We start from the raw sequence: 70,431 nt of genomic DNA, 5'->3' as shown, positions 1-70,431 counted from the left end.
TGGGTGTGTCAGGATGTTACTTACGTCGGGTAGTGGCGTGGGAGGGGGAGGAAGCCGGCGTGCTGCACGTCACGGGCTGTAGAGGCTGTCGTTGTTCGCTGGTGCGGTGAAGCCTTCGGCGTTGGTGACGAGCTAATAACGTTTCTAAAGTTAGCTAAACACTTCACTAGCTAGCGAGGAGACCCCGCCTAGCACTACACGAGCTATACTTTGCTAACGCGGCGACGGACGATCTCCAACGCCGGAGGTGTAGACGCTCGTCCATCACACGGCCACTCCGACAGCCATTCTTCCTCGACACGGACCCTGAACTTAACGCTAAACTTGCAATTAGCCGACATCCTACCGTCTCGCTTCCTCAATCACAGGTGTACTTCCCGGGATCCGCCAGCAGCTTAATGACGTCACGCCCCCGGTTTAAGTCCATCATACGGAGAGTAGCCTCGTTAGCAGTTTAGCTAGCTAGCACTTATCGCGCTCCCATGTCCCAAATATCTAACCGTCCTGCCTCCACATTACTTACGGTCTGCTCGTCCCGGGTCTCCGTCCCAACTCACGATACGCACGTCCATGTACGGTTAGCTAAACACGGTTAAACCTACACGTCCCTGCACAGTGGATGACTGCTGAACTACGTCTTAATGGCCATCGATCACCAGCTGGTCACTAATGAGCTCACAGCAAAGAGAGTGAAGAGATTTAGACAAAATCCACACCTCAAACAAACGCTTCCTGGAGCAAAACTATTTGGAGTAGCCAAAAAATAATGACATTTTGAGGGACACAATACTCTACCGAGTGTAGTTTTTATGTCTCTATGTGTTTTAAAACTGCTCTACCAACAGTTGGACCTTCTTTTGTTGTCTGACTTTGTCCGCACTCTAGCTCGCACTGTAAATTTGAAAAGAACCCCAAAACTAATGAAACATAATTAGTGATTATGAATAAACTATAATAGATATCAACAAGCTGTTTTTTTATGAAATTGTTAAGACTTGTGTCAACATTTTAAAGTTTAAATGGTGTCTAGCTGAAAGATTGGAAAAGCTGGTCTTAATAGCTGAAAGTGTGAAGGAGTTGAAAGGTGCGGCGGAAGAAATAGAATAATAAAAAAAAGTTGAATAAAGAAAAGAAGAACAATACTTGGAATGCTTGAAGCATTCCAACTAATAACATTTCAGCTGGAGTATATGGCAAAATATGAATATATATATTCCCATATGAATTGCTAGGAGAAATCAGCAATGTTACAAGCTGTAATTGGAACAGTTGGAACAGTTTTTTAGTAGTTATTTAGTTTGTAAATGTTCGTCTCTGACTACAGGGACGGTAAACAGACCTGTCACCGACCATCGGGGAGCTCTCACCAGTCTTCATGATGATTGTTCACGAGTGGCGTAATGACCGCAGTTTTCGAGGCTTGTGGGAAATAACCTTGGAGTGAAGAAATGTTGAAGATTGCCACCCGTCCCCCGAACCCCCTCGAATGCAGTGACTCGGACACCCGGGAACGGTTTGCCATCGGTCGGCCTCTGCAGCCAATGCAAACACCGTTGTGTCCTCGTCACCTCGTCTCGGAGCAAATGAGGCAGCTGATGGGGCCGGCTAGCTCACGCTGGTTTACGGCTCAAACAAAGACATAAAGAAACTTGCATAAAACCCACCAGACATTTGTCTCTTGCTCATTATGACATAAGAGTGATGAAAAAGGTCAGAGTGGAGCCCCTGAAGGCTTCATTACCAACTGCGGAGGCCGCGTGTGTATCGCCCGGAGACAGCGGCCTCAAAACACAGCCGTTTAAGGTGAAACTTGCCTCGCGCACAAAGAAATCTTTCAAAACTACATCCCGTGGACTTTTTTTGGGATACATCTTTGTGAAAGAGAAACATAAATGTGGTGCTTTAATGTCTGTGTGAGTCCCGCACAGACGCTGCAGGTGAAGGTTTTCTTTTCATCTTTCCCTTCAGGGGGCCAGACTCTCGGTGTAGAAGACAGCATAACGCTCTTTGGATTGAGTTTTCTCTATGAGACAGATGAAGCCTGTCTGACGCAACACGCTAACAGAACGTTAGTCACGAACGCAAAGTGAAGCTTTCTGAACCTTTTCTGCAGCCGTCTGTCCCTCTCGTTGACTCGCTCGCGCTCTTTGCCATCCAGGTCCAGGTTTCTATGTGATTGCACTAAGAAGTCCACCAAAGAACAACTTTCTTCCCTTTGCCTCAGATGTTGTGCTCGTTGCAACATACTGTAAGTCAGGGCTTTTTCCCTTAGATGTCGTCTCATAGCTCCACAATGTAGAAAGACTTTGATTGCAACATCAGAAATTCAGCGGGGCATTTTTTGTTTTGTTTGTATCCTCAAAGTTATGCTCTTGGAATGGATCTTAACCTACATTTGTCACGGTCTCCTGTCTTCCTCTCATCCTCCGGGTTTTTATTTCTCATATACGTTTACCTTTTTCTGGTTGCAAATATTCTCTTTAATTAATCTTTAATGAAACTCATTAAAAAAGGTTTTATCTTATCTTTCTGTGAAGGGATTTCCTGAGCCAATAGGATCACTATCAGGGCCGATTTGGGTTTAATGGATCGGTAATGGCTTAGTGTCTGAATGTTTGACTTTTTGGACATGCATTGTGTTGCCGACGTGTCCGTGAGAGAGAAGGGCTGAACAAATCAATGCATTGTGCATAGCTGCACAAATAAATAAGATCTCACCAGGGACAGCTGGGGACGGCTGGGGACAGGGGGACAGCCGTCCCGCTGGCGTTGCGTTGTTTTTCACTTGTTGGCTAATTACTTGAACCACTTTGTGCAATGAAAAGTGAAGATTTCTCAGAAACGGATCTGTGTGTGCAATGATCCAATTGCTAAAATCCCCAAAAGATCTTCAGAAGGAAGGATCAGTTATATGAGCAGGAAAAGGTTCCAAACCCCTGACATGATAAAAGCGACGTACACAACCACCGCCTTCCCTGGCGTGTCGGCTCAAAGCAGCACCGTGTGTCTCTTTGAGTCTCAAACCGTTTCCACCTCGTCTGGCTCACTCGAATCTTTCAGTCTCTTTAATTCTCTTTCTTGCCGTGTCCCCATTGAGATTAGTCTCCTCCCACTTATTCTCTCTGTTCTTGTGGTGATTGTTCTACACTTGTCTGAACCTTCCCTGAGACTCCCTGCAGGATGGGCGGTGGGTGAACGTATACGCACAAACACACCGCCGACACACACACATACACACACACACACACACACATTTCCCGCCAAATGCTTTATGTACATAGTAGACACAATAAAACATAAGCCAGCATGCTCTCACATGCACTCACGAGCTTACTTAAAACTCTCAGGAAACAAGCAAGAGAGTGCATGTCGCAAACACTCAATAACACAATCGCGCGCACACACACACACACACAAACACGCAAGTTGTCCTGACATTTGTAATAAATGGCTTAATGGGATTTCCTCTCCTGGTTAGAAAAGGACTCAAATGCCACTGCAGGCATGATCACAAATCAATAAGCTATTCTCAAAGCTGCCATTTGTGTGTGTGTGTGTGTGCACCTTTTTTTTCAGGTCACAACTTTGGAAATTTTGTTCTGCCTTTTACAGTTTCATTTGTTTTTTTGTTCCCTTAAATGGACCCACACTGCTAATAAGATGAGAGAAAATGTATTGATCGTATGTATTGAGCGGCAAAGAAAAATCTTCAAATTAAAATACATTTAAGTGTCTTCACTGGTTTTCCATGAGTTAGCGTTTGTATATTTGTAAATCATCCTGGGACAATGGCATCCATGTATTAAAGGGCGATCTATATTGACTTCCAGTGAAGCCTGAAAGTTGTATAAAATAAAAACCCATGTTTGCTTACTTTGACTACATCTCCACCCGAGTGTCGGCAGTGATCTCAATCCCAAATCTGTTCTTCCGCATTCTCACCTGTATCATGTTGTGAGTTTGAGTGCCCCGGTGTTATCGGCGTCTAGAGACAAGATTAAATGAGTGTGGGGTTTCAGAAAGATCAGTAATGATATGGTAGAAATGTGCAGCGGGCCGAGGATTAAGGTGGTAATCTGATTTATTTAAGATAAATACGCACCGCCTCACTGCCCTCGCAATGCCTCTCTGGCTTGAATGCTCCACGCGCTTAGTCCACGTTGTGGCGATTCTCCAGTGATCACGGTTATTATGCAAGACACTTAACCCTTTTCTTAACTAGCCCCTATAAACTGCGCCTTCAGAGTGCACCGGGGCTTATAAAAACACCTTTAAATGAATGTTCCTTCTTTTGCGTCAATGCTGCAGAAGTCTTTTGATAATTGCTTCAATATTTTAGTCTTTGCATGCAAAACATTTCAAAGATGTCTAGTTCCCAGATCAAATAAATAAAAGTAAAGCTTGGCAGTTGTAAAGTTGAGCAGCCGTTGCAACACAAAGAAGGATTTCCTATTACTTATTTAAATTCGGTGAACTCAAGTCAGAGAAGTCAGAGAAATCTAAAATACAGTTTTGGCTGAACTTATTAAATCAAAAGTTTACTTTACAACTAAGTATCTTCACAGGCACCAACATGAAACAAGTGGATGATACGCACACCAGGTGAGAGGCAACGGTGGCGTGGCTCGTTATCCAGCGCTGGTTACTGGACACGTGTGGCAGCCGCACAGCTGGCAGGAAACGACAAACAGGCACCGAAAGGCTAAGAGCTCGCTTGAAACATCGGCGCAGCGCGGCGGCCAAATGACAAAAACGCGCGCCTGGCAAGAGCCCCCGCCCCCGGCCATTGTTACACCTGTCGCGTTAAGGCTTAGCCAACGAAGCAGCAGCACGGAACACAACTGATTCAAAGGCCACGAGTTCAGCACCATCCAACCCAACGTGCTTAAAAAAGAAAAAAAATGTTCCCGTGATTAAGCCGGTCCTCTCTCGGGTGTGTGTTATTGGATTGGTTCAGTCGCACTACTCAATTAACTAACGTCACGTACGATACATAGGAAGCAGGTGCTCGTTGCATTGAGGCTAATTAAGGAGCTACTGTACGTGCTTCTAATTTGAGAATAGCGAGTTTAGTCATGTTTCGTCCTCCCCGCACAGTTGTTTTTTTAAGGTTTGTTGTTATTTGCAGCTCAACGTGTGTGCACCTGTTGACAGTAACCATGGCAACTTAGTAACGGAGTTACCTGGCTACAGCCGATGAATGTAAAACAAATTATTTGTAATTAGTTTGTCACGTTATCTTGAGATATTAGATTTGCGGTATGAAGTCACGCATAAACTACTGGAACTATTAGTATATCATTTACATTTTTATGTCAGTCAGACCAATTGATTCAGCCGTAATATTTTTGCTTGTTAAAATGATTGACAGTGGGGTTGGGGGCTGAATGGATGGTGAACAGCCATTAGCCGGCTTTTTGATGCTAATTCATTTAATTTACATGTATATCTTCATTGCATGTGTTTTATCATTAATCATTTAATTTAAATATCAGTTTTCTCTCTTTTTCCATTTTAACTTGCAGCCGTTCCTCTCTGGACTCCGAGACAACTGTATCTTTTACGTGTTTTGAAGCCAGAATTGCTTTTTCTGTGAGGCTAAGTTTCCTTTTTAATGGCTTGCCATTCAATTAGACACTTCATATTCAGCATCCTGTAACTCTGACACATGTTGCATATCGTCCACGGAGCAGTCATTGCATCATTACGCCGCAACTAGTCTTCTTCCTGCTGGAGAGGCTTGATGTTGCTAGAATGTCAAACCTGCCTGATCCATTCAAAATTGCTTGAGTGCACAGGTGATGTAACAGTAATGGCTTTTGGATCCTCTGCCAGCAGAAATAGGCAGGAAGTCGGCCCTTTGGGTAACTTCCTGAGTGTGTGGGTTGTAATATGTGAATCCTTTGTGCAAAATGTTACAGCAGAATGGTGAAAATGTACTTTTTTTCAGTGTGTTGGAAGTGTCTCTATAAGTGAGATGTCACGAGCGAGGACGGCCCGAAGGAGGACAGGAATTAGAACCAAACACTTGCGGGAAAGAGGAGAAGCGAAGGAGTCTGCTCTGCCTGACCACCTTTTCTGCATCACCTACTTGCACCGACGCATCGAACGTCTAACTTTGAATTCATGGCCAAAAGTCGGGTCAACAGTAACGCACCGCTCAGCAACCCCACTTCAACTGTTCAAACTCTCCCTTTGCCTCCACTGCTCCTCTACTGTCGGGGGTCCCCTCACCGCCGTGTGCATATATTTCGTCTTTTTTTTTCAAAATACAGTTCAACCTTCTCAAGAAGAAAACCACCCAGTGCCGTGTTTAGTAGGAGAGGATGTTTGATGTCAGCTCGTTGATTCATAATGACTACGTCTCAGGGGACTTGTGACTGTAGTAGCTTTGCTTGGCAAACAAACGTCAATCAGTTACTTGAGAGCGGGTTTAAAACTCACTAAATCCTTAATGGCTGACATCGTTGTGTCATGTTGGAACACAAACAACTCAAACCTCATAACATGAGGCAAAAGTTGAGTCTTTTTGTTTGTTTTTTACCTTTCTGTGACCTTGACGTCTTTTCAGGTGTTAAAAACTGCACGCTGCACATAAGAAATCCCCAAATTACGCTGTAGCTTCAGCGTGGCTCGATGCGATCGACAAAAATGCCCCAATAGTGCAGGTGTTTGCTCTGGCTAGTGTGTGTTTTTCAGTGGCAGTCACGGAGCATTCGGCAAAAGCATTTCTCACTCAATAAATGCGTTTAACTCTTGGAGATGCTTTCGTGCCTCTGTTTGTGCTGCCAAAGGCCAACCGCAGCTTTATATGCCAACGCTTTCCACTCGAGATCATCTCGCATTCACCACGAGAGAAAACCTTGAGGCCTTGAGAAATACTTTCCGTAGTATTTCCTCTGAGTAAGGTCTGCATCTCTCGAGTCATGAATGAAGTCTGATTTAAGAGGCGAAGTCAATCGGGGATTGGAGCCTTGACCCCGATTGACATTTGTGAATCTACTTCCCGGCGAGGAGGATGCACGACATTTGATATTATGAACAAACGCACATGCCGTTCACAGATTTCTGTCCGACCCTCCGCGCACGAGCACCGGCCTGCCTGACTCAATTAGCTGTGCGTGCGGATGTTTGTGTGTTTCTGCAAGATTGAACACCCGAATGCTTTATTTTCCTATCTGCCCGCATAGTGTTGTGTATTATGTATGTTTTCCGGTGGACGTCTGTGCACATGTGTATGTGTGAATGCCTCCTGTTGTTTGCTGGGCTTTTAAAAAAAGGATGAAAATGTAATCACTTAAGGACGAGCTTTATTCTCAGTAAAAATACTTGTATTACTATATTTCATGTTATTCAGGTTATCTATGTCCTTAAATCCAATTTAGCATTCATCTCCCTTAAAGAGACAAATAGTAACAGTTTATTCATCCGGCCCGCAAATGTGAAATCTAATTTGAGACCAAAATGCAACCCGAGTTCATTCGTTTATCACGAATAGATTATATTGATTCTATTTGTCCTCAATATGCTTTTCTTTCAATCACTGATGCAATTGCTTTTGGTACACCACCGTGATTACTCATCACAGCAACAGGTCTTAGTTCTGTACATAAAAAAAAGATACTCTCATTTTCTCACTGCTGGTCTAAAGGGTTCTATTTTTGCCAATGAAAGCAAAAACAAGTTTACACAGCTCTCTTCATGCAACTGTATTAGCTCCGGATCATGCAGCATGGGATGTAACAATCAAAATCAATCCTAGTCAATTTGCTGCGCTGAGCATAGTGCACGTTTTCATTTTGTCCAAACGCCACGGCACTTTAAGTTGGCCTTATATTTCCACCCTTTAACACCAACACACACACACACACACACTTAGTTATATAGCCATATATCCGATGATACTATAGAGAAAGGCTATTTTATAGATATCTGATTCACAACAGGTGGTCCTTCATTGTGATGCAGAGGACTCTACATGTGCTCGGCAGGAAAGCTTTGGAGTTGAAACGGTTCAACCTGATTCACAGTATGGAGCCATTTTCCTCTGCCCCCCCCCTTTAGAATAATGCCTTAGAAACCACCCTCTCATTGCTATAGCGACGCATTAATCAATCCCCTTACTCCAATCCCATTGTCTCTGCCAGCCGGCCTACCGCCTGTGTGTGTGTGTGTGTGTGTGTGTGTGTGTGTGTGTGTGTGTGTGTGCATGTGTGCTATTGGGTGCCATTTCATCCTCTTTTCCAGAGACTATGGCACTACGCTCTCTTTTTTTAAAGGGGGTGGTAATATTGCTTGCTGGGTCAGCAAGTCTGTCAGCACATCGGTCATTTTGTTTCCTGAAGAAAATGTCTCAATAGCTGGATTGTCATGAAATGTACCACAGAAAGAAAAGGCCCCAAAGTGTGAATGCCAACGACCGCGGTGACATTTCATCTGCAAAGTTTTCCCTTCATCGACACCTCAGTTCATAACACGACGCTAATAAGCATGTTACATTGTCTAGGAGTTGATGTCCAGTTAAAGGTGGATCAAGCTGCAGAAAACCTTGATTTTTCCATTAGCATGATAGTAGTTAACTCAATTCTCAACTGTATATGCACGCCTCAGAATATGTATTAAGATGCATCCTTTGGATTGAATGCCCTCCAGCACTAACCACAGGGAGAACTTTACACATTATATCTGAATATATTGATTCATTCCATGAGAAAATTCATGCTGTCAGAAAAGTCTGTTTTAATATTGTAATTTTTCTTTTCTTTTATATTGACGGCTTATATGAAAAGCATTAATAAAAAAAATAAAAAAAACAAAAGAAAACTTTGTTTCACAAGAATATGTCGTTCTCAACGAGAAGCCATTCATTCGGATCGAATGTGCCATTTGAACCCATTTTTTAGCCTTTTGACCGATTCAATCATATCAACTTCATGGGAAGTTTAATTAAAGACCTTTGTGATGCACTTCCATTCAGCGCTGTTGTTATGCATCGCTACCAGGTGGTTTGCTCCGCCCCTCCCCTGCAGCTCCACCTCTTCCAGGACTCGATGACAAGCGTCCCGCCAGGGCCCCCGAAAGGGCCCCATCATTGCTGCTTGCAGTTTCTAATATCTATCTGTTTTCTCTCCGTTTCTCCCCCGCGAGGTAAACTGAGCTGATGCCTCCTCACTCTCTGTCCGTCCGTCTGTCTGTCTTTGTGTGTGTGTGTGTGTGTGTGTGTGTGTGTGTGTGTCCCCTCATTACAGTAAATACGTTTGAATGCGCAAATAAACAATAACAAGAAGCTCTCGTGGAGAATCGAGTTTTACGTTGAAGTGCATGAAGGAGCATTTAGGGCTACAAAGCGACGCACACGATGATGTGTGCAGGGACGCAAAGTACCGCCGAATCATTTGTGCGTCACACACACAACCAACAGGATCCTATTGATTGTCCCATTATTTTCCAAACAAAGAAGTTTGCAAAGCTCGGCTGGTGTTTGACTCAGCATCGCCGCTTCCAAAAATGATTTAAAAAATTCTCCGTCACGACACCTCCTCAATTATTGATTCCTCTCTTCAACTCCTCTCTTTATTTATTCAGTTCAAAAGTTGACATTTTCGGGGGTATTGAAACGTAAGAACCGCGCAATCCGAACGATATCGAGCCCAGATTGTTATTTTAAACAAACGTGTGCGTCTGGCCCCGAGGTTTCCCTGAGGGATGCGATCATGCTCAGTTTTTCAAGATTGGAGGTTGATGTAAGAACAGATTTTGGCGAGTAACAGATTGACGGGATTACAGTACAATTTTGAAAGAAGAGGATTAATTGTGGTGATCTGTGGGATGATTTTGGAAAAAAAACGACACAGAAGAAAATGGCAACAAAAGGGGGGAAAGGGGAATGTCTTAAGCGTTGCATCTCGTGTCAGGACTGGTTGTGATGAAATATGGATGAAATAGTGTCCCGAATGGAGCCGAACTGTTTTCTGAACTAACAGCTTGACCTGCTGCGAGAGAGAAAATGGATTTCCTTCAAACCTCAACTTTTCGTCCTTCACACCCCCCCCCCCCTCCCCTCCCTAAAACTGACCCAGCATCCTCAGTTAGCTCACCGGCTCATTTAAATGAGGGAGAAAATGATTCTGCATCGGTATTGGTGTCAACCAAAAGTATTTATAACATCCTGTTCATAAAGTCACAACGTTTTTGAGAACAAGGGCTCGTGAGTGAAGTGCAGGGACGGGATGGGGCAGCACAGGAAACCGAACCAAACCGACGGAAAACAACATGGCTGGCCGGTTTTAGTTTGCGTAGGAATCGAATGAAGCATCCAATTCCATCCCCACACGGTGTGCGTTGCAAACAATCAGCCCCGGGAAAGTAATTACGGCCAGCAGCCAATGAATGCGAGCGAACGGGACCGCCGTCGCTAAGCTTTGTCTACTCCTTCTATACCTTCATCAGCATTATGTACGGTTGATTTAATGCACAAAATGAGCTGGGCTGCTAGAATAATGGATGTGTCTAATGAAGATTGGGATGCACAAAAAAAAAAAAAAAAACACGGGAAAAACAGGGGACAATCCAAAAGGGGGTTTGTTTTCTGCCCCGAACACAATCGAAAGATTGTGCTTGGGACTTCGGTAGTTTAGTCTCACAATGAAAACATTGCAGGATTGAGTTTTTACTTACTTTTGACTCACAGAAACTAATGCAAAAGCAAATAGCGGGCTTTAAAAATCTTACAAGAATGCTCACTTTTCTATTAATAGTTATTTTGATTTAACGAACAAGCCAGAGATGTGTTGTAAGTTACGTTCCACATCTCTTCCAGATGTTCAAATACTACACCGATAAGAGGAGGATTATTTTTACCTTCGGACAAAACCAGACTTTCCATCCAGCTGCGTCTCCGTGTTTGCTGATATCAAAACTTCTCCTCAAGCTTGTGGCGAGAAAGCTAAAAAGTGTATTTCCATAAACGCCAAGTGATTGTAAGTCTTTCTTTCATTAACTTTCTTTACTCTCTTTACTTGACGGACTCAGCGGATACAAGGATCAACGTGACGTCGAAGCTGGAAATAGTGGATTGTAAACGCATTTGGAGTGAAATGTGTATTTTGGATCACAGTCAAATGTATGTACTGTATTTGCAAGTGATCAAATATTTAGGATGTCTCCGAGCTCAAAGGAAGCCCGTGAGTGTTTATACGCGTTGCACTCTGAAGTTGTTCCTGGGCTTTTCTTTTCTTCTCGACAGCAGCTTGGATGCAAGGAAAAGAAGAAAAAAAAAATCCATTTACACGTCTGAGTCATTTAATGTAAAAACACAGCGGTGCCCTCTTATTGTACCGTGATTTATTGTGGCCTCATTCTTGGCGGCGTTTCTTCTTCTTTTATCTTTTTTTTTTAAAACTGATCCTCGATTGTGTTCAGTAGCTGTCAGAGAGAGGCGCCACCAGCGGGTCTGAAGTGACAGAGAGAATATCGAAACCCAGCTCTCTCACGTCGAAGGCTCCTGTACTCAGTGCTCCACAAGTTCCCCAGATGTTCCCCATGAAATCCCCCCTGATGCCAAACACCTGCACACCTGCCCTGTCCCAGTTAAGTCCTCCTTATTTAAGCCCAAATTCTGCGTTTGAAGCCCTCAGTTTACGTTTTATATTTATTTACATGTTGTGTAGGCTCCTCCCACAGGGTTGCCAGCTTTCAGTATTTCTTTCATCTTAATAATTGTATCTTTCTATGGGTGAAATGTTACTTAGACCAAATAGGCATTAAAGCTCTTCCCTGTTTCCAGATTTACTTTCCTAATCGGCTTATTTCATGAATGTCATCATTGCGTGGTTGCTTCATTTATTTTTATTCCATTCATTTCATGTCAAAATGCTAAAAATGTTGAATTTACCTGAGACACAAGAGGTTGGTATTAAACACCACGATATACCACGAGACTGCTCCCATAAATAGAAGTCACTCAAACTTAAAAAGGCAATGCATTCACTTATATCTTCAACCCCAGTGGAGTTTAGCCTTGAGTTCTGGAGATCTAAATAAAAATATCCTTAGCATTTACGCTATGTATATTGATAAATTGAGGTATAGTTTCAGGAATTGTGTTCAAACTGTTTGGAACTTCAGTAAAAAATTGTGAGCTTTACCTTTACTGTAACCAGCCACAGGGGGGCGATAGACAAGTTGTGTCTTTACTTCTGGGACGCTGTCACGTCTCCAGATGTGTTAAAGATGTGGAGTGTGAACATTCGGCGGCATCTTACATTAACGTTGGAGATTACAACAAACCTCCTGTGTTCTTAGGGTGAAGGCGAACCCCAGTTGGCACCACAAAGACAAAAGTTATATTCCCAAAATATTAAGCCCACCCAAATGCGACACACTGCTCCTTCAAGAGCAGTCAAGGATGACAAAGTAATTACATTTTTCATTTGATTGCTGTGTCCTGCTTGTCCTTGATGGGATCTTTTTTTTTCTCGTCCCAGCTGAGGTCAAAGACATTTTTTTAAAGATACAAGATGGATGAAGCGTGTCTGTGGATTATTTTCGGTTCCATTCCTTTGCAGGAATGGGTCAAGCAAGTGGACGAGGCAGAGTGGGGACGTAGAGAAGAATGGAAAGGTGAGATCGAGAAGCAGTGATTCTTGTGGTAAATTCAACGTTTTGATGGACAGAAACAACAAAGTTGGCCACAACACAGCTGGCCCGCTTCAGTATGGAAAGCCAGACCTCTTCAACCAAATCAACATCCGAGCAGCATCTGGGATTCCTTGTTGAAAAGGGTTTTGATTAGGACCCAGAGAGCCAGACGTGTTCTAATCCCACAGTCAGGCAATGTTATAGCATGAAGTTCTACGCTGTCAAAACAACAAAGTGTGCAATGATTGTTTTATTCATGTGTGGAAGGCCGTGGGTTCCGTGTGAAAATGAGTTGGCCGACTTTATGGTTATTTTGTGCTGTGTTGTGCTTCTTCGTCCTCATGGTGAATAAAGAAACCAGCAGACAAAGAAAGAGAAGAAAAAGAGGATTCAAACTGGCACATTAAAAACAGCGGCGGTGCAGTTATTAGTGACACGCTCATCCCTCCCATGCACTCATTAGAAACATCATATTTGAATTGAGACTGTGACACCATTTGTCAGTCACGACTGTCGAGAGGAATCAAGGCTGCTCCGACAGGCAGGAGCGAGGAGGGGGGGGGGTCGGGGGGGGGAGGAGGCGAGGACGCGACAACAGGCTGAAAGAGAAATCCGAAGGCGCAGCGAGTCAGAGAGAGACGGGAAGACAAGAGTCGGCGGAGGGAGAGGGAGACGCAGCGGCGGCCGTCTCTCACTCATCCGATCTCACAGACAACAGAGTCACAGGCGCCGAGACAGACGAGGGAGACGGGGGAAGAAGAAGAAGAAGAAGAAGAAGAAGAAGAAGCAAGGAGGATCTCGTTCAGTAGAGGGATCACAGTGACACAGATCTATTTACAGATTAGTAATGGTTCTGTCGGTTTGTGTGTGGATGGCGGGGGGGGGGGGGGGGGGGGGGGGCAGCAGAACATAATCACACACACACACACACCGTTGCCTCGTTGGCCTCACATGCCCTGAGCGGAAATGCAACACGTTTCATCTACAAAATGACGGGCAGAAGGCAAAGAAAATGCATCCCACGGATCGACGAGTAACATTCTGTCTCCTCGGCCTCTTCGATCTCAATCTGCTCCTCACACCGGGGGGGGGGGGGGGGGGAGGTGGGGGGTGGGGGATTTAATGCCGCTTTATTCTGAAGAATGAGGGAATCTCAGAAATCCCGATTGCACACGGGGCCCCTGATTGATTAGCTCCGGATCACACGGCTAAAGCCTATTTAGAGGGGGTTTTAACAAGGTGTAGCCGCCACCAGAGGAAACATCAGAGAGAACCATTAGGAAACGCAAGAGGAAACCTGATGCCCCCTTCGTGTAATGGATGCTGCTCCTCTGTTTGCTCATAATATCCTCTCTTCTTGGTGATGAGGATGTTTTCAGTACCCCCACGAAATGCTGGAGTCTGATCCATGATGATTTGCAGAAAACAAATGACCTGCCATCAGATAAATACTCAAATAACTGCGACTGCTGCAAACAAACACACAAACATCACCCAACAAATGCTGAACTCCGTGCATCACGAAGTCTGTGTAAGAGTTTTATTGATTCACCCAAATATCTTTGTTTTCAATATTAGCCCATTTTTGTCTCAGACAGAGGAATCCAAAATCCCTGTCTGTCCCAGTAAAGAAGAGGTTAAAACACCTCTAAGAGGAAGAAGCTTTCTAAGCTGTTAATCACAAGTATTTACACTGCACGGCGCCTTCACCCTTAAATGGTGACAGGTGTGTTTTTTTTTGTGTGTGTGTGTGTGTGTTTTTTTTAGCACGCTTCACCTTACATTTGCATTTTTCGTGGCAGGATAAGCAGAGCGATGAGGTAAGCTCCGGGCTGTCTTTCATAAACGAGTGTACATCCCCAGTCTGAAACACTCAGATCAAAGGAGATTGGAGCATTTACAGCAAAAGTGGTTCAACCGATTCATAATGCACAAAAGCTTACAGAGCGACGTGACGACGACGACAACGTAAAGATTGCAAAGCCCCTCGGGGCGATTTCGTGATTCGTGTTGTCGAGCTTTGTAAATAAAAACATGACAAATCCCGGCACGCAACCCAGTCGACAGGTAAATCTCTCACGGGGGAATGTACACGATGCACGGGAGCTGCTCGATGAATAATTAATACAGCCAGGCGAAAGCTACCTGCCTGCTGCTCGACTCGATCACTGCAACGTGGGACCCTGATTTCATGCAAATGTGCTCATCCCGCCCCGGTAATAAATAGAACTTAGTTCTAAGATGCCTGGATGATCAAAAGGGCTGAAAGATGCAACCGTCCACTTTTAGCCGTCGTGCATCATGCAACACCAGCCAGCATGACAAGATGACTGAGTGACGAAAAACATAAAAACCGTGACGATAAACCTGTGGTCATACTGCATGGTCAGTGCCAAACACAGTGTGCATCGCACTGAACATGAGCCGATGAGTATCATCAGGTCCACCAGAGACACACAGTTCGGACTCTTAAGTGGGAGACTGTATGGGAACTATGCAATTAGAAAACTTCCCCCAATTAAATCTGCTGCTGGGATCAAGCTGGCGTACCGCTTTAATCTGCTGCGGCGCTCCGTCCAGCAGCTGCCTGACAAATGAAGACCGTGAGAAGTTTGCAATTGTTAGTTTGTATTATCTAGCAACCGGGTGTGGAGTTGGGGTTGGGCGGCCCGAGGCGGGAAGCTCTCCTCCCAGCGCTGCTCGCCGAGATAAGAGCTGAAAAAAAAAACTACCACCAACGTGTTGGAAAACACCCCGATTCGCCCTTCGAGGACTCCCACTCACTCATTGGCCATGACCGACTCAGACCTGTTGTAAGTACTACAGTATAGTACAGTCCTCTGTGTCTTCAGTTGGTTAAAAAAACAAAACAGTTTTCAACAACGACGGCGCGTGAAAATGTCTTTTAGTGATAAGGAGCTGATGGAGGACGAGAGACTCAAAGGGGGCAAGAAGAAGCAAAAGAAGGAGGATGCTTGGAAACCGGAGGCACCAAGGGATCCATTTGCTATGGTTCGTATCGTGCACACAGTCTGCACCCATGTATGATGTATGTGTGCTGGTTCGGCTGGTTGTCACAATGAGAACACTGACCAACGTGGCTGTGAATGTCCCGCATTCCCATCACACGCTAAACAGGTAAACGTGTCTGTTTGAAATGGCCGGCTTCTTGCTGTAGGGGGGGGGGGGGGGGGGGGTCAACTTGAGTTGGTCTGCGCGGTGGAGGTCAAACGTCGAGCTCCCGGAGGCCAGGGATGATAGTGACTTGTCCTTCTTGCTCTCGTTCGGCTCCAGCTGAACTCTCTCCCAGAGACCAAGCAGCAGGAGATCCAGAGAGCCCTGCATCTCTTCTCCTTAGGCCCGAGCCTTCCAAAGACCCTGCAGCAGGCCAGAACACACGAGTACCGCTTCTGGGACTCACAGCCGGTCCCCAAACTGGGTGAGACGTTATTCCTGTTGCAGCATTTCCTTTAACAAAATAAAAGCATTCGCTCAAACATATTTGACTTGCTGATTCAGCGTTTTTGCTTTACAAGAGTTTACCGTCCATGAAATAAATATAGGCTCTGTGTAGCTAGCAGACGGTTAGCAGAGCTTAGCATAAAGACTGGAAACATGACAGCTCAAATCTATATAGCAGAACCTCTAAAGCTCATCAATTAACAGATTAAGATTATTAAGTCATTGGAAGTTGACACCCAGGGGACATCTTTGGCGTCTGTCCACGTCGTAGCAGACCATCAACGACTTCCACGACCTCCCGCTCTCAGCCTACGGGGTACGGCCTGTGACGTAGAGTGACGTTCCCGAGGGACTGGAATGGGTGGATGCTACGGGCGCACCAACATAGTAGTTCTTTCCCATACGAGCCCCAAAAAGACAAGTCCCTCCAGTCAGAGGTGGAGAGGCTCGTTGGAAGCTCATATAATTCACGAGATTATTAAATGGCTCTGGGCGGTTCCCAGGCCACCTGCAGAGACTTCAAGAATGTATTTACACTTTGGTTTTTCCACACGTTGTCATGTGTTATTAAGCTTTAGAGGTCTCCTGCAGGAAGCTCGCATGCATACTTACCAAAAGACCGAACCACTTTCATTTTAATATATAAAAACATCCGCTCATCACTCTGCAGGAAGTCAGAACTACTAAAAAAATCCTGCATTTGATTGTTTTATTATCGCCGTTGTTTACAGAAACACTCAAGCTGCTTCTATCCTTTTATTGGCACATTAGCGCCGAGATCTGTGGGCAGACGTGTGATCTCATTCCCCGCAGGTTGTGCGTGTGCGCACGGCACCTGAGGGTATATATACGCTGGCAAGAAAAGTAGACGCTCATCCAAAACATGCCTTAAACTCCACCGGTGATTACAGCCTCTCTGCCGCTTCACTAATTTCATGGACTTAGGACTTAAATAGATGTATAGATGCACGTCTAATTAATGCTCCGAAATGAAGCACTATAATCCTACTTAGCCTTGTGATCATCACACAGCGTTCATTTAAACCTCCCGATTCACCATATTTACGACACTGCTCGACATATTAAGCTTTTATTTGTATCCCCCCCCCTCCCCCCTCCCAGGTGACGTTTCGGTGACTCACGGGCCAATAGTGGAGGGCGAAGCCAGCGTGCGGGAGGAACCCTACTCCTTACCGCCGGGCTTCTCCTGGGACACGCTGGACCTCGGCAGCCCTACCGCGGTGAGTCACGCCCCGTGGGAAAACTCAATCCCTCTCAGAGGCCGTTTAGTGGCGTGAAACCTCACGAAAAAAAAGCGTTTGTCGTTGCAGATGAAGGAGCTTTGCGCCCTGCTCAACGAGAACTACGCCGACGAGGACGACAACACCATCAGACGTGACTTCTCGCTGGAGTATCTGCAGTGGTACGCCTGCACATTTAGTCCCCTTTTGGTTGCGGTCATGTTATAACCCCCTACATCAATCCCTGAGTTGCACTACACGGGGAATGACCATAAAAGGACAAAAAAAAAAACGTTTTTTCCAGCCTGACCCTCCGACAAACCGTTATCAGCTACAAGCCGGCCACTCTAATCACTTCTCTTTTGCTGCCCATTCCCTTTGTGAGGCGTAAAGGGTCTGCTGCAGGGGGGGGGGGGGGGGGAACAGAGTTGATTCTTTTTTTGTTTTAACTTTGATATGAATAATTACCGCTCGCATTCGAGGAACTTCTTCGGCCTTGAGGTTAAAGGACGCTGTGGCGTTCCCTCAGTCATCCCACGCTCAACCCTTTCGTCAAACGTCTTCCTTAATCGGGGTTTTATTGAACCACCCTTTAGATGTCTTCACAGATTCACAGGGCCACGTTGCAGATCATGTCCTTCTCTCCCTCCCTAAGGGCCCTGCAGCCACCCGACTGGCTGCCCCGGTGGAACTGCGGCGTGCGAGTGCACAGCAACGGCAAGTTGGTCGGCTTCATCGCCGCGCTTCCCGCCGCCGTCCGCGTGCACGAGACGTGAGTAGCGTTCCGCGCGGAGTTCCGGGTGAGCGTGTGGCCTTTGTACGCGCTAAACACGCATGCCTCGCAGGGAGAAGCGGATGGCAGAGGTCAAATTCCTGTGCGTCCACAAGAAGCTTCGCCTCAAGCGGATGGCTCCGGTCCTGATCCGAGAGCTCACCAGACGGGTGAACCAGCGGGGCCTCAGCCAGGCGGTCTACTCAGCCGGAGTAGTGCTGCCCACACCTCTGAGCTCCTGCAGGTAGAAGATGGGGGATGAGTCTCATTTGTTTTCAAAGGCAAAGGGAGAAGAGACATGAGTTGCAGAAAAAAAAGGCACCCCGGGGGAAAAAAAATCTTGATACAGATCTTACTGTAAATCGAAGGATGGGTTCTGCCAAAGTAACTTTGGTCATTTTCACACGGCAGATTTGGGGTTTTGTCTTTGCTGTGTTCGCCCGTCGGGGAGCGGCAGATTGCATTTGGAGGAAGGTGCCAGATGCCAGTTAATCAAACATGATCCAACCACAGAAGCAGATTGGCTTAGTTTTTGAGTGTGAAACCAAAACTTTGACTTGGCATTAATGGAATATTTAATCATGAATATGTCCCGCTATGGCAAAAATACACTTTCAGGGACACCATGAATAATTTAATAAAGAATTCAACTTTTGGTCCAACTATCGTTCCTCTAATTAGCAAACGTGCAGTCTATGTTTTTTTATGGCACAGTTCAATTGCTTTTTCTTCAAAACAAGTATGTTATAATGAGGAGTACATCTAATCTTGGGAATTTCTCTCACGAGGCAACATTTACCCCTTCGGTATATCTACCATGTTCACAAAATAACTATTTCAGGTACTGGCATCGCCCTCTGAGTCCCCGAAAGCTGACGGAGGTGAGCTACCCGGGTCTGAGACAGAACGTGAACCTGCAGAGAGCTCTCAAATTCTACCGTTTGCCCGAGGTTAGTTTGTGCTGCCACCTTGAGGCTCAAACCCATCCGTGGCTTCATAATGTGACGTTGCAGACGCTCCTCAACTGACTGACCGCAAAGGATGCATTAAACATGTTTATGCAGATTCATGCAAACTGAAAGTGATTTTCCTCTTCTCTCTCTCTCTCTCTCTTTCTCTCCCAGACCACAAAGACCCCGGGTCTGCGCCCTCTGACTAAAGCCGACGTGGTGGGGGTGCACTCGCTGCTGCAGGCGAACCTGCTCAAGTTTCACCTGTGCTCTGTGATGTCTTTGCAGGAAGTGGAACACTGGCTGACACCCAGAGAGAATGTGATCGACACCTACGTAGTACAGGTATGGCCCAGTTGATTTAAGTTAATGCAGATGTTTTTTTCATTTCTTTTGAGAGAGAAAAGAGTGGTCCTTTCTTTTTTGTTGCACAATTTAACCTCCCGCGCAGGGTGAAGCTGGCACTGTGACGGACGTGGTGAGTTTCTACAGCGTCTCCTCCAGGGTGCTGAACCACCCGGTCCACGCGGGCCTGAGAGCTGCTCATCTTCTTTACGCGGCCGGCACTGCCACAGACCCAGCTGACCTCATGGAGGACGCGCTGATCCTGGCTAAATCTGTGAGTGCGCCGTCGACTTAAAACCAGGCAATCCATGCACCCGAGTTACATGCATATCATAGTTAAATAACAACATATATGCTCCCTTTCCGCACCGACAGAAAGGTTTTGACGTCTTCTGTGCCCTCGACGTGATGGATAACAAGAGTTTCTTTGAGAACCTCAAGTTCAACGTCACGGACAAGAGTGTTCATTATTACCTGTACAACTGGATGTGTCCTAACATGAGGCCGGACAAGGTAACAGATACTTTAATATCTCCCCCATGCACTGACTTGCACTCCCCAAAGTCACCCACACCCTTCCTCTGTGCAGGGGAGAGACTTTTAATATCCGAAGTTCACAAGTTCATCATATGGTATTTCATAAAAGCAGAATTAAACTCTAGTCTATTTATATTTCTTCTAATTTATATAAATGTGTCATTACTTTATTATTTAGTGCTTATACTAGATTATAGATTTGTAATACACACATTGAATCATTTGTCGTTCAAGCAGTTATTTTAATTGCAACAAACTAAAACGTACAGAGAATGATCATCCGAAAACGTACAAATAAAGTTTGAAAATAGTTTGAAGGAGCCCAATTTCATGATATAGATTATTTTGGTATTATTTTCTATTGTAAATGATTTCATCACACCTCACTCTGACATTAGCAGCAAATGTGTGTGTGTATTTCCCCAAGTCTGTAACGATTTGGGGTCAAATGCAGAAGTCCAGCAGACACAGTTCTGCACAATGGGTCCTTAATTCCACACTTGTAGCTTAATATACAGGTATATAAGTAGAGATGATTGATCTGTTGGCTGTGTGTTCTACAGGTGGGCGTGGTGTTCCCCAGCTGACCTAAGAAGAAGGTTGAGTGTCGAGGATAAAAATGCCATAGTGGTTGGCAGCATAGTGGGCATCAAACTTCATCAGCACACATTAAGATAAAAATACATTAAAAGTGACAACCAGCACACTCACAAACCCATGAATCAAATAAAGACAGAATTCCATTTGTAGATCAGCCATTGTCTGGATTTCATTTCTTTCATTCAGCGTTTCTGTGAGAGAGAAGATATTTCTGTCAGAAATCAGGAAAGGATTATTGCTAAGCAAAATGTAACAATATGTGTAATCAATCCTAAACAGCGGTGGTCATCTCTACCTTAGCAAACATTCTGAATACTCCAGTAAAGTAACCAGGAACAGGAGGATCCACCAATGTCTAAATATGAACAGCAGGGGGCACTGCAACATTAACATTGCAGTAGAGTGAGCCCTCTATCAAATGTTTGGGAGTGCATAAGCAGTCAACTGCCTTGCATTTAATTGTTTGATGTGTACAAAATAACTCACATGAAACTGAAATGTGTGTTTACGTGGTCTTTAGGTGCGATAAGTATCACATCTAAAGATAAAGAAAGGCACAGAGAATGTCAACGGAGCTATGTGACGCCTTCACGTCCAGTTGGAGCAATAGTAAGGTTAGCGAGAGGTTACAATGGGGAGAAATAGCCAACTTCAGTCCTAGTGACACAATTATTTATAATTGCAGGAACAGAACAGAAAAGAAAAGAAAAATAATTTCCTGTTGAGTTTTTTGTGATCCTCGCAATTAAGAAAACTAAATAATCAAGAAGATAATACATTTGAACACGTTTGGATGGGCTACACGCTAATCAAGTGCAGACAAAAATAGCATACTTCACAACTTCACTATTTCAAAAAAACAAAAAACGTACTATTCTTAAAACCACCTGGAATGTAGGTTATCAAAAAGAAAAAGGTGGAGCCCACATTCAGCGGAGGTACGTGAAAGCATCACCGTGCTGACTCTCCGGCCAATCAGAGTCGAGCAAGCATTTTGAGTTTTAAAGCCAGCGAGGGGGTGGAAGAGAAAAGACCTGACAGCGACCTTCACTGCCGCCTCTTCTGCAGCACCCTGCCCGGGCAGGACAAGAGTCTCCCCCCGTCAGGACGAGCACGGGAAGCACAACTTCTTCTTCAAAGAAGAAAAGCAACTTTGTTTCTTTACCCGTCCGCCGAACGTCGGTCCAGTGACGCGCTTGACGGTTACCGTTAGCACTGTCGGGAACTCTTTTCCCCACCTCCACCACCCAAAAAAAAAAAAGCCAGCGTGCACGCGCAGCACCGTGGGTCCTGTTTGCACAGCTGCTTCCTTCGAGGGGTCCCGCTGCAATCACGTCTCCAGCAGGTAACGTGAACTTTGTAATGCGTGCGCGCGCGTGGTGACCGCAAGTCACTCGTAGCCGTTTGAGGAAACGCAACATCTGCGACGTCAATGTTACGTTCCCCCCGACGAGATGCGCAGTTTCATTTGGTCACACTCGCTCTAGTCACCGTAGTTTCCTTCCTTTTTAAATACACAACTCGGGTTCTCACGGTGACGGCACAAAAAACCCGCACGTTCTACTTTGTTCAAAACCACTTGTAAAGAAAACTGAATCAGAAAGCCTGTCTGTCACTTTTATGTTTTTTTTTTTGTTCGCTCCTGTGAGGTGTTCCAGGTTACGTCATTGATTTGGCACAACGTGGCTTGTAATCAAAGTCATGTTTATCTGTGTCAGGCTGCCATGACTGTGCAAATACCTGCAAGCTGACCTGTGTGCAATGTGTGTGTGTGTGTGCACCGTGGGATGGATACGACCTGCTGGATTTCCTTTGCCATAAAGGCCACTGTTCATTTCAGTGTGGATTACCTGTCACCAGGCTGTGAATCCATTGTTCTATGAGTACTCCCTCAACTTAATCAGCATGTATCTTAAAAATGTCAATATGCAGTCAATTGTTGAAATGTATTCCCCTCTGGTTCCTCCCAGAAGTCAACCAAATTGAGGCTCCATATATCCGGCGGCGATGGTATTCGAAGCATTCCGGGCTGTACATGTTCCCCTCCGTGTGGCGTCTCGAGCGGCTCTCTGTCCCAACAGGTTCAACCCGAGCCAGCTGGTGTTGAGCAACGCACACAACGGGACCAGCGTACGCACGCCTTGACGAGAGCTCCCGCGTTTGTGGGTTCAGGCGCCAGAGCGAGGCCGCACATTGCCCGTGGTCCTTTTTGACTAATTAACAACAGCTGCTTAGTATCCGTGGTGTTTTGTTGAGAAGGCATACCTCAAAGTTGTCCGGGCGGGGAGTGGCGGCTCTCGTCACGGGCCGCCCGAAGGCCCCAAACAAAGAGACCGGTCCTCCTATACTTGTTAAGCAGAAGTGTGTGTGTGTGGGGGGGGGGGGGGGGGGGGGGGGGTGTGTGTGTGGTAAGTTTAAACATTCACCTGAACGGCCCGCGTCGCCCTGGGGCAGCGCGATGTGCACGAGGGTTCCTGCTGCAGAGACCTTCACCGTAACATCAACTTGTGATTCTTTGGTTCTTCGAGAGTGAAACTTGTGACTTTCAATTCCCCAATAGCTCACGTTACAAGCAAAATCTTATTTTTTTTTGAAAAGCTTAGTTGGTGGTCATTCACTGGACTTTTATTTTGTAGGCTCTGCTGCAGCTTTTGCCAAGCTTGTCATGAGGGTGTAAGATGGAGTGTACCTCCCACACAGAGTTGCTTCGCTGAGAAGTAATTAAAAGGGGTGTAAACAACCCTCTTGTGAAATCAGGATCGTAAATTCGATTTAAATTGGTAATAAAGGTTTTTAACTAGGCTTCACGGGGGTAAAAGACGCACAATGGTACACCCGTGGGCCCAGATCGCTTCGATTTGGATATTGTCTCACACTGGCCGTAAGCATTTTGAGGCCTAAGCTTCACCTACCTGTGTTACCCAACAGTTGAGTAACGGGCAGCCCGGCAGAACATCCCCCCCCTGTCCCCCCCCCCCCCCCCCCCCTCCCTCTCTCTGAAGGGTTTGATGCCGGCTGCACAGCCAAGAACTTCTGCTGTCCAAATATTTACGCCAGGCAGAGAGGCTCCGCGACAAAGTGAGCAACAGGAACCGTGGAGGGCTCTTCCCCCCACCCCCCCCCCCCCCGTGCTAATCTCTGCCGAGACATATTTATAAACCCGGCTAGCAGTTAGGGTGGACCACGTCCAGCTCCGTCACCGAGACGCTAACTGTGTTTGTCCTGCAGCAGCGCAGCCGGGGGCCCCACTTCAACGACGTCCCTTATTAGCCGCCGTGATGTTTGCGTTGCACGCGAAACACATGGTTTGCGCTTTCGGGCCTCCGGTTTGGTTTTTTGCGCTCGCGTAATAGTTTGCACGTGTGTGTGGCTTCTCTCCGAGCTACATCTTTGTTTTAGCTTCGAACACCGTCGTCAGCTGAAAAAAAAAGCAAGAAGTCCTTGGAGGAGAGTTTTGAGTCAGTGTCCAAAACAAGTGAGTTCATGGGCAGCTTTTCCTGTGCGTGGCAACCAGGGTTTTATTGCCTTTGTGTTGCAGAGCGTGGGCGATAGTCTCCACGTGACGTCCATTAATAAAACACCCACAAGCAAATGAATCTTTCTCGGCCATGTGTGGGGGGTCGGGGGGGGATACAGTCAAAGCAAAGCGCTGTGCACAATTTGTCTTGAATTCATCTCTACGGGACGAGTTTGCAAAGACACGATGCCAGTAAATGCTGACGGTGTATTGAAGCACCGTAGAATGGGATATTTCCGTTATGACGACACTAGAAGCCAATGATCCCTCCAACAGCCACCCTTTTCACTTAAAAGGGTCTAGCTGGCAGTACAAGGTTCATACCAGTACTCAACCATAGAGGCCCACCCCCCCCCCCCCCACCCCGCCCAAGGACCCCTTTAACCCCGATCCCTCCCGCTTAGGGACATTCCAGCTGGCCAGATGGTGTCTGCTGTGTGCAGAGAGAAAAAACCCCACCAGCAGGATCCACCGGATGAGACATCCCACCCTGCTGCCCCCCCCCCCCTCCCTTTCACAGCGTGAAGTTTACATACATGTAAACTATAGTAGAATGATTGTTGCACTGCGTTTTTTTAGTTCAAGAACCAGGGAAATAAATGCTGCATCAGTGCAGCAGTAACCCACCTCCTTCAAGCTTTTAAAATAGTTGGAATCTGCTTTTGAGTGAAATAATTTAAGGCTCGCGGTGTTGCTCGGATGAGGCAATGCCGTGTGCACGAGGGAGTGCAACAAAGGGTAGCGATCGGTGTGAGGGTGGGGGCTTTAACTGCAGCCAGTACAGTACTTCTGTCCCATCAAAAACCCTGCGTGGGTGTTGGTTTGAGGCCGACTTTAGCTCTTGAAAAGGGTTCCAACGTAGCGCCGTGTGTTTGCCTGTATGCGAGTATCCATGAATGCGATCCTCTATAAAGATAAAGCCCTGCAAACCCCGCCCTTCCCTCTCCACACTCCAGCTTCCATGATTGCAGCCTTGTTGTCTGTGTGTGTGTCTCTCTGTCGGCCTGTTATTGTGATTCTCCAGATGCGTGACTGCGTGCACAGTGTGTGTGTGTGTGTGTCTGCTTGTTTACCTTCCCGTACGTCACGTTTTAATGGCTCCTTTCTGAATGCGGCTGACAGACAGCCGGAAGGCTCGGACAAAGAGCTAGCCTGTAAAAATACAAAGTAAAGGGAGGAAAACGCAGAATGTCCTCCGGGTTAAAGGGGCATCGCTTCACTGGTTTTTGAAGGACATGGGCCGCCGTCGTCCCCCTCGAGATAACAAAAGGTCTCAAGGAGGGAGGGCAGCACGCAGTCTTTGCCAAACGCTGACAATGGCGGCTCCGTACAGTTTTTACAGTGTCAGTTACTCGGGCAAAGCAGAGGGCAGGCATGAGTACCCAGGGGTTGTTATGTCAACTGCCTCTCGGGCGACTGGCTCCACTCGGCAGGACTTCTGGTAACAGGGATTTGAGGGAGTCTGTGTGAGAAAGAGAGGGGAGGGAGAGGTGGATTAGTCTCTGGCCCAGGCATTTGCCCCATCCTCCTCCTCCTCCTCCTCAGCAGCAGATCTTGTCCTCCCCCCACCCCCCTCTACCACGAGACTGGGGCCCCTCGGCACCCCGGAGACACTTGCCCTACAAAGCGATCACATCCACCCCCACAAAAGCCCGTTTTCCCCCCCCTGAATCCTTTCCATCTTCTTTCCTCTTTTCCCCGTCCGCTGATCTTTGCACTTCTCTTTGTTGCATACCCACCCTCATTCTCCTTCCTCGTGTTGTCCTCCATTCTTCTCCACCCTGCATCCTCTACGACAGTGTTTAGAAATGTTTTTTTTTTTCGGAGAATCCGGTTTTTAAGAATGACACAATTGTCTTTGCATATGCTAGCTTTTAAACGTTCTAAAAAGGATGCAATACAATACGAAACTTGTATGCTCCCTCTTTTGGCTCAAAGTTGTACTGCAAATATAAAGCTTCTGTCAAAACAATGGAAGACATTCTGTACTTAGTGACCCTTACAAAATATCCTGTGACCCAAATGTGGGTCCCGACTCGGCCGATGGGACGGACTAACTGGAATTGCTATTTTCCCCGCTCCTGACCCTACCTCACAGTTCAAAGTCAGGGGAGAGTTGAGTCATGTGAATGAGGGGCTCTGGCGGCGTTGGACAAACACACCCCTCCTGTCGGAATCATCCCTTTAAAGCCGATTGCAATTAAAACTTCAGTGTGTTCAGGCAAAGCACTTAAACCGTGTGATGAATGATTGCTTTTTAATGAGAATCACTCTGGCCACTCGGTATGTGGTTGATTGCTTAAAGAACGTGTGACATGCCCTGGTGGGCCCGACCTCAGCCGGCTTCTGATGCATTTGTTTGGTTAAAGGCCAATGCGTAATTTACAGAGTTATTGGAGACTAATGAACCGACCGTACTTGGGCCTGTCTGATTGGTCACATGACCTGGTTGCAGTCATACACACTGTACTGATCATAGGGCACACGCCTTCATGCCTCCCGCATATATTTTGGGTGAATCGTAGTCTGGTTTGTAACTCTTCTGGAGGCATGTTGATCAGAATAAAGGAAAGACTTTTTCCGCCACTCTGAGTAACGTTTCTATATTTACAGTCATTGGTGCTCCGATCTGGGAAAGTTCGTGAGCGATGTTCCACAACCAAACCTCAAAGCAAGCAAACAATACTTTTTTTTTGTGTCCGACTTCCTCGACACAGAAGACACTTCCATCTTTTGTTTTGCTCCTTGACCCCAGAGTCGCACCAAACGTTTCTTACAAATCGTTGCAATGCTCGCACAAGTTTTTACTCCCCACCCACATCCCTTCCGGCTGAATGTGTTTTGTCCCTCTGTTTGCAGAGCGCACGAAGGGAGGAAGGAGGCCTCTCTGATGTTTGCTAGAAGTTTAATGGTGGATTTTTATTTTCATTGAGTTATTTCAACACGAAAGCTTTCATGCACGTTCCTTTTGGGCCGGCGAGGTGACCGGGTCGTCGCTTTGTCTGTCCGGGCGACTTTTTATTCCGTCAAAGAAAGCCTCCACTTTCAATGCGACTCCACCGTCTGGTGTTGCCTGCATTCCTGCTGTGTCCTCCTGTGTGGACCTCTGAGTTCTGAGGCCATGGCTGTGGGGCTACAGCTCAGCCTTTAGTCTCTCAAGGTTCTGCTTTCAGTCTGACCTCTGTCCTCGGAGGACCTGTGTGACAGGTGCTGTCTTCCCATAATAAGCCCGTCGGCCCTGTAACCCACTGGGTAGATAACGACAGCAGTGCGTTGTGGGTAGCTATGAAGACATTGGCTGTGTTTTCTTTTTTTTTTTTTTTTTAGCTGGCTCGCCTTTTTGCAAATGTTCACAAAGCGTCAACGCTCCTCGTTGCACATTTCAGAATGTCTTCCAACTGCCTCTGGCGACTTCTGCTTTTGTGGTGGACTGCGTTTGTCAGCGGGCCTATTATGTAACGGCTTATAATCACTGGAGGTCTTTGCGGAGGAGTAAATATTTAAAAAAGGGGGCCTTCATGGAGCACTTAGACTTATTAGAGGAAACGATGACACTAAATCTACTGTTTTGAAAGCAGATGGGATGTCAAACGTTTTTGACCCCCCCCAACAAACATTGCGGCCCTCGAGGGTTTCGGATAATTGCCGGCTTTGCGAATTTTCCCGACCAATCGGAAGCATGACTCGGGTCAGGAAGTGACACATCAGGCCCTGGTGTTGAGGTCTTCCTCTCGTTCCGAGGAAGCGGCTCACCCCCCCCCCCCCTTCCTTCCCGAAGGTCACGAGGAGTCTTTGTTTACATGCCCGGGAGGAGCAGAAATCATATAACGCCCGCACGATTCAGCAGGAAGGACCGGGGGAACCAACCGCACGCTGAGCCGGACCGGAGCTCCTTCCTCAGAGAAAAGCATCGCCATAAGTGTGACACTGAGTGAAGAGAGTTTGTCTTCCTCTTCCTCCTCAATACAAGCACATTAGAGCGCATCCAGAGCCTCTCGTTGCGTTTAAAAAAAACAAATGACCATAAACAGGTAAAGACCCTGGGGGGGGTTTGGCAGCGCAAAGTTCTCGATGTCTGATAGGGATTATAATTGTTCTCGTGTGACTAATAACTGTTGCTTCAAATAACACGAGCTGCTTCCAAACAAAGCAGGCTCGATGTTCTGGGTCTCCACGGAGCGGCTTCGGCGCACCGTTTAGAAACTCCTTTTATAGGTGGTGACCCGGGCAAATTATGTAAGCGTGAGCAGAGTACTCTGAAATACACATCCCAGCTCAGGATCGCTTTTTTTTTTTTTTTTTTTTTTGCCTTCATAAGGCAATTCACAGACCGTGAAGGGACAGGCGGTAAAAAAAAAACCCAAAGCAGGTCCGATTAAACACGTCTGCGTCATGCTGTGATGAGGAGAAAGGCCGCTGCCTCTGTGTTAGAACTGTTACACGTTTTATTTCATGTTACTCACAACCAAAGCAGACCTCATCCTGAGCCACCCATTGATTTTATGCCTGCGTGTTTGATTGGCCATTTGTTTTTTCATACCGTACGGGGACTTTCTCTTGACATCTGATCCTGGTTTAAAATGTCCTAGTGTGTTGTCTGGCTCAGTTTAATGGGCTATGGATACATGTGACTGCTTTACCTGGGATAATCTGTGCTCGGTGCTCCTTTTGTTATTTCAACAAAACCGATGTAGAACTCCTTTCCCACACTTTCCCCGAGTGAAGGCGTCTCCGGCCTCAAACCGGGAGAGGACGGCGTGTGATCGTCCTGCAGAGGTCCATTTTATGGTAGGACTCAATTTAAACTTAGACAAGGGAGGCACTGTTTAGCCAAACACTATTATGTCAGGTGGAGGAGGAATGGTGGAGGTCAAGGTGATGACTTACATGTATACTTATTTTTTTTTTTTAAGGGGACAACGAGCCCCCACCATTTGTTTTATGACCCAGCAGGTGGTCGGCCCAGGACTTTTACAGTGGTTCAAATTTATTGCACCTCATGATCAGAATCAGACTTTCTATTCCCTCTGGTCTTCACCTTCCCTCGTTGCTAACGTTGTCCAGACACGGGACTTTTCATCTATATTCCGCCCCCACCACTGTTCCCGGCCATAAATGTGAGACGTATAATGTGCTAAATGCCCTGTCATTTTGAGGGTTTCCATGGTCTCCTTCAAACCCGCTCCTCTAATATAAATATGCCTCCATGTATCCTTTCTGACCTTGGACTAAAGCCCCAAAGCATCGTCAGTGCACTGAGAGAAATGTCCGTGGAAAAGTGCCTGTGTTTGGTTCAGAAACGTTGGACGTGAGTTTTATTACTGCCCTTGACGGCCGGCCATGCTTTTTAATGCGAGCGCAGTTTTCAGACCTCTGCATCTGAGCCATACGTGTGGTTTTTCTGCTCTGTGTGAATACTTAATGGAACCAAAAATGAGCCCAACTTTCTGATCTTTTCTTTATTTCTTTACCTCCTAAATTGTTTTTGAAAAGCTATTTAAAGGCTCACGTTGTTTATGGGGCTAAGACAGGGAAGCAGAAGCTGGGGCCTGCAGCATGCATCGGACTCCAGTCCATCAGTGTCATAAAAACACAACCACACTTGAGCGGGGGCCATTTAAAGTTTCTGCTGCTTTTTGTTCGTGGTAAAACATCCCCACCCTTATGAGGTGGGATTATGTTGAAGAGGTGATTGGCCCTGGCACTAAGCCTCTAATAAGTCCGGAATGAAATGGGATGAAGATGTTATTTGATCTGTTTTTCACTTCTTCTCCTCCCTTTCGAGTCGTGGGGAAACGGAGCTCAATGCGAGTGTCTCGCCGCGGTGGTCGGCTTCCTTTGAGCTAGGCTGACATCATTCTCAGTGTGTGTGTGTGTGTGTGTGTGTTTATGTGGTGAGTGAGTGGGGGGGGGGGGGGGGGCGTTGTTAGCCGGGGCAGGGCTTGGCTCGCGGCACCACAGCTGAGCCAGTTTCCTATGAAAGCTGGAGAAGTGCAGGCATGGCTCGGCCCACGGCTCCTCGTCGGTTTCCAGCGCCTGTCATCCGATATTGTCCTCCCGAGATCGTGACGCATTAACGATGCCTTCTTCTCTCGTTCGCAGCACTGGGATGATTTTAACGGAGTGAGACGCCGCTGTACAGGGGAGATCTACAAGAACGCCGACCTACCCATCCCCGCTTCTTGGGGGGGGGGGGGGGGGGTGCTGACGTAGCAACTTGGTAACCGCCCCGAACTGAATATGGACGGAATAGGGACGCTGCAGAGCTTGGCCCCCGAGACCAAGGCCGAGCGGATTGCGAGGTACAAGGCGGAGAGGAGGAGGGAGCTCGCCGAGCGCTACGGCACCGCCGACGAGGCCGCCTCCAGATACGTCCGCAGGGACAGGAAGGTCGCAGACGCAGCGGAAACCAAGGAGAAGGCAAACCATGAGGATAACGGATCCGAGCAAACGCCCTCCAGGAGGGGCTACCGGAACAAAGTGACGGAGGAGGCCGCTCTCTCCGGAGCGGACGCGTCGGCGTCCGGTGAATCGGAAGCGGTCTCCTCGGCGAAGGAGTCCACTCATCTGAGGTGAGTTCATCATGAAGAGAGGAGGACGTGGTCAACAACCGGGCAGTCAAAGCAGCCCGGGCATCGAGACTCACAAGGCCGTAAAGTAGAACCAGGGGCTTAGGTTGCTATAAATGTATCTTTGCAGCATTACTACAGGACTTACTTCAGTAAGCCAGTTTAAACTGGGAGCACAATGTTTCCATCCCAACAACTCGTAGCTCTTTTTTTCCTGAGGGATCCCTTTGTTTAGAGGACGTGTCCAGTCTAGCTGGTGGAGATGAGGCTCCTAATGGGAGAAGAGGAGGCAAATCGCCTGCTCATTTGGAAAACACCTCCTATCTCCCGTTTGAAGTAAACACGGCCGCTAACATTTCCAAAATTGGCCATGTGTGCTTAGCAGGGGACGGCCTCGCTTGTTTTGTTTTGGCTGTGGTGACATCCTGCTTTTTGCTCCACCTGAACCTGAGCCTCTTGGTGTCCTCGCTCAGCGGTTGTCCAGGAATGTTCATCTGAGATCTTTGTGCATAGATGAAGTGAGAAAAAAAACAACACACACAAAAACATGTTTGAGCCGCAATGGAGCCGGGATCCTGCCCCAAACAGCCAGACGTGTCTCCTCTTGAAAAACCTCCTTGGGGGGGGGGGAGAACTGTGATGGACAGAGTGCCGGTAGGGGGGGGGGGGGAAGATAGCTGTGCGCGATGGATGTTGTGTATTATGGACGAAGGCATGTGTTGCAACCCGACTTGCAAAAGCAATGCGGCGGCGTGTTTCAGCAGATCTCACACATGAAGTGTTTTGACTTGATCGTCTCCTGATGGCGACGCTTTTTATACGCATGTGTTTTGCTTTAATGTCAAACATGCATTGAAGTGCACAATTTAGTACCGAAAGTGTCTCATTATAGAATATGTCAAAGCTTCGTCTGGTTTCGTTCAATGCGCAAGAAATTGCGTCGGTCTCAGCCCAGCTAAAAAAAAAATATATAGTATCTGCCAAAATACAGTCATGCACAAAGTTATGCAGAGCATTTTTAAACACAGAAGGCAGGGGAGAAACGGGTCAGCGTGTTCTTCAGGCATGCCTGTCACTCTAGCTGCTAATCTCGTTCTCTTTGTTATGACGCCGCGTCGTCGTGATTCGCCTTCAATTCCAGAAGGAAGTTTGAGTTGTCTTACAAATGATCAGAAATTATATATTGAACAGTATACCATGTTTAAGACTCCTGGTCGACTTGAAACGGCTTCATGCAACGTAGGCGACATGTTGGCGCCTGTCTGTTACAGGATTGGGAAAGAGGAAACTGGATCTCAGCTGTTGCATCAATTTAACGATGCAATCACCTGTCAAAGAATGCTCTCCTTTTGTCAAGTCAAAACATTTCCATTAATCACTCTTAAGAAAGTACAAATTTTGATTTGCTATCAAAGTACATAACTTGTAACCTGTGGAGCAAATCTGTGGGGAATTGGTTCAACCAAGCCTTGGATAAGTAATGTTTGTTTTTCATCACTTTAATTACTACACCAAATGCAATAAATCTTCTGGTGTGTCATTTTTAGGATCACCTCTACATCACAAAGCTGCTCTGAGGCCTGACAAGACCTTCAATGGCAGCCAAATATGTTTACAGTAATGGACTGCTTTGTAGAAATTACTTTTCAACACGGTTTTGGGACTCAGACGTGACACCGGTCCAAAAAAACAACGCCACCATTATAAAAGTCCAGTCTAAAGGGTCCAGGTTACTCCATTAGCGGTGCAACATTATGAAAAATAGCATTCCATGTCACAAAACAACCCAAACTCCACAATCATTAATAAAGCATCTGTTTAAGGTCTCAATGCATCGCAGCTTTATTCATGTTTGCTGTAATATTTGATGCCCTGCAGTTTTTTTTTTTTCAAAGCTGCTAATTCATCCTCCATAATCCATGAATCACTGGCTCACGGCGCTGCGTGTTTGCGCTTTGATAAATAACAGTAACGGTTTACACGGATCAAAAATGGATCTGACTGTTTAGCCAATACAGAGCCTTATAAAAAGAAAATGACTGATTCATTGATCCTATTTCCGGTGGGTCTAATTTTCCCAATTAGTCATTTTCCAACCAGCTCGATATCAATGTGCTCCTGAGTGGAACATAACGAGAGTTCGATAACGACAGACGGCGGTTCGGCCTGATTGGTTTCGGGTGACGGAGAAATGTGACATCGACTCCACTCCAGCCCAGACGCCCAAACCAGCACATCAGCTTGGGGTCAGCTCCCCTGCCTCTGTGACCTCTGACCCCCAACCCCCCCCAAGCTCCCAGATGTCCACCAGGAGTCTCCATTGTGTTAAAAGCCGGTCGGTTACATCATCGCTGCTACCCCCCCCCCCCCCCCCCCCCCAGGCAGCTGCTGTCCCCAGCCTTACTTAACGCCCCTCACTCAGAGACGATTGGGGGGGGGGGGGGGCGCTGGTGTATCTTTGGCGACGCAGGGCCGATGGTTGGAAGATGCACGACACGCGCGGCGCAGCAAGGCTCTGTCTGCAGCTCCGCTGATCCGCTGGGTCGTATTTTACTGTTTAATGTGGCTTGAGCGTACATTTGGGGATCGTAGTTGCGTAGGGAAGACTTAATACTCTCATTTTTCTGTCATCACCTCACCGTGTTAGAGTGACCTCATTATTCTCTTCTCCCCCCCCCCTCTCTCTCCCTCTCCCCTAGTCTGCTGGAGACCGATGACACGGAGGAACCAAAGGGTAAGAGGAACTCTCCACTTTCACTGCTCTCACTCGAGCTCTCTCTATTACTCTGCGTTGGCTGAGGCTCATTGCTGATGTCAGATATCCTACCTGGTTAATAGAGGCTGGATGTTTAATACACTGCCACTCAGGAGGGGGGGGGGGGAGGGAAACGAATCTGCGAGTCTGCCTGTCGCCAGTGTTTCTGTTCCGTGGCCTCGTGCCGTCTCACCCACCATTGGTGGTTTGCCTGCTCGGCTGTGTCTGTCTGTCTGTCTGTCTCCTTACGTATGAGCGTGTGAACCCTCGACTGCTTACGAAACCGAAAGAGAGAGGTCATAGGAAGGTCGGGGGTATCGGAAACTCGTGCGTGTGTGTGTGTAAACAATGTAAACTTGACCTAGTGAATCAGGAAGTGTGTTGACCACGTCGAAGTGATTCTCACATTCAATCCAAACCGTATATGTGTATTCATGCAGAGGGACGGGGTAAAGAAACACTCTAGTTACTTACTAGTTAATATTAACATGTTGCATTTCAAATGGAGGCTTTCTCCATGTTCATGTGCACAGTATGCATCAGTAGTATAGCAGAGCATGATTATTTTATTTTAGTGCTTACTCACTCTTATGTGAAGCTGCATCGGTTTTACCCCCTTGTCTTTGGGTCCGACGTACGATGTGAGAAACATAAAACACCAGCACACAGGACAGAAAGGAAGTCAGTGAATGGCTAATTGCCTGCCCACTGTTGGAAATGATATTCGGTGAATGACCTCTCGTATTTCTGGAAGAAGAGATTTAAAAAATTGGTCCTAGAAAAGAACTGAGATGCAGAAAGAGGAACAAAGAGCTGTCAGTGTTCATCTGTAATTGAGAGGTGTGCGTGCGTGCGTGTGTGTGTGTGTGTGTGTGTGTGTGTGTGTGTGTGTGTGTGTGTAGGCAGTGCACACACATGGCTGATGAGCTTCCTGGTCCCAGCTGGAAGACGATCCAGTGCTCTCAGCCAGAACGCCTCTCGTGACGTCAAAACATCATGCCGGTTTGATGACGTCCTCAAGGGGGCGCTGGCTAATATTGCCAATGCGCAATAGACTCCATCGGCCCTTGGAGTATGCCATCCGATGAGCTCTCAGCAGCTGAACTCGAACGAGACTAATGAAAACACTTGATGAAAAGCCATTGAACTCAAGTGGAGTGTCTTTTTTTTTTTCAAATGTCATCTCTTGAGTTTTATCCTTTTTACTTTCAGACGTTGGATGGATGCTTATGTAAAAAAAGATTTGGCGTGAATTCAAAAGTGAAGAGAGTGCCGTCCTCGGGGAATCCCCGGTCTGCACTGTGTCACCATCTGAACTAAATCATGTTGAACCCCGCAGGGCAGAAGCAGCTCGGCTCTTTTTCTATTGGAAATGGGAAGTTTGCCAGGATTCGTTTGGTGGTTTTCTTTAGAGGTGGAACAATTTTTGCAAGAAATGTCTCATTGTCCAGGCAATAAAAACTGATTTAGAGTTTGGATTTGAGTGTGCTGACTTAAGATATTTGTGCTGTCTTGGAATATCATTAGATTTAATTGTGTCATTTAGAAGGTTATTTTCTCTGGACTGTTCTGGATTAGACAATTCGTCATAAAAGTTGCCTCATTAAAGTATGCACTGGATTTCTTCATCTCAAAACTTTTAACTCTCAAGTTTACCTCCGTGTTGGAATGCACTCCTGGTGCGTCGAGGGAAACGTCGTTTTTACATTCCTTTTCTCCTGATCCAGAGGAAGCAGCACATATAAACCCTCTCAGCTTTTCCATCTTCCCTCACGTTTCGAGCCGTGCTCGGCCTTTTCGTGCGTAACTCTATCCCGTATTTAGAAAAGTCGAGCGTATTGTTTGTCTGACCTCACAGTCGCACGTTGTGAAACACCGGACGCAGACTGTCGACCTTCTGAGGCGACGCGGCGATCGCACGACACCAAAGTTCAAAATGTCCTCTCGCCGTCGTGTCCTTTGTCAACCACACATGTTTTGCGTGTCTCTCCTTTGCAGTTGACGAGAAGCCCGTGGACTCCGCCACAAGGACGCCAAAGATGTCTCTTTACAAGGTACGGTATTTTAGGTCCATCCTCCAAGTGTGTGTGTGTGTAATCAACTCATGAAGGATCCCTTTTTTTTTTTCAGTCTCCCGTTAAATCTTTCCAGCTGATCTATTCCCAGCAGCTGGTGTTTGCCTCAGCCCCCCCCCCCCCCCCCCCCCACCCCCCACTGGATCTTTGCTCCATTAATAACAAATTGATCTGTTCCACACAGCACCGAGCTGCCCCGCACCTGGACGCACACTTTGCCAATGACATGACTTCACATACACACACACACACACACACGTAGCTTGTGGAGGTCTCAAAGCGACAGCTTGGAAGCCGGAGTTTAGAGATCCAACAGATCCATCCGGGAACAAAAGCTCGATGGTGCTCCCGACCCTGTGGGAGATGTACACGTGTGCTTAGAAAGTGAATCGGCCTTTCCCAGGCCGCTTTGGTTTCAGAGGTGGTTAGGGTTCATGGTATCTGATGCAAATAGCTGATCTAACTTTGCCTTCTCAGGACAGCAGTGCCAAGGTTTGGCCAAGTGAACCCAGATGGCAGCAAAACCTGCCGGGAAAACCCAGCACAATCACACAAATCCCACAATCGCACAAATTTGGGGTTTTTTTGCATCCTTTTTTGTTTGGAAAAGCGCTTTTGTGATTTTCACCCGTCTCACTTGATAGTCATCGGCGGCGACGGATGGCCCTCCGCTGTCTTCCCTTTGCCCTTATCACTCATTTCTCCTCCGCGATCCCTGTCGACAGCCGGTGAGTCAGAGTCTCCGGCCGCCGGGACGGAGGCCCGTGTTGCACAATGTCTGCTCTGCAGCAGAGATGAAGGCAATAATACGCGTACATGTCGACTTCTGGAGAAAAGGCAAAGCCCAGGTGTGTCCTAAATGTCCCAGGGATATAAAATCATGTTTTTCTGCCCGGGGGAGGGGGGAACAAAGTCCCTTCTTGCTGGTAGCGGAGCATGAGTGCGTTTTACAGAGGCCCCTGACGCTCTGAGCTTTGCTGTGTCACCCTGTGAGAGGAGAGTGGTGGAGCTCCGGTGCTCGGCGAGCAGCTGGCGATCCTCTGGTCTTCATGTCGCACACGCGTCTCACACAGCTGGATCGTCTTGCACTGGAGGCTACATGTTTGGAAAAAGCCTTCAAGCGCACCTACGCACAGGGTGCACCTTTCAGGGACGTGGGAAAGGATCCACGTGTGCAGGTTCATAAATTTGATGAGGGAGAAGGAGCTGTTATTTCAAGGTAGATGAGGTTTACCTATTCAGATTAGATTTTTGTTGTTGTGTCAAACACAAATTTTAAAGTAGTTTGCACAAACCGCAGCGTTGGCATGAATACAACCCTGGCATTTCAAGGGTTAAGTGCTCTGCTTAGGTGTATGGGTGGAGCCCCATTCATTCATTCATTCACTCCCCCTTATCAGAGTTTGTTGTTTCACAGCAAGTGTAGGGCGTAAGCAGAGTTCCTTGCAAATCCCAACCTTTTAGGCCACGGCCGCCCTTCTATCTGCCCGTAGGACCGGAAGGGGTCGGGGGATGGAGGCGGCTCGCGACGCGCCAACGACAGGATGAGCAGCGGCGAAGAGGACTCCTCCACCAGGTGAGGTTTTCAACTTGGAAAACGGGCTGTTCTGTGTTTCACACGCTTGAGTAATAGATGCCGAGGTCTGCTGTACAATACGTATGTGACAACGCGAGCAGATAGAGCAAATCCACACACACACACGCACAGGTTACACACCGATTGGGAGGTTGTCAAATGTGAACCGCTGCAGAGATAAACCAGACAAACCTGCAGAGCTTGCCCTTTAATAGCACACATACACACGCACACATGCATGCATGAACACACAAGCAGGGCTACACAGGTAGTCATGGTGATGCAAACCAAACTAGGCTGAACTTTAGAGCTGCAGCAGAAAGAGAGAACCTTTTACTTTGCACCTTAACCACTGGAGAATTCGTATGTTTGATCATCTATGAGAAATGTGTGTGTGTGTGGACATGTGTGATAGTTTAAAGGTTCAAGTAGCATAAGCTCATTGGGTTTTTGTTTGGACTTTTGACCTGACCGATAAACTGCTTTCAGTTTAGAGCTCAGTCAACAGTGATGTCAGTACATTTGACTGTTTGCAAAAGGGCTCAGCCTTGGACAAAAGGAGAATGATGGCAAAGAGAAAACAACAATGCTCGGAGAAATGAGGTGCAGCAGGAGTGGTTGTGTCCAAGCATCGCTGCCTTTCAAGGGTCAAATAGACTGAGATGATTGTGGTTACTTGGCAAGTTCAGTGTCTTTACCATCATGCTGGCTTAGTCCATTGAGGTGACGGGTCAGCAACGTTTCTTGGCTTTGGCAACACGGTTTGTTTGTGAAGATCGAGGGAAACCACATGTTCTGCAGTTGTGTGGATGTATACTTTGGCAGGAGCTTTCCTCAAATACCCTCATTAAGACAAATGGCACACTGTTATGTGCCTGACTACAAGATGTATTAATAATAGAAGACGTGGTGGTGACAGCAGACTAATGAGTGTTACATGTGTTTGTGGTTTGCATTCACCTTGCAGCCAGCTCTTTCCTGAAATTCCATTATGTTCTTACTGAATCGCTTTTTACATCAAATATGTACGAGAATTTTTTCTGTTTCCATAATCTTCATCTTCTTGTCGCTCATATTTCAGCCTTCCCAAAAGTGAAAGCAAGTTAATGGATGGGAAAGAAGCCCCAGATGAAGCTCCATGGAAGGAGCCGCATGAAAATGCTTCCACTGTCGAAGAAAAGGTCTGTATTTTTGTTTCCATTGGATACATTACGTTTTCTATTTTCTTTTTAATGGCCCCTGGTTTCCATAACTCAATAGGCTGAAATATAAAAGTCATCTCGCTGGATCGTATCTCGGAAAGATCATCATTTTGAACCGCGTGCGAGCCGATTCCAAAACGCTTACCCACCTTAACGTTGGCTTTCTTACCTCTGCGTCTGGTTTAGATCAGATTAATATATATATATATTTTTAAGCGCAGTACAAATTGACTTGTAGAATGTATTTCATGTCGCTGAACACACACACACCCGCTCAACCTTTTTACTCATTTGAATGACATGTGATTTTGTCACTTAGATCTTCACATGGTATTAAGATATGTTCACTTATTTTATACCTAACACCATTGCCTCCGTGCTCTTGTACACGCCAGCGTCTTTGATTTAAGAGGGCAACCTTGTTGCGTCACCCTCACACACCCAGCTGGCCCACAAACGGCCCCTTCCTTAATCTCCTCCGAAATCGGCACTCCCGTATGACCTTTGACCCGTTGTCAGTAGGACGTCTGCCGTTGCTGCAGCTGCTGCTGCCGCGTCTCCTCTGCAGCGTTTTACACCCAACAAAGGGAGTGTTTTAGAATGGGTCATTTTGTGGTTGTGTTCACGATTCTTTTTAAATGCATTGTGCGTTGCGACAGCCTTAAAGCCGTTAAGATTTTGTGTTCGCTCAGAATACTCAAAGCTTGTGTCTCAACTTTACAACTTGGCTCGTTTCTTGTTTTCTTTGGGGGGAAAAAAAACACAAACACGAGTGACATCCCAAACAAGTCCAACTGATCGTATCTTAATTCTTCCTGATTCCAGTCCGTGTTTGTGTTTTTTTTGCTGTTTGTGTGGAAACTGAACCCATAATCGAGGGCCATTGAAAACTCCCAACTTTTCCCGCTCTTATATACATTTTATGGCCGATGGTTTCTCTCTCTTTCTCCCTCTGCACATCAGCCTTCCAGCCTGCTCTCACACGGAGCTCTCCCCCACGGCAAGAACAGAGACGCCTCCCCGCCTCCCTCTCCTCCCTCTCCTCCCTGCCAGCTGGCCTCGCTGCAGCGCCAGGACTCCGGGTCTCGGGGCATCAGGGGAATCCTAAAGAAAAGCCGCTCCACCAGCATGGAGTCGGACCACAGCGAGGGCTCGGCGCCGGACTGCGCGCCAGCCCGACCAACCGGAGTCACCCTCAGCCACCCAGAGAGTGGGGGGGAGATGGAGGAGGAGGAGGAGGATGAAGAGATTGAGGAGGAGGAGGAGGAAAATGAGGAGGTCAATGGGGGGAATGACAGAGAGGATGAGTCCTTAACAGACGGAGGAGGCTTCAGCATCGACCAACGACAGGGAGAGGAAAGCAGCAGCAGCAGCAGCAGCAGCGGCGGCGGGAGCTTCGAGGCGATGCGGAGTCCGTCGCCCGACGAGAGCCTCGGGAGGACGTCCTCTGTGTCCGAGGACGTGGAGGAACTGGAGAGCAGTCTGGATGGAAGCCAGGGCTCCTCGCTCAAACAGAGGTCATTCAACGTACACACACACACACACACAGCGGTGTTATAAGCAGCCATAGTTGTTTCCAAGCAAAGAGAATTTGCAAATCAAGAAGCGCACTTTAAATCCATTTGACACCCGGAGTCGAGGCTCCACTTGGCGAACGTAGGTGGGACAGTTTGTCTTAACGGGGAAAGAACCAACGCGCCCTTTGCCGTCTTCAGGTTGGCAGAATTCTCTAGTGACGGCGAGAAGAAGGACGGGCCGAAGACGCCCAAGGCATCCGAGTTGGTCCACACTTCGCTGGCCGATCGCTTCGGCAAGCTCCAACACGCCGAAAACGCCTGGATGAAAAAGGTAGGCTTTTGCTTCCCTTGTTGTGGCGTTTATAGTTTTGTTTCGCGAGTCGTTAATTACTACGAATAGTAGCTTTACCAGACAGGAGTTGGAGTGCACTGTTTTCACTTCACTTTGTGAGTGAGTGAGAGAGAGAGAGAGAACGATTTGACTGCAGACACATTTCTCCCCTTGCTGAATCAGCTTATTTCCTCCGACTTGTTGCCATTGCATTAGGATGTGAGGTTAGGAGGGCTTAAAGGGCGGGGGCAGGGAGGGGGGGCAGCAGATTTGGGAGTGGTGACGGCTAAGCCCAGAGATCCAGGGCTTAGCCGACCTCCTAAAGAGAAAGAGAGACACGCCTCTTACCCCTTGTGAAAATAAAATCCTACACCGTGTCCAAACACCTGCAAACCTTCCGAGCTAATGCCCGCTTTCCTTTTGTTTGTTTCTGCCCTCTCTCCTCCTCTCCCCCCCCCCCCCCCCCCCGTCCGCGGAGCACAAACAATAAGCAATTGTTCCTTTTATACACTTGCACAGACGCATATAAACATCCACGTCATCCAGTTTTACAGGGGTCAACATTGAGGGAGTTTAATGTTTTACACATGCTAAGATAACTGATGCGTTTTGAAAGTGGTGATAGAAGCGCATGCCGGTTTCTTCATGCTCTCTACTGTTCAAACAACACGCTCCAGCTGACTTTTAATGTGGAAAAACGGCATAATTGTCACATGGATATCCCCAAAGCCGTCAATACTGCACCCACAGTTTGACATGATGTCATGTTTATTCATGGGGAGAATGCGTTGGTTTATTGTCCGTCCATATCAATGATCCTCTCGGGGGGGATTTCTGGTTTTGGGCTCGTCCTTCGGGCCAAGGATGAGCTAACCTTCGAATAAATCCACTCTTAGTCTGGAAGAAGCCACTTAATAACTAAGTACAGACAGCAGTTGGGGGGAAAAAAAAACAAAAAAAACACTGACTCAATTAAATACTGAGAGCGGATGTCCTTTCCGTTTGAGCGCTTTCTTCGCCATGATAAGTCACCCGCAGTCCAAACTGCGCCCCTAATCGCTCGCAGGCAGGAGAGACGGCGAGCTGGTGTCCAACGTGTCAGAGCTTTTTCTTTCTTTCATGCGTCTATTCTGGTCACGTCTCTCTCTCTCTCTCTCTCTCTCTCTCTCTCCCGTCTCTCGAGGAAAGGCCGCCCGGTTTGTCATCTGATCTCGAAACATCGGCCAATCCGCAGCAGATGTTGTTGCTGTTTGGTCGATACGTGGGAGACCAGGGAATGCAACGCGCCACACCAATCGACCAGCTCCAGATGTTTCCTGTTAGGCCCGCTTAGCTGTTCTCTGCCTCACAGCTGTGTCGTAAAGAGAGTCCTGTCAATTGAAATCGAAGAGGGTCGGTTTTGTTTTAAAATAATTATGGTTCATTGTTATAATCATCCATCAATTAACACGTCACTATGTGACGTACGTCAAACTTTTTAGATCCATTCTTACGACTAAACCATGAGGCTAGTTTCATACTGTGGTGCTTTTAATATTTGCTGTTTGCCTTCTGCATTTCCCTCTTCCTGTCTCTCCCATCCTCCCGAACTTGGTGCCAGGCTTTAAATGACCCGTCTCATCATTAGTCTTCCAGCTGTTGCAGCCTTGTGTCGCACCGGCTCATTTTTCTCTCCTTATCTCCTTTTGCTACTTCCCCCTCCTCCTTCAAACCCTCCTCTCCAGTTTTCCTCTGTCCTCACCTGCGGACTATACCCCTTTCTTTGACTTTGCCACCCGCTTGTCGGCCTTTCCCAGCCCCTTTCAGGTGAGTGCGCGTGTGCATTTGTTCATTATGTGCCTCATTGCATGGCCTCTACTCCTCCACCTGTGCTCTGGACAACTTCCCACGCACCCTGTGAATTCCCGCTGATGAATCAGAGCTGTCGACACCCTCCGCCGTTGGTGCATGAATGTGTGGTTCAGCGGGCCCCCAGCCGGTCGATATCCGTGTCAGAGGTTTGGCTGATGTGCTGCCTGCACCGCGCAGTGAGAGCTGAGAGAAAAAAAAAAAAAATGGTTTCCTGTGGGGCTCCTCGCTCCCCTCCTCTCGAGGGTCCCGTCAGGCCAAGGTACTTCCCCTCTCTGATGGACTCCAGAGATGAGCTGCTAGTTAAAGGGGCTGTGCGAGAATGCCTTTTTGACCGTGCGGGATGACAGATGTTTGCGTTTGAGTATTAAATAGTTTAAAGTACTAAAAGAGGCTCCGCATGTCAGGATAATATTTCATATTCTTATGTTATGAGAGTGCTCAGCCTGCACTGTTCCGACCCAGTGAGCCGTCTCGGTGTGGACGCCAGTGGGATTAAATGCGTTTCTTTGAACAGGCTGGTGTTTGACCCCTCCGTGCAACGTGTTTCACATTAAAGTACCAGCAAGCTGCAAGTGCTGGACAGACAGACGGAGGGAGGGTGTCACGTCTTGTGATATGAGTGGAATACGGCATGTGCCACATAGGATTCCTTTTTGATTTTTTTTTATTGTTTTTTGTTGTATGCCAGTGCATGAGTTAATAACTTAAAGCCCTCCTTATATCACATTTCCAGGTAAACGAGAAAGAAAGAAATGTGATGCTATTCAGACAACCGACACAGGCCTGGAGGTTCACCTATAGAAAGCCCATTTGGAATGTTTTGTACCATAACTTTTCTTCATGCTGAACAGATAAGATTATCTGCTCTGAATGTTTCTGCGGTGGAGTCATACAGCCCTCCTGTGTGCATATCGTGGTGCATTACACCCGGTGAAGGGCTCATTATAAGCGAAGGGATAACGGGTGGCAGCCAGTAAAAGCTCTGCAGGGGCTGTAAAACGCTTAAAATATTTATTAGCAGAATATCATTAGTTGCTTTAAAACCTCCTGCAGTCCAGTGGGACTGGTGGGGGGGGGGGGGGGGCTGTAAAGCTCTGCTAATTTATTTTTAATGGTGGAGTTCAGGTGCAAAAATGGCCACAGGAGTAAATCACGCTCTAGTGAATAGCTGTTGAAAGATGGCTTCAGTACAGTGTATTTGTCAGGAACTCCATATTCTTTGTGTTTTTGCTGGAAGTAGGAACCTTTTGGCGCTTGCTCTTTATGGGAGAAGCCACGCTGTTCTAGAAATGAATAAGAAACCAATTATATGTTTCAAAACTCTCAAATGAATTTCTCGTCTTCCTTCAGCATCTCTTGACCACTTTGTGCTCACCATTGATTACTCTGCTGTGTCCGTAACTGTTGCTGTGTGACACATGCATAGAAGGTAGGGTGCTTCCTTTTTTTTTTTTTTTTTTTTTTTTATAATAAAAGCGTCAATGTTCCTACAGAAATCCAGCGTGGAGGTGGGGCCCAAGACGTCTCTGGCAGACCGCATGAAGGTCCTCAAAGACAAGGAGGAGCAGTGGAAAAGCAAAGGCAAAGGAGCCGCCAACGACTCGGTCCAGTTCACCGTGGCGGGACGCATGGCGAGGAAAGGTGTGTCCGCTCTGCGTGAACTGACTACGTTTTGCATTTCTCGTAATGCCACCTTTTTAAGCTAAAACCAACCATCCTGAAGGTGATGGTGTGAGTTGCAGCCCTAAAGGTTGCCCTTGGTTTCCCTGCAGGTCTTGTTACAGACACCGGAAAGGAAGACTCGACCCTCATCCCCCTCAAGAAGTCTAACGCCACGCCTGTGAAGCCGCTGGAAGGTAGAGGTCGCTTCCCTTCAACGTTCCATCGGCGTGGGAATCATTCAGTTAATCACTTACAGCAGATGTCTGAGATCTTTTCTCTGTATTTCTACCTGAATCTTTTGGCCACATAAGGTTCTGCTTAGTCCAGATGACAGATTTAAACCATGACAGCACTGTGTACCTTATCACAATGTTTTGTACTGTATCCTCCCTTTTTCACCGCTCGATAGAAATCTCCAGTAGAAGCGATGTCAAGGTGGAAGGAGATAAAAGGCTCGACAAGCTGGAGTCTTTCCTCGACAAGCTACACAATAAAGGTACCATGCACCCATTTGTTGCTCCACACAAGACAATATTTAGATGAGTATTGACTGTTTGAAGAGGATCTGTTACACATGTATGTGCACATGGGTGTGAATTTCCCCCTTAACTCTCTTTTGCTGACTCGTAGACATAGTGGATACTTGACAGTGCAGATAAGCATGTTGCAGATGAGCCCTCGAGCCCACAGGATATCCCAAAACATTTTACACATGTCCGAGTCACCTCTTCACCTTCCATCCTTCCCGCTTCCTGCCACGCTGGGGCGTTCAGGCGTGAGCAAAAGCAAGACTTCCACCGTGGAGGTGACGGCCGAGACGGAGAAAGAGGTGATGACCCTGGACGACGAGGAGACCTTCGGTAACTTCTACAAATCCATGTCACCGTCGACGCTCCACGACTCCGGTGTGGTTTTGACGGCGGAGGACCTCAGCCAGATTCCTGCCGACTCACCAAAGTTAGTTCACGTAAATGTGTCCCTGGGGTTGCTTTAAAAAACAAGTCATGTAAATTTTAAAACCGCCACTGTGTTGTGCACGCACGTCTTTAGACTCACCTCGTCCGTAGCGGAACACAAGCGAGCAGTGCGACCAAACCGAAGGAACCAGGGCTCCAGGAACCCTCTGCGGGCTCTGGCCGCCCGCAATGACCTCCGCCAGGTCTACACTGAGCAGAGGCTCAACGTGGCCTCACTGGAGACCAAGAGGATCCAAGTGGAGAGGAGTAAGACAGCTATCTGACGGTCTGATATTCATAAAGGTTTAGCCTGCTACTCGCGTATTTGCCATATTTAGTTCCTCTCCATAGATGCTCTTCACAGACTAGTCAGGTGACATTTTCACAGGTTGCCTAATAAAAGAAGAGGAAGCTCACCCATTAGAAATAATAATTAAATACGTTCTATTTCTTATGATCTGTGCTTTAAATCGGAGGTGGCCGATTGGATCAACAAATGGGACTGATCTATGTGTCCATTCAAGTGTGTTCCTACATTAACGTCCTCTCCTTTTCTCTCCCTCAAAGTGGCAAAACACTCCAAAACAAACCTGGCTGACGTGGCCCTGGCGGGCCTCGCGAGCAAGGAGAACTTCCGCAAGATCAACCTGCGCGACGTGAAATCCACCGACGTTGTGACCAACAACAGCTCGCTGCCTTTCAACAAGCTCATGCTAATTCGCGTCAAAGGTCAACACACGCAAACTGGTCTTTGTTTTCCGTAAATACTGGTTGAATGGGGGTTTGAGGGTTTTGGTGCTCCGCTCAACGACGTAATGCTTAACGTTGCTCTGTCTCCGTCTCCAGGTCGCCGGCACATCCAGGTGCGCCTGGTGGAGCCGACGGCGCGCTCCTTGAACAGCGGCGACTGCTTCCTGCTCATCACGCCGAAGCACTGCTACATGTGGAGCGGCGAGTTCGCCAACGTGATCGAGAAAGCCAAGGTGAGGAAGCCCTTTCGCGCGCACAAACCCCCCCCCCCGCGGGCGGCCAGCCTTGAATTTTGACGCGACGCGTGCGACTGTCCCTCCGTGTGCCTCCAGGCGGCGGAGATGGCGGCGTTTGTCCAGGCCAAGAGGGACCTGGGCTGCAAGGCCTCCCAGGTGACGGTGCTGGAGGAGGGCATCAACACCGACAGCAGATGGGCCAAGGAGTTCTGGAGCCTGCTGGGCGGACAAACCCAATACAGAGGTCCATGCTCGTATGTGATTCCCGTCGCAGCTTTCTGTGCCCTGAACATGTGCTCAGTTTGCTTCTTTTTTTTTTTTTGCGTCACAGGTGCCGGGGAGCCAGAGGAGGACGAGCTGTACGAGAGTGGAGTTCTGGACTCCAACGGGGTGTACAGACTCCACGGGGAGAAACTGGTGCCTCACGAGGACGCCTGGGCCTCCATGCCGAGTGTCACCCTGCTGGATTCTAAAGAGGTGACGCCGTGTGCTCTACATTCTGCGACCCGGCCAGAAAGTGTGAAAAGAGATGAATGAAATATGCAAAATAGTCCAAACACTTTCGACGTCCATTTGAAATGCACGTCGTATTTGTTTTGCCTTTTTGCATGTAGTACTTACTACTTTCCATTTCCTCTTCCCTCTCCTGCCAACACCGCGCACCAGGTCCTAGTGTTCGATTTCGGCAGCGAGGTGTACGTGTGGCACGGGAAAGACGTGCCTTTGGGTGACAGAAAGGTCGCCGTGAAACTGGGCAAGCAGCTTCACAGCGGCAGCTACGACTACAGCAACTGCCGGGTGAACCCTTTGGACGCCTCCTTCACCGCTTCGGATGGATCCCAGTGAGTGTCGCCTGGAGCTCCTGTAGACCGGGACATTATTGGTTGTGTTGTTGTAGCCCCTGGTGGTTGTTTCTCGCCGGTACAGCTTCATTTTTTTGTGTTTTTTTTTTTGTGTGATTTCCAGGCAAGGGGAGGGTCGTCCGAGCTGGACTCTGTTCGGCCGGCTGTCGGAGCACAACGAGACGTCCCTGTTCAGAGAGAAGTTCCTGGACTGGGCCGACAGGAAGAAGGAGGAAGCGGCTCAGGCGGATGAAGTCAAGGTAGAAGAGATTAGGCTTCTTATTTTTTTTCCCCGGGCCTCTGACATATCGGTCGCCGAAGGAGTCAAGAAGCAACGCTGTGTAGCTGTTAAACCCACCAACATCCCGACCAATGCAACACTCTTGCTCGCTCAGAGCCCGATCCACTGCATCGAGCGGCCCTCGCTGGAACTGGAGCTGCAGCCGTGCGACGCCAAGGCCCTGCTGGACAACGAGCCGGAGCCCGTGAAGACGGTGCTGGAGGGGGTCAACGTCCAGCGGGGCCACGGCCTGGTGAGGGCGGATGACGGGCGGCAGGCGGAGCTGGCCACGGTCGACGTGGACGCCTGGCACATCAAGGAGCACGGCGAGGAGGAGCTGCCGAAGGGGAGCCTGGGCCAACTTCACCAGGGCGACGCCTATATCGTCCGCTGGAAGTACTCGGTCACCACGCTCGGTGAGTCGTCGCGCTTGGAGCCGAGGGGGTTGGAAGCAGAAATTTCCGATGGCATCCGCATGGTTCTACTCTGGTTTTGTTCCGTCAGTGGGTAAGCGGCAGAAGCCCGGCGAGCTCAGTGCCGGTGCTCCGGGGAGAGAGAGGACCGCCTGTTTTTTCTGGCAAGGCAGCCAGTCCAGCATCAGTGAGAAGGGGACATCTGCCCTGATGACAGTGGAGCTGGGCAGCCACAGGGGGTCACAAGTGCGTATCAGTTCATCACAGACACACACACGACCGACAAAATGTCCTTTTTAACGGTGAAGTTGCAGATTTGAGCTTGTTTTTACATTACATGTCATTTAGCTGACGCTTTTATCCAAAGCGACTTACAATAAGCATTTAAACTCTTGGCTTGAAGTTGAACAGCTGTGTGTTCTAGGACCTTGTGTGTGTGTGTGTGTGTGTGTGTGTGTGTCTCTCTGCATCTGTTGTATCTGATTGGCTGTCCAGGTGTTGGTGAGTGAGGGAAAAGAGCCTCCGTGCTTCCTGCAGCTCTTCCAGGGCGGTTTGATCATCCACAAGGGCAGTAGAGAAGATTACGCCAGCAAGACAGGTTAAAAAAAACATAAAAGAACATTCTTTATTGTTTTCAGTAATTTTCTGCGACTTTGGCTCATTTTTTTGGTCATTTCCTAATCTCAAATAAGCACTCAATAATTGCAACAATTTCCCTCCCCAGCTGGCTGGCGGTTGTTCTGCGTCCGAGGAGAGGAGGAGGTGGAGGCCTCCCTGGTGGAGGTAGATTGCCAGCACGCCAGCCTGCGCTCCCGTGCCAGCCTGGTGCTCCTGAACGCCCAGAAAGGCCTTCTGTTCTTGTGGCACGGCTGTAAAGCCCACGCCGGCGCCAGGCGGGTGGCCAGAAGGGCTGCGGACAGAGTGACCCAGAGGTGAGGAGAAGGCGGACAAAGCTGGGTGGATGACCGCTGGATGGACGCGACCTTGTGGACCGACGGGTGTTTCTGTGCTTGGCTCCTTCCAGGTGTCCCTCTGAGGTGGGTCTGAGCAGCAGCGTGGAAGTGGAGGAGGTGGAGGAGGGATCTGAGCCCGCGGCGTTCCAGGAGGCTCTGGGCCCGCAGGACAAGAAGGCCTACGACTGTATGCTGCAAGGCGAGTCGTCTCACCGCCACCGAATGGAGGACGTTAATTCTTCATTGGCTGCCCGTGTTCGGTGCGTGACGAGATCTGTGTGCGTGTGCGCTGTCTCCAGATCCAGGAAAGTACAACTTCACACCGCGGCTGTTCCGGCTGAGCGCCAGCTCCGGGCTGTTCGAGGGCGAGGAGCGGCTGTACCCGGCCAGGGTGACTGAGGGAGTCATGGCGATGCCCTTCCTGCAGGAGAACCTCTACTCCTCACAGCAGCCAGGTACCGTTCCCACCTTTTTAGAAATGTTCCATTTCATTATTTGTCTACGAAGCTGGAAGTTCTCACTGGGGAAAAAAAAACTACTGACAGAAAAAAGCACGACAAATTACAAAAACATTCATATTTGGACCTCGGACCGATAAGCTCTCTCAAGGGCTCCTCTGTTGGTTCTGTTTCATACCGAAACCTTACCTGGACTCCGTTACCTCTCCAGCCCTGTTCCTGCTGGATAACCGGATGGAGGTGTACCTGTGGCAGGGCTGGCAGCCCGACGACACGCAGTGTACCGGCTCGGCGAAGATGCGCTGGAACAGCGAGAGGAAGTGTGCCATGGAGACCGTGCTGCATTACTGCAAAGGTCAGAGTTCACACGACCACTGCAGACGAATCGCCTCTGGTGTTCCATTATTGATCCATTGGGAGCCATATTTTCATATCTTGCTCACTCTGGTGTCATTTATAGAGAAGAACCTTCGGCGCCCCCCTCTGGCGTATCTGGTCCTAGCAGGCTGTGAACCGCTCACCTTCACCAATATCTTCCCATACTGGGAGAAGGACACCAGCATCACAAAGGTGGGAGAATCTTTTTTTTTTTCTTATTGTGATGTCTCTGTTTGGGGTTAGTTGTGATACACAGTGACTGTTCTCCTAAGGCAGGAGACTACTGTCCTCTGTGTACAGTATGTAGATACACTACATTTGCACATATTTTTTATTAATATTAAGACGTGTAATTCCGCTCGGCGTTTCGTGTGGCAGACGGAGAGCTCCAAGAACAAGGTGATGTTGGTGAAGGAGGCGCTTGCTCAGCTCAGTAGGCTGCAGTACTCCATCGAGGAGCTGACCAGTAAACTGCTGCCGGAGGGCGTGGACCCTCTGCGGCTGGAGGATTACCTCTCCGACCAGGACTTCAAGGTAGGGAACGCAATCTCATCATCGCGACAAAGGACTTGTCGATTGTTGGATTAACGGGAGAACCAGGCAGCAAATAGACACACATTTCAAAGTGTTAAACATTTACTGTACTCCCGCCTGGGCAGAAATGTTGTTGCATAATTCTATCAGGCCTCTTGTGACGTTTGTCGTCCTCTTTGCATTCGTGTTTTTCAGACACTTCTTGGGATGAGTCGAGTCGAGTTCAACGCTCTGCCAAACTGGAAGCAAAAGAATCTGAAGAAAAGCAAAGGCCTGTTTTAAAACATATATTTTTGTACTCCAATATGCCTGTTTTTAAATGTTCCTGCAGTTTTTATAACATTTGAGAAAAAATTATATCTTCATTCTGTACAAGAACAGCAGACGTATAATTTTGTTGAAATATTGATCTATTTCAAATAACCTCCAATTTTTTTATGTTTCCATGTGTCCCTGAAATATTTTAGCCGATCATTATGTGCAATTATTAACCTTTTTGATGGCAAGATGTTTTCCCTGTATGGTCTCAATAGTTACTCTCACATTATAAATATGTAATATACTATAAATGAATGTGTTTTTACGTCTGACACCACACTGTCAATTTTCATGTGAGAGCGTGTTTGTATCAGAATTGCCAATATTGTTAAAATGTAGTGACTTATTCATTGATTCAATTGTAAAAGACAGAAAGCTGTGTGTAACTGGATTGAATCCTTAAGCAAATCAAGTCAAAGTTTAGAGAACAATGCCCATAACGTTTGGAAGAAACGCGCTGGTTTAAGATTGAACTCGAGCCGTCTGACTCGCATGGTTATAAATGGAAATATGAATTATTACCGTAGTTCCAATGTGGGTGTTAGAAAACAGACACAGCCCATCACATGGTGGCGACTCCCTGCTGTCGCCCATGACGTTTTTTTTCCAAGTCGGTACTGAATACTCTTCATGTGTCTGTAACGTCAGCCCTCTGATCCACTGGTTGCTACGGACCAAAGCAAATCGGTTTTTCCTGTGCGTATGTTTGTGTGACTTTAAAAGTATTAAGTGTGTGTGGTGAGAGAGTAACTGGAGTATAAACTGCCTTTTTGATAGCTGGAGCCGACACCACAGGCGCGTAATGGAAATGTGATGTGAGGGTATGTCATGCATAAACTATACTGTTGATACTGCCTGTGATTTCTGTTTTTTTTTTTTTTTAAAGAAAAAAAAAAAAGCATAACAATTGTTTTCATTTGTTGCGATATGCATCTTTTTTTGTGATACATAAAATCATCACTGAGTGTGGAGACATCTTCTGGGGCCATCTTGTATTTTATGGCACATTAATAGTCAACATTGGTGGTGGGGAAATGAGATATTGATGCTCAAGATTCCCTTTTTAAATAAAGTATTTAAAAAAGAGATTTTGTTGTGATCGTCTTTTGGTTGTGATTGTATAATAATTTGACTTTTATGAAGTTACTGACAAGGTCGGTGAGGATGGGAGGAATCTGACCTTTCTTTGCAAACATTTGCACCTTAATGATAACTGTTGTTTTTATTACTCATTTAAAAAAGACCATTCAAGCAGCATGTGTTATTGAGAATGTACTGTAGGGGTGGACGATGCATGTTCAGTAATGTTCAGGACTTCAGTCCTTGTGAATGACCAAGAGAAAAGATCAACCGTTTCCCATTGATGTAACATCAGAAAAAATAAAATACACAGAAAATAAAATATAAATTTCCAAATATTTATTCTTTTTCAAACAATTATAAACTAAACATTTTTGGGAGTGTGGTTTTTTTTTTTCTTTTTTTTTTGTGAATCCAAAATTGTTGGGTATGTATGTGGGTGAACCGGAGAACCCGGAGAACCCCAAAAGACCTAATCGTCTTCTGCCAACTGTAAACCAAACAGTGTTTGGTGTGTGGGGGGAAACCGGAGGACCCGGGGTAACCCCACGTGGGAAGGCAAACCAACCCGAACACATCTGTTTATGGATCCCCATGTTCACATATTTATGTATTCCATTTGATGACATCTCATTTGTTCTTAGCGGGTTCAGGGTTGGTCGACCTTCTACACCCTAACCAGACGCCGGATACCCGTGCACCCTGAAGTTGTAGAGGCACGTTTGGTCATCGTCCCCCCAGTTTGTCTTTATCTCCAGCTTGACGTGGCTGAAGACATCTTTGACTGCGACCTGGTCAGAGACGAGAGAGACACACGCGTGAATGAAGGGCGTCGCGTTATAGTGAACATATCTACTAGCAGCAGAGGTCATGCGTGCTGCTCTGCTTGACCTCTGACACACTCACAGGCAGCTCAAAGGTCTGGGAGCTCAGGCCGTCCTTGTTGTACGCGAAGCTCCCCAGGTGGATGCCTTCGTCGTTGTCGTGCACCAATCCCTGGAGGAGACGGGAAAAAAAAATCTTTTTTTAGGGACGGAACAACGGCGCCGAGCAGGCGGGACGCGTCCAGGAAAGCTTCTGACTTACGTAGACGGAGAACTCCCTCGGCGCACTGTTGATTTCCCCGGTGAGTGACTGTCTTTGTGTGATGTGGCCGATCGTGACGTGCGTGACCTCGACGGGATGCGACAAGGAGACGACGGCGTGTCCCTTGGCCCCCGCGAAGCACCAGCACGCTCCGGGGGGCGACCTTGAGTGGTCCTGAGGAAAGACAAAGAGTCGGAGGTTCAGCGCTCGCAGGCCGTCCGCTACGACCGGTGTCTCCACGTTCGTTCACGATAGGACCTTCCTACCTGGATGATTCTTTGGTGGTCGGTGGAGGCGGTGACCCAGGAGAGCAGCTGGTCCATCATTTTGTCTTGGATTGTGGTCCGGAACGTGTCTGAGGACAGGCGGTGGAGGACTCTGGCTCCTGCAAGTAAGGGACACAAATACAAAGTTTACAAACCACAACGCGTCAAACCTGACGAGACGATGGCGCTGCTGATGATGATGATGATGAGGAAGGCAAAGGCGAGGACTCACCCTGCGACTCATGGGCGAAGTTGGCCATTGTGTCTGCGACGGGACTCAGTCGGCTCATCAGCTGCGTGAGGGTGGTTATTTGCAGCCGGGCGTCTTGCAGCTGGTTGCTGTGGTGTACGTGCTGTGTCACTCCTGAGGGGACACAAAGCAGGGACATTTAGAAAGGGGACGGACACCAGTAAGAGCAACAAGTGAAGCAAATACTCACCACCAGCAAACAGAAGCAGGAGGAGGAAATACATGATCTTTGATCTCCAGTCCCGTTTGACTCCCGTCGTCTTCAGGTTGATTTTGAACCTTTTGTTTTTCTTTTTGGGGTTGTTTTGTTCACCCCTGACTCCCGGGTTTGGGTTTGGGTTTTGTTGACCCCAGGGGTTGAGATACCTGAAGATCCTAAAAGATGTGCAGGGCGTTAGCGGCGACTGGGTCATTGGTGGAGAACACGCAATACTAACGTACCTTTGCAGCAAGCCGGGAGCAACTTGTGGTGCCTCCTCAGTCTCCGTGTTTGTGTCCGGGTGGGTTGCGTCTTCCTGCAGTGGTGCCTCCTGCCGATGTTCCTGGGTCACCGGGGGAGGTTGACCCCAGGGGTTGAGATACCTGAAGATCCTAAAAGATGTGCAGGGCGTTAGCGGCGACTGGTTCATTGGTGGAGAACACGCAATACTAACGTACCTTTGCAGCAAGCCGGGAGCAGCTTGTGGTGCCTCCTCGGTGCAAAGGGTTCTTCTGAGGATGGCGTCGCTTAGTTTTTCAATTTCTGGAAAAGGGTGTAAAATACAAAGGGGGGAATCATCAGCAACACACATTGATAGGAATAGACAGGTTAGCTTGGATGTTGTGTATTGTCACCATGAACAATAAAGTGAAGGAATTAATGAGAGCCAGAAAATACAATAAACAGCATATTTGTCCTCCTTATCAGTGAGCCAATACACACACAGAAGGTCTATTAAACTATACAACAATTAAAACTGAAATTAGATACAAGTTTTGACATTTTTGTCGAATCAAGGCTTGAAGCGTTTTAAATGTTTAGATGAATTGTTTAAAGTCTGCAGCTTTGCTGGTAACTCACTTGTTTCTTCTTTGTGCTGAAAGGAGAACGTTTGGAAATCGGGGAGCTCGGGTCAATGTGGCCGCTTCGATCGGTTGACCGAGCTGAAATTATCGATTCTTGTGGGCGTTTGGTTTATAGGCGCCGAGGATTCCACCAGAGAATCTGAGGTGAGTTCCACGGAATTCTACTGTTATTCTACAGAACATTCCACGATTCCACATGCAAATCAGGTTTAGAACACAGGAATGTGGCTACTGCCACTGACTTGACTGACTGTATGAACAACTTAATTAACAATTTACAAGTGTATTACTTGCCCAGTAATTATTGATCCAAAACTGAAACGTGTGGCAATGCTGGCAATATAGAAATAGTCTAAAGCTCCTCTTCACTCCAGGTATTCAGTCTGGGATTTTTTTAAAGATAGTTTAGGCTTTTGTCAACATTTTAAAGTTCGAATAGTGGCTGTAGATGAAAGATTGAGGAAGAAAGTTGAAGAGGTTTGAGAGGATTGGGGGAAAAAAACATTTTCAAGTTTGTGTAAACTCATAAATGAAGTAAGCGGCTGTGCTCTTGTTTAACCACCAGGGGGCGCTGTCTGCCCAACCGCTAACGGTTCATTCTGCGAGGCTCTCCCTTCAAATGACATGTCATTTTAGCTGACGCTTTTGTCCAAAATCTCTGCAGCCTTTTGAGCCTGAACATAATCAATGAGTGATGAGTGGAAAATCAAACATATGAAACAAACAAGAACTAAATCAGCTTTTTACAACACTAAAAAATAAAAAACCCCAAAGAGAAGCATCTATGCATCACACACCCAGGGTCACTGACACCTTGTTAATCAACACAGATAGGTGTGTGTTAGGGGTGTATTATGAATAAAGGAAACACACATTCAATTTTAAAAAGGTATCTTACATATTCTGCAGATTCTCGTGTCACATTAATGTCAACAAGCAGCAGTTATTCCCACAACAGATGGCAGGAAGCAGCCGCCGCCGCTTCCTCTAAAAACTGAGCGGCTTGTTTGTCTATTTATTATCCACCTCTCCTGTTTTTCTATTTATTATCCACCTCTCCTGTTTGTCTATTTATTATCTACCTCTCCGTCCTTTAAACCTTTATCACCTGCATGGCTCGGCCGTCTGGATCAGCTGCAACTTCGGCCCACGATGGGAACTCATATGCAGGCAAACGATGACGCTGCCGATGCCCTGCGGATCACATTCAGTATATCTGTATATGAGAGGCCCAACTATTCGCTGGTGAAAGGCCGGGAGCTCCTTTGTGCTGACTTAAAAACTCTTAAACCGACAAAACAGAGATAATACTGTTTCAGATTAATACCCATCTGTGTTTTGATTTTGATTTGTGTCCTGAAAGATGTGATGAGGTCATAGTTGCCGGGTAGATCACCAGAAAAGTTCATAAGGCCACATCCAACAGAGTTATATTAGGAGAATTGATTAGCTCACAGGAAGAAAATAAATGACTGTTCTTCTTTGTGAGCTTTCTTTCAATGCAAGGAGTTTATTAGCCAGGGCAGCAGAGATTAACGAGGCTTTGAAGAAGAAAGGTGAGTCCTTCACTCCAACAGTGCTGGCTCGTTTTGAGAGGGAGAAAAACAAGCTCTAATGTGTGAAATCCAAGGCCTTGAACGAAGCATCGTACACAGCCGCCAATATTGAACCCGAACCCCACCTGCAATATCCTTAAAAAGCCTTAGATAGCCTTTAATATAGCCTTAGATAAAGCCTTAGATAGCCTTTAATATAGCCTTAGATAAAGCCTTAGATAGCCTTTAATATAGCTTTAGATAAAGCCTTAGATAGCCTTTAATATAGCCTTAGATAAAGGCTTAGATAGCCTTTAATATAGCCTTAGATAAAGCCTTAGATAGCCTTTAATATAGCCTTAGATATAGCCTTAAATAGCTTTAGATGTAGCCAAAAATATTGACTCAGATAAAGCCTTAAATATCCCTAAATGTAGCCTTAGCCTTAGATATAGCCTTACATATATAGCCTTATACATAGCCTTAGATATAGCCTTACATATATAGCCTTAGAGAGCATTAGATAGCCATAGCCTTAGATATAGCCCTAAATAGCCTTAGATATAGCCTTAGATAGCATTAGATAGCCATAGCCTTAGATATAGCCCTATATAGCCTTAGATATAGCCTTACATATATAGCCTTATATAGCATTAGATAGATATAGCCCTATATAGCCTTAGATATAGCCTTACATATATAGCCTTATATAGCATTAGATAGCCATAGCCTTAGACATAGCCTTGAATATAGCCTTAAATACAGGGGACTAAAAAGGGGATAAAGTTGCTAATCAATGACGCTCCTGCAGTCAATGAACCTAAATAGTAAGGTGTAGCTTTTTATTGTCAGAAAATGTGCCTGCAGACACCTTCTAGCAGGAGAATTGGATTCGTGGACAGATTTACTACAGGTGTGTAGCTGGGCTCTAAATGAAAGACGAGTTGGAAGCAGGTGGGCAGACGTGTGGAAGGAGCCATTAAATGATTTGGCCGTGATGACTTGACTCTACTCCATCCCCAGTCGACAGTTTGACTTGTAGTAGGAAAAGTGACGTAAAAACATGAACTACACCTCTTTAGTATTCAAGTGTTCATCACAGCAGTACAATACAACCAGCAAACACTTGCATGGGACACCGGCTTTGGGTCAAGAAAGCGGCTCCTACTGAGAAGAACTGCTGAAGTGACCATTTATACTGTGTGATGTGTGATGTCAGTGGGGGTTTCTAGGCAGCAGATGGTGACAGTTTGCCCGCTTAACTTCCACACCACACATTTGAACACACACACACACACAGGGCCGGCACACGCCTCCACTGCATCAACAAACAAGCCAGAACCAACAGATCCACAACCTTCCCTTTCCTGCACCACCCTCTGACAAAAGGTACTGTACACCACATGCATGCATTAGCACACACGCAAACACACACACACACACACACACACAGCCTGCCTGTATCGAGCGTGACATCAGTCCCTGCTTCCTGCGGAGGACAGATTGATTGAGAGATCTTCCTCCTTCACACGTCCCTCGTTTGAGGCCGTTCATCATCGTCCTGCTGTTCAATCCCTCTGCCGGAAAAAATAGAGAGAGAGAGAGAGAGAGAGAGAGAGAGAGAGAGAGAGAGAGAGAGAGAGAGAGAGAGAGAGAGAGACCAGCACTGACCCTCAAGTCACCACGAAGGGTTCTGGACCACATCGTGCTTGTAGCAGACCAAAGCTGCTGATTTGTTCCTCCCACCTGACCTAACAAATAAAGAAGGCGGGGCCAGGAACAGATTGAAGACACCTGGTGAAAAAGGTAACTGACAGAGGTAAAGAGTGAGATGAGTGAGAGGAGAAAGAACAGAAACCGTGAAAGACTGCTGGTTGCTGGACCTCGAGGGTCCAAATAGGACTCTACTACAGGATCCTAGTTGACACGGACCGAGGAAGGGAACCGGCTGGAGAACTGGTGGACTGCCCTGGACCATGGTGGGCTAAAGAGCTGTGGTCGAGCAGGACTGAGAAGCCGGCTGAACTCCTCTCCTGACTTCCCCAAGCTAAGCACACACACACACACACACACACACACACACACACACACACACACACACACACACACACACACACACACACACACACACACACACACACACACACACACACACACACACACACACACACCACGCCGGCTACTGGACATGAACAGTCTCTTTTCCCTACTACTAACTACATGGGCTTCCTTGTTTTTGTATGTAATGAATTTACTTTACCAGATGATAAAAATATAAATTGACAGTAAATAACAGGGGTTATTTGCTGTCTGGCGCCCAACGTTTGTTTCTGAGTAGAGACCCCCCCCCCCCCACGCTACATGCTGTGGCCCTCATGCAGAGGGCAAGAGGAAGTTGGTCGGCTTGACTTGATTCAAAGTAATAGACCTTTTTCACAAAAAGCGGAAATGCGTAATCCATGTGGAAGTGGACTTCCTGTCAAGCGTCAACACATCAGGAGATAACGGAGTCTTCACAACTTGCTGACGTTGCAAGACTGGTGGAGGAAAACTAAATAAATAAATGGTACACATTAATTTGTCCATCAGTATCAAGTTTACTTAAGTGATCAGGCTAACTGTTAACTACTGAAAGGTCAACTATTAATCATTAGCGTGTCCACGTAGACATAATGTATGTAGAGTATAGAGGATATAAAATACCGTAATAAAGCATTATAGTCTGCTTTTAATTAAGCATTGTGGTATCACTTTGTTCTGTTTGGTCGTCCGAGTGAACGTCTTGTGTGTAGCGACAATAATGTTAAAGAGAAATGCAGACGTCAAACACAGGCTCCCTTTTTAGTTTTAGCGGCAAACTTCATCTGAGGAAAAAGTGTCTGCTGCAGGCACAAGTGCTCCCATAGATATATGAGTGCTCCCCTTTTTAATGCCAAAGTTTGGTCCTTTATCCCGCCGGATCGCCTGAAAATGAATTTTCGTCAAACATCAACAGGAAAGGAATGAAACGACAGATTTGGCTGCTTTTGGGAATAACAAGAACCGCCCGGTACGCTACAATGAACTTTTTCTCTTTGCTTGGGCCATTTGTTTAACGTTGCCCTGACCGGACAGGAAGAAGATCACCACAACGATTGCGTATTTCCGGTAACAAATACGTAAGTTGTGAAAAAGGTCCATTGTTACTCTGAATACCCAGCTGGCAGTTAAGCAGAAAGAAATGACAAAAGTTCTAGATTTTTGGCTATTTGTTAAGCAACTACAAGCAGGTTCTTTTTTTTTCTCTCACCTGCCAAAGTGCCTCTCAATTTTGTGTGTTTTTGTCCACGGTGTGCTCCCGTGCACGGTGTGTTCCTGTGCACGTACTGCTGTGCACGGTGTGCTCCTGTGCACGGTGTACCTTTTGCTCCCACCACCCCAAACAGGTTAAGAGGTAACAGTGACAGGTCGGACGGTTGCATTGTTTCTGTACTTTAATTTCCTTGAGCATTTCCATTTAAAATCCATGCATGCTTCAAATACACTACATTTCAGAGGGGAATATTACACCTTCAGTATGATGTATCATGGTCATACAGTCAATTACATAACTATGAAGTATTTAAGTGGTTAGACTAGCGGAACCTTTACCAGCTGCAACAATAAATTGATTAAGCCAAAGAATATAATAATTATTATCCATTAACCTGCTGTGCATAGTACATTGAAATGGGCCATTTTTTATAAGTATACTTTCACATTTGGTAATTTAAGTACACCTGAATGCAGGACCTTTTGTAGCAGAGTATTTTTCACACTGTGCTCCGGTAAATAATGTTCACACACGAACGGTGCTGTGAATTTGAACCACTGCTGAGAGAATATGCACCGAGATCTTCAGTATAGTACGAAACTGTACAAAATAGACTTCCAGAGTCTGCAACAAACGGGACACGAATGGAAGTCAGTGAAGCCGCTGATCCCACCAGCACTGATGTCTGTGAGGTGTGGTAAAATAAACTAATATGAAAAGGCCTTGATAAAGAAAGTCCAATTAGAGTTTAGAGCAACATGAGTATGAAGAAATGTGCTGGAAAGAGTTCAAATGTTGCCCTGCACTGGAAAGACTCGTCAATGTGGCCTCTGAAAGAAAATAACACTTTTTATTATATACGAGACGGCAACAAGGTCTCCTGCGCTTTTGTAAAAAAGAAAGAAAGAAAGCAACACGATTCGCCTCGTTGGGCGGATATTCACAAAAACGTTGAAAGTAGAAACTCACAGTTTGATTTCAGTAGATCTAAGTGAAGAGAAAAGATAGACGATTGATTTAAAAAGAGTGGATAGATAAAAGAGATTAGGTCTTTGTATGGGACTTTTTCGTACATTTTGTTTCTTTGATTTCAATTTCTGCCTATAATGATTTTTTTTCTCCCTTTCATATTCTTTCTCATAGAAGATCACGACTCATTGGATTATTTAAATCCACTTTCAAGACGTAAAACTTTTCTTTCTGTAGCAGATAATAAACAGAATCCGGTCTGCGAGGGACAGCGTCTCTGTCCTGCAGGAGTGATCCTCCTTCTCCCTCATCACCAATCCACATAGTACTTCCTGCCTTTCATAATAACTGATTTGCTCCAAAATGGCAATCCCACCTTTTGTCTGACGGAGCGACAGCGGGAATCTAGGGAAAATTGTCAAGGAAGTATAGCGAATGTCTCAAAATTACAAGATTGCGGCAATTTTGTAGATCTCGGTGTCCCTTTTTGTACATTTTGTTTCTTTGATTTCAATTTCTGCCTATAATGATTTCTTCTCTTGCGGATTATTCATCAAATATCTGCAAAAAGTGACACCAATCTTTTAATCAGAAAGAAAGTTAATTAGTGAAATTTTCCTTTAACTTCTTTAAGTACGACAATACATGTGATACATTTATTATTATTACTGATCGATTCTACGTGTATTATTCTTTTGTACCAACATTTCACACCTATTTTGTACATCTCATTTGAATCGAAACCCTTCAAAGCCAATTTCTCTGAACCTCTCCAAAAAAAAACAATCCGCACCTGAGGGGCTCACACTGCAGCTCCCATCAAGGTCACTGACACCCGGTGACACCCCAATGACACCCGGTGTGGAGGTAGCACCCTGAGGGGAGTGTGCAGTGAAGCTGTTGAGGTGAGGACGTTGGTCTTCGGTCATCTGTTGATTAATCCCAAGCTGTCATACCTTTCCCCCTCAATAGCTGGAGGTGCAATCATTTCTTTTTTTTTTGTGCTAGTCCTGGCCAATTTCTTGTGAAAAAGATATCCCAGGTACGTCTGGAGTCCACTTGGCCTTGAAAATGTGTTGATTAGTCTTTTTGTGTTTTGATGAGCAAAGATCGAGATCACCGTGACCTCTGTGACATGACAACTGCTCTCACGGGTGTGTTTACCTTTGGACGCTTCCTGCACACACACACATGTGCATGTGCAAATACACATTAACACATATATATATATATATGCATATGTTTTTTCTTTTTATTTATATATATATATATAATACATTGGATTTTATTGTTTATAAAATAAACACCTCTATGATCATTATCTCTAAGCTTTTCAAATGATTTCCCTTACATGGCTTTCCCCCAAACGCACCTGCAGTGTCACAGATCAAGCATCGCAATTTGCAGCACTTTATGCCGTCAGGGTGAAAAAAAACGACGGTGACTGTGTAATTGTGAGTGGTGTTGTGTGTCAGTGTGAGTGCTTCGGATAAACACCAGCCTGTGTGCAAGCTGCGACTTTATTACGCCCAAAAAAAATAATCCCCACGATCCCTCCATGCCCCCCCCCCCCCTCCTCTCCGCCCCTCCCCTGCTAGCATGTGTTGCCCATAATAGCACCCACGCACTTTGACATGTTTCTTGACCCCCGATGACAAGAAGGTTATGACCAAAACACTTTTCCAGCTGTTTTACAGCCTCCTCAATGACTTCCACTCCAGCCGGCTAGGGGCATTCGCTGTGTGGCCCTCAATCCGTCTCAGCATGACCCCCCGAGGTCATCTGGCTTCGTGAGCAGAGAAGAAACCCAACCGGTGTGTTTGTTGAGCTCAGTTAGGCCAAATGAGCCAGAATGAGGTCAGAAGCAGTACCATAATATTGATTTTTTTTCAACAGTAACATATAAACTCATGAGACTACACATGACACCACTTGCATGGGTTCCCTTTTACCCCCCACACACATAAACTGTACAAATAGACAAAGTAGTTCTAGAGTTATTACACTTTTTATCATGGGTGTGCCATTTTCGGAGCAGAGGCCAAGAAGTGTGCATAAGGGTTTGACGGGTGAAATAGGCTCTCTGTCTTGTGAGTGTGATTTATTATTATTTACCTGTCCTCGTGTGTAAATCTAAATCTAATATTTTTGAGCTCACATTGTACTGATATTGCTGACTTTGTTTACTCCCAAGACCTGGAACAAAGGGATTCAATTCAAATATTCTCTAAATTGGCAATTTATTATATTACAGAAAGATTATTTCTGTGGTGCTCTGCAGCCACCCATGACAGAATCACATGACTCTTAAATCACCTTTGAGCCGAAACCTGGAAATTGTTGAGCTGAAATGCATATTTTTAATAAATTTTTCACTGGCAAGATACTGAATGGGCTTCTCGCATAGAAGCCACGGCGCTGCAGCTGTGAAGAGAAGTGATTACAAGCGCATTCAATCAATTCCTGACACCACACAAGGCTTTCACCGTCAAGGCACGATCCATATAGGTCTGTCTGACCTCACATCATTTCATTTGACAGTATACTTCCGGTGATGCTCAGTGCACGGCTCAAAGCCCACAACGTTACCCTCAGAGCGGTGCTGTGGCCTGCCAGAACTCAGCTTGTCTTACTTATCCTTTATTCCTTTATTCCTGGCGCCTTTGCTGCTGCCACCACTGCTGCCCTCCTGGTCGAGCCTGCGGTTCTTCGCCTTTTTTGCCGCCTCAGGAGCACCCGAACCCACCTTTTTAAAGAGAGCTTTCATTCGCGTACACAACGACAGCTTCTGTCTCCTCGGGCTAACGTGTCCCATTTTCCATCCGTGTTAACTGAGTCGGCCCATTAAATGTCACCTGCTCATGCATGAAATGTGATCACGCTGGATTTTTACTGACAGCTCTCATGGACACCTCATCCCATGCGGTTAGCCACCGATTCAGCCACGGGAGGTTCAGTCCTCCGACAGCACATGCACGCACACAAACGCATGCACGCGCCACGAAATGCACAAAGCACACTTCACTGAACACTTCACCTCCTGTGTGGTTCTCCGCTGAGACTTCTGCTCATGCTGAGATGCACACAAGCACACACACACACATCGATGCAACTAGGGACTTACTGTAAGCACAACGGAACATACATGTACCGCAAATAGTAAATAGTGCAGGGCCCACTCACTCTCACACATGCTATACTGTACTGTTTAAAAATGCATGCACGTCTGCTCTACTGTTCTGTGACTCTGCAGATACGCTACAGTAGCTCCGTAGGTGTGTGTGTGTGTGTGTGTTGGGGGGGGGGATTTAAAGAAATATGCTGTGCTTTAAAACCATTGAACCATTGATAGATGGATGGAGAGATTGTTTTGTCGGCCCTTTTTGGTGCAGACTGAAATATGTCAGCGGCCGTTGAACGGATTTGATAAAGGGATTCAGAGTAGCAAGAGACGGACAGGCAGTGTATTTACGCGGTACAGTATCTGACGTGTGTGTGTGTGTGTGTGTGTGCTTGAACGTGACAGGCCGATGGACCCTTACATGAACACTAACATGGGCAGAATGTCAGTGCCATATGGTGGCAATAAAAGAGCTGATTATTGGCTCGGATGTCTGAAATAGAGAAGCGTTTTTCTTTTTTTTTTTTTGTGAACCACCAACTCAGTGAAACAGCGTGCAGCGTACGTGTTGGTCTGTGTGGCTTCTGAATGGCACTGCGTGTGTGTGCGTGTGTGTGTCATGTGTCTACCAGATGGAGCCCTTGACAGTGAGATATATCGGTTGGGGGTTGAGAGGCGACATTGAAATGATGTCCCTCAGTCCTCTATCTGTCCCCCGCTAATGAAATAAACTCTGTCTCTTCCCGTCCCCCTCGACCTCGCTCTGCTGCTCTATCTCGCTCTAATTCCATCAGATCTGGATCCCCCTGAGTACACTGCAGGGGCAGGTGGTGTGTGTGTGTCTGTGTGTGTGTGTTTGGAGAACAGGGGGGGGTTAAACATGCGCATAAGACAGCGGCTGCAGTAAATTCATGGCCTTTCCGGTTTGACAAATGACTCTGTCAAGTCTCTTCGAAAGGGCTCCGGCCCTCCACGGACCCCCTCAAGGTGCCCTTCCACGCGGCCCACGGAGGCTGCGAGGACATGGACCGCGAGTGAGTGCGATGAACTCAATGGACAAAGTGCGCTCGCTCCCCCCCCCCCCCCCCCCCCCCATTTCATCGCAGTGCAGCACCTCCACCGCCAGCAGGGACGGCCGTGCATGGGGAGACTCGCAGGGAGATGAAAAACTACGAATGGTTCGCAAAAGCAGGCAGAATGCGGGGGGAAGCTAATCAAAGTCGGAGGAAAAATGCCCAACTCTCCGGTTGAACTGTACAAGCATCGCAGAAAGAGAGCGGGTTGGGTTCCCGAAGCAAATCTGAGCTGTTCTGTAACAGTTTGTGGTTTGAGCGAGAGAAGTGGGGGGGGGGTCGCCGGCCGCCATTAGGGGTCGCATGCTGTGTGACGGCTGTGGAAATGAGAGTTGGCTTTTGAGTAGGCGGCTGGGACATGACTCCCTGCGCTGTAGGGGGGGGGCGAGGCGGGTGGAGGCCGGCTGGTAGCGCTGAGCTCCGCGGGTTACGGAAGCGCCGCCGAAATGGAAGCGTGTGGGTGCCGAGTGCCTTGTTGAACACTCGCTTATCTAATTGCAGGAGGAGTACGTGAGGGAGGGGGGTGGACGTGGGGGGGGGGGCGCGCGGTACTAAAAAATTAGCTAAGTGCATGTGAGTGTGTGTGAGTCCCTTGCATATTGTAATCCCATCATACGGAATGCATGACATTGCCTGTGTGCTGTGTGGTTTGCGGTGCCAGCTCATGCGCATGTTGTCACTTGCTTTAAGGATTTAATTAGAGCAATTTATTCATGTGTTTACGGCGCATTTGCACACGTGTTTGCTTGAGATCAAAATGCACTTTTCCTGGGGATGAGCTCGCGCTCTCTCTGCTCATTAGTGTAACTGAGGATTGGAGGCCCCAATAATTGATGTGGGATTACGTCCAACAGGAGGGAGGAGCTTCCATAAGGAGGTCCCGGCGTTGAGAGGACATTGCTTTGCTTTCATTGGGTTCGCCCAAACAAGTGCCTGACTGAAATGCAAGCAAAACATGTACACAGTTAGTTTGAGGTCGGAAGCACCATATCATTTGTCAGTGGTTTCTATGATGATTAAAATAAATAAAATGCATGTTTTGTTATGATTGAAGCATGAAACTACATCGAAATATAGGGTGGCGTTCAGGGAGCAAAACTTGTTGAATGAAAGAGTGAATGCGGAAAACACATGAGAGTAAAACATTTGGACAATATAGTAACATAAAACCATTTGTCCGATATTATTAATATATAGAAAAAAATGTTCTTACACTGAACCGTATTTATGTTTATAAGAAATATATATAAGAAATATTATTTACATATATCCTTGTATATTATGACACTTTCCATAAGCAAGACAATATTAGTTCCAAAGAAGTTGTGTTTAATAATACATGCGGATGTAACGCTATGCTAAGTAGTGGGTCCGTTGGGAGTCGATGGCCTAAAAACTGCAGAAACACAACGGCAAAAAACATTCCTTTGCGTGAAAATGGATGTATAGATAATTTGAAAAGTAGAGAAAAGATGTTTTTTTTTTTTTTTGAATTACCGCCTAAAATCTGTATGCAACTAATACAAATATAATTTTATAAAAAAGGTAATGGCTTGGATGTAACACGAATGCTAAATATATAAGAAACATTTAGACTGAATATCACAGCAGTGTGTTAGTAGTATCACAAAATATAGTATCACAAAAAAAAAATCATTTATTCATTACTTTTCATCTTTAACCAGTTTATTCTCAATAAAAATACACAAAACATTTTGTTAACAAAAAATAAATTGAGCATTTCCTCATCTTTGTTTGTTGATGTGTTTTCTTCCCCCGGCTTACGGCACACAGCGGACCTGTCAATCAGAACAGCAGCAATCGATTCAAGCATCAAGCAGCTTTGGAATATAAATAAAATAAAGCCTTTAAATCTACAGTCACCATGACGTATGTCAGAAAGAAACAAACTTGAGGTTTTCACCTGGACAATATTCACACAGATGTCCTAAGTCCTCTGCTGTGAACGACGCATGCTGCATCGTTAACAGAGTGTGTGACACGTGGAAATCAAAACTGAGACCATTCCAAATAGAATATATGACACAAGCAAAAGCCTTCATTGCCCGCTTGCTTGACGAATGTACGTTTTTTTTTTTTTTTTTTTTTAAAACAGGCCTCCATTGTGTCTTCTGTCGTTGTAACCAGGCACTCATCTAATAATGCTTACATCCTGATCAATGAGTCGACAGTGAAGCATTTGTGGTTTGGCCGGCGTGCACGTGCACCTGCAGCGATTGGTCCAACGGGTATTTTTTATATTTCTTTTGCGCTGCGAGTGTCATTCTCAACGATTCCTTTGTCATTCGAGTGCGTCAGCGGCTGAAAATCCTTTTTAGTAACACAAGACGGCCTCGGCATCCTCGCGTGTCCCTGAACGGGGAAGAAGCTGTGGCTGTGACTGTGGAGGCCTTCGTGCTTCATTCATTGCTATGAACCAGGAGGAGCATGACATCAGGTGTGGATGTACACGTATGTGGTAAAAGTTCAAGTTAATGCATCTGCTTCAAGTTAATGCATCTGCTTCGTGCCCCCCCCCCCCCCCGGAGGAAACTGTGTTTTACCCGCGCATGGACGAGCAGCAAAACCCCCTGCGGAGGGGGGGGGGCGCTCGGGTGCATGTGTGTGTCTTGCATGACCGCACATGAGTGGATGTGGATGGTGTTTTTCTGTCTTAAGGATTGTGTCGTTTGAGGGGCAACGTCTTTATTCCTTTTCTTTAATTAACCACTGAAGGATTGATAAGACAGCTCTCTAACTGTCACTTCACTTCCTCAAATCCTCAGAGCAAAACTATATTTATTGTGATGCCCACAATTTTAAGACTAGAGTACTTGTATTACACAGTAAAAAAAAAAAAAGTTTCCCTTCAGTGAAGAGTTTTTGGAAGACGTCTCTAGCTTCAAAACAAATCCTTTTCCACTTTGGGGATTTAGAACATTCAACTGGACTCATTTATAATTAAGCTCCTTAATGTTTCAACTAGTTGATATCATTGAAGAAGATGATCTGCATCAGTAAAGACAGCTCTTTGCAATTCATCCTAAAGTAAAAATGTATATTTCATTCTCTCCCGACTCCTTCTTCCAATTCAAGTTTTCGAGCCGAATGGATCCGTTCGCCACTGTTCCAAAGGAAATGGGATACGTGGTATCAAGTGAGCTATCTTTTTAAAGGTGAATTTGAAAGAGTAAATAGCATAGATATATTGTTTGAATGATGCTAGTATGAAGCTGCCTCCATGTAACGGGGTCGTTGCCAAGGACCCGGTTGCTATGTAATGTATCCCAAAGGAGCAGCTGGCCTCGCATTGTTTTATTTATTGGGCTCTTTATTGACATTATTCAGCGTAGCCGGGATGCTGCTTCCCTCCCTCCGGTCCCAGAGTTTTGGTTCCCTCAAAAGCCCTGGAGTATAGACCGTTTGTTGCCATAATCTATCCCGGGGTCAAGACTGGGTCCGGAATGTTCATTTCCACCATATCTCTATATTCCATATATTGGAGCGAGAGAGAGAGAGAGAGAGAGAGAGAGAGAGACATGACGGGCTGCGGCAAAAAGGATGTTGCGCCAGTATGTCACACGCTTCAGACTGCGATCCCGCGGGGGGGGGCGACGCGAAGAGCTCGACTCCCCTGCAGCAACCGGGTCTCCTTCCGTGCGTCCCGCTTTCTCTGAATGATCCACGCGGCTCACTGCGAGTGACGGCCACCGGAGTCATCAAGTGGCTCCTCGCTTCGCTGATGACAGGGCGATTTGAGGATTATGCAGAGAGCATTGTTTCATTGATCTGCGCATAACGCAAGACATGAGGCCGAAGCAAAGTGAGGTGTGTTTTTTTTTTTTGTGCTCTGGTTGAATAAGTGATTCTAAATGAACGCTTCACAACAGGAAAACCACATTGCTACCAATAAGCAGTTAATTCACCGTATGTTGTGATGTGTTTAAAACTTTCAAGCACACGGAAAGGAAGAAACGCGTCCACGCTGTCCAAAATAAGACCTCGGGCGGAAAGACAGCCGTCGGCTGACAAATAGATTTCCTCGATGAAATGAGATGAAACGTGTCAGATCAAATTCTGCCGCGGCTGAGGATCCGCTTGAGCAACCGTCCGTTATCGCCCACGTGGGCCGGAGCAGCAGCAGCAGCATTTTTAAATTCTCAAGGCAGAAGGTACAAAGGAACATGTTTTTCCTTAATGGATTATGCATTTTTAAACTAATGATCTTGCCCTAAGTGCAAGGGTTTCCGCGTGTGTGTTTGTATGTATGTGTATGTGCCAGGGTAACACTCAGTTAATCGCCAACGGTTACCCACGCAATCACTCCAAGAACCCATCCGCACAGTCGATTGGTCCAATATATTGGTGAGACAAACTGAGATTACTCCTCACGCCTGGTGACGATTTGAGTCTTTGAGTCTAGTGATGTCCGTCCTGCGTGCTGAATAATCTCCATGACTACGTTCATGTTGCCAGGACGATGAATCCCTTCAGACATGCATAAAACATTTTTTAGAACTTAGGTGACCCCTGACCTACCGTATAGCTTCAATTTCCCTCAATATAATTTAGTCTTTTTTACGTATTTGTCCTTAAGCCTCTTTGAAACAAAGTCCTCGCCTTTTCCTTGCGAGCAGCCCTTCTCAAGGAGGTTACAAGGTCGGCGCCGTCACCGGAGGGATGTCGTTCAGATGCTATCATGCAGCGTATTGGGGTAAGGCCCGGGAAATGAATAGTGGAAAGAAATTCCCCAACCGACCGCCATCAGGCCTTGAGGTAAGAAAGATGACCTTTCACTCGTTTAGCTGACCCGGGAGAATTATGGTACCTTGAAATGATAATAAATGTGCTATGTGAGCAGCTCCGGAAGGTCAGCTGTGGCACAAATGTGCTGGGGGGCAACATTGTGGAAATGTCCACAGCCAATCAGCAATCTGTGGTTTTAGTTAGAAGAGGATGTCTCACAGTAATGAGACAGCTAAGGACACCTGGGGAAACAAAGGTATAGAAATACATCACTAAATATGTAATCCTGCATAACTTAGAGACATGAATAGAAACAGAAGAAGCTCCTGCCAACATCAAAGAGAGTGGGTCCTGAGGCGATGAAGCAGTTTGGGAAGGAATCAATTTCCTTTACTGTGAAAAGTTGTGTCAGACTGAGCTCAGAGTCGGACCCCGTGGCACTTATTCAGCGGCTTTAGTTCTGCGTTGATGTAAGATGAATGACGGAAGCTGCATGCGGGTTCTTCACTGTCCAATAGCATCCTTCACCCTCGTCACATAAAACAAGTAATACGCACAAGTACACTGGGTATCAACAACGGTTGCTAGTAATTAAAAGTGCAGTTCAAGGTTTGGATCAGACTGAGCTGCAAGTCTTTGCAGTCGAGGGCTATAAAAATCAATTCACTAATGCTGCTCATGAAATTATGCTGTGAGATTTACTGACTTTATTCTCAGAACATTTTATTTAGCTTCTAACACTAAAGTTCACTGCTCGTAAATGTGCACGCAATAACCGGTATGAATTATTAAAAGGTTACGTGTGAACATATAGGTTTATGCGGATTGTAGAACAAACGTTAGAAGTTAGTCTTCTGTCATGCTACTACACTGTGTGCTACATTCTTTGCGGTTAAATCAGAATAATCCAACAAATCAAGTAATCACATCTGAAAAATTCTCCCAATTGATGGAGGCCAGGGTCGCATGAGACACCGCAGACCACCACGGAACACGCAATCCGATTAAGTGCCGCCCAAACGCAATTTGCCCGCCGCTAATGAAAACGAATGTAACCTGCCTGGACGCACCGGCTCGACGGCGTGCCGGGAAGGACGCATGTCACCACCGTTTGTCCGGTCACGTTCGCTTCCACGTGAACGCAAATCCCCGCTGCCTGCACAGGGCCCCGAGTGTCAACGGCGCCATTTTTTTTTTCCAGCGTGGACTCGCTAAAGCAGACACCAGGAAGGAGGGGCTCGCTCGGGATGTGGTGACCAAATGTGTGACGCGTGGGGCATTGTTTGTAGGATTTCACCTTAAAGATCACGGCACGGCGGGGACAGCTGAGGGAAAAAAAACAGATATGCAGCAGCATTTTTTCTGCAGTTATCCTAGAGGTGTGTGTGTGTGTGTGTGTGAATGGAACCAGGGAATAATTCATGATATTGATTACACCTGTGTTCAGGCTGCAACGACATGTTAATTCTTCTTTTTTGCATGTGACGTCTCCACCCATCTCCCTTCTTATAAAAGCAATAGCTTTTACCAAATGGGTTTCAGAACCAGAGCTTTATTCTTAGAGTGGTTCAAAAGGTCAGCCTTGGAAGGAAAAAAAAAAATCAAACAACTTATTTGAGCGGAATATTGATTCGTCATGGGAATGCTGTTCTGGGGGGGAAATTTGTCTCCGCATTTTTCCCCTCTGTGGTAAATTAGAGCGTCGCCAGTCTTATCAAGTGCAATTCAGGACACGGGATTCATTGTGAATACCAATGAGAGGGAGAGAGAGAGAGGGAGAGGGAGAGAGAGAGGGAGAGAGAGAGAGGTGCAACGTTCCCCCCCCCCCCCCAAATCGAGAGTCAGTTACAGGGTAAATCCACGCAAATAAGAAACAATATTTTAACAAATAGTCACTTCTTGCTCAGTCTTCTCTGTGTGACGACCACGACTCAACTGAATATCTCAAAGATGCCAGTGGGGGGGGTTCTCAAACAAGGCTTTTTCTTTTTTCATAGCCGCTATTTATATGTGTAAATATGTTTATTGGAACAAACAGAGATGCCCATTTGCATACCATGCATATACAGTATGCTCTCCCACTTGGCTGTAAAAGTGCAAATCTATGAGCTGCAATCATATGCAAATCAGTAAAAGCTCATTCTCGCCCTTCAGCCATCTGTGTGTGTACGACCAGTAAGGGAGGTTTCACTCCCTCGTAGTAAATCAGGGCAGTAACCTTTTTGTAAA

At 46.7% G+C, this 70,431-nt stretch overlaps 3 protein-coding genes and 1 long non-coding RNA gene across 5 annotated transcripts; 3 read left to right on the top strand and 1 right to left on the bottom strand.

Moving 5' to 3' along the window:
• Positions 1-15,379: 15,379 nt before the first annotated feature.
• On the top strand, positions 15,380-20,831 carry LOC119212849 (glycylpeptide N-tetradecanoyltransferase 1-like). Of its 2 annotated transcripts, XM_037463667.2 has the most exons (12): positions 15,380-15,452; positions 15,549-15,651; positions 15,934-16,078; positions 17,224-17,342; positions 17,433-17,524; positions 17,998-18,114; positions 18,188-18,358; positions 18,956-19,064; positions 19,239-19,409; positions 19,516-19,683; positions 19,785-19,922; positions 20,510-20,830. In XM_037463667.2, exons 1-12 carry the CDS (start codon positions 15,433-15,435, stop codon positions 20,531-20,533), a joined length of 1,377 nt encoding a protein of 458 aa, XP_037319564.2. In that variant the 5' UTR covers positions 15,380-15,432; the 3' UTR covers positions 20,534-20,830. The 2 variants fall into 2 exon arrangements, with proteins under 2 accessions (XP_037319564.2, XP_037319565.2); XM_037463668.2 differs by lacking the exon at positions 15,380-15,452 and having other exon boundaries at positions 15,465-15,651; positions 20,510-20,831.
• A 699-nt stretch (positions 20,832-21,530) lies between these two features.
• Positions 21,531-50,805, top strand: svild (supervillin d). Its single transcript, XM_037463666.2, has 29 exons — positions 21,531-21,891; positions 30,166-30,635; positions 33,332-33,366; positions 35,386-35,441; positions 36,956-37,038; positions 38,120-38,219; positions 39,204-39,757; positions 39,956-40,088; positions 43,433-43,580; positions 43,712-43,795; positions 44,011-44,097; positions 44,375-44,558; positions 44,652-44,824; positions 45,125-45,286; positions 45,404-45,540; positions 45,640-45,787; positions 45,875-46,020; positions 46,210-46,385; positions 46,510-46,645; positions 46,781-47,081; positions 47,170-47,324; positions 47,574-47,676; positions 47,803-48,010; positions 48,103-48,230; positions 48,331-48,486; positions 48,701-48,844; positions 48,950-49,059; positions 49,246-49,401; positions 49,597-50,805. The coding sequence occupies exons 2-29, from the start codon at positions 30,304-30,306 to the stop codon at positions 49,681-49,683; spliced, it is 4,422 nt and encodes a 1,473-aa protein (XP_037319563.2). The 5' UTR covers positions 21,531-21,891; positions 30,166-30,303; the 3' UTR covers positions 49,684-50,805.
• A 399-nt stretch (positions 50,806-51,204) lies between these two features.
• On the bottom strand, positions 51,205-53,505 carry LOC119213427 (SUN domain-containing protein 3-like). Its single transcript, XM_037464713.2, has 9 exons — positions 53,462-53,505; positions 53,059-53,143; positions 52,843-52,992; positions 52,592-52,776; positions 52,384-52,515; positions 52,152-52,270; positions 51,886-52,059; positions 51,706-51,795; positions 51,205-51,590 (listed from the first exon to the last, which is right to left on the bottom strand). Exons 4-9 carry the CDS (start codon positions 52,623-52,625, stop codon positions 51,474-51,476), a joined length of 666 nt encoding a protein of 221 aa, XP_037320610.2. The 5' UTR covers positions 52,626-52,776; positions 52,843-52,992; positions 53,059-53,143; positions 53,462-53,505; the 3' UTR covers positions 51,205-51,473.
• Positions 53,506-57,349: 3,844 nt separating this feature from the next.
• On the top strand, positions 57,350-61,146 carry LOC134107897 (uncharacterized). Its single transcript, XR_009942878.1, has 3 exons — positions 57,350-60,167; positions 60,271-60,304; positions 60,949-61,146. It is a non-coding gene; the product is annotated as an uncharacterized LOC134107897 (long non-coding RNA).
• The last annotated feature ends 9,285 nt before the right edge of the window (positions 61,147-70,431 follow it).

Source organism: Pungitius pungitius, chromosome 21 (genome assembly GCF_949316345.1).
Source record: "Pungitius pungitius chromosome 21, fPunPun2.1, whole genome shotgun sequence".
Taxonomy (NCBI): domain Eukaryota; kingdom Metazoa; phylum Chordata; class Actinopteri; order Perciformes; family Gasterosteidae; genus Pungitius; species Pungitius pungitius.
This window is presented reverse-complemented; position numbering and strand designations above follow the sequence as displayed.

Coding starts and splice junctions, on each gene's coding strand:
- LOC119212849 (XM_037463667.2), top strand. CDS start 15,433: ATGACCGACTCAGACCTGTT. Junction 17,343..17,432: donor ACCTCGGCAGCCCTACCGCG/GTGAGTCACGCC, acceptor TTGTCGTTGCAG/ATGAAGGAGCTTTGCGCCCT. Junction 18,115..18,187: donor GCCGTCCGCGTGCACGAGAC/GTGAGTAGCGTT, acceptor CATGCCTCGCAG/GGAGAAGCGGATGGCAGAGG.
- svild (XM_037463666.2), top strand. CDS start 30,304: ATGGACGGAATAGGGACGCTGCAGAGCTTGGCCCCCGAGACCAAGGCC. Junction 47,082..47,169: donor GTACTCGGTCACCACGCTCG/GTGAGTCGTCGC, acceptor TTGTTCCGTCAG/TGGGTAAGCGGCAGAAGCCC. Junction 48,231..48,330: donor CTACGACTGTATGCTGCAAG/GCGAGTCGTCTC, acceptor CGCTGTCTCCAG/ATCCAGGAAAGTACAACTTC.
- LOC119213427 (XM_037464713.2), bottom strand. CDS start 52,625: ATGTATTTCCTCCTCCTGCTTCTGTTTGCTGGTG. Junction 52,060..52,151: donor ACCACCAAAGAATCATCCAG/GTAGGAAGGTCC, acceptor GTCTTTCCTCAG/GACCACTCAAGGTCGCCCCC. Junction 51,591..51,705: donor CCCAGACCTTTGAGCTGCCT/GTGAGTGTGTCA, acceptor GTCTCTGACCAG/GTCGCAGTCAAAGATGTCTT.